We start from the raw sequence: 62,013 nt of genomic DNA, 5'->3' as shown, positions 1-62,013 counted from the left end.
ATATGGACTGGTTTAACAAATGGTCTATAGTGGACAAAGATCATTTTTACTAACAAATATATTAAAAGTTTATGTCCTAGTAATTTGTGGGAATTTTGTTTTTTGTCCCTATGATTTGTGCGAAATTTGATTTTTGTCCTTGTAATTTGCCAAATCAGCGCCATCTGAACACATCCAATTAGCAGATACTGGTCGTGTAATCATTTTTGTGTGACATGACCACATTGATGACTAAAATGGTAAAACAAGAGTAATTTGAAATTACAAGGGTAGATTCTTGCCATTATAGAGACTAAAAATACATTTTACCCTATTTTTAATTACAAAGTTGTGAATATTATTTCATAGGGTTAATAGCACTTTTGCCCTCTTTCAGTTGAGCGAGTTTTGGTTTTCTCCCTTGTAAAATTGTTTTTTGCGATTCTACCCTTATAATTTGAAGATTCTTTGTTTTCAATCCCTCATGGTATAGCGGCATATGACAGTACTAAATAGATGATGTGGTACATCGTGTCAACAATTTTTTAATGATTTGACATTTATTTTAATATCTAACTCAACAATCTTAACTAAAATAAAGGGTTTGTCCTTTGCCATTTGGACAAATTTTGATTTTCTACGTTTAATGCCACCAAGTATACTACGAGGGACTAAAAACAAGGAATATGCTCCTCGTACTATTATGGTTTTGTGGAAGAGTCTTATGATTTCTTGCAGGGACAGAGCTAGAAGGGGGACCAACAGAGGCCACGGTCCCCCCTAAATAGTTTTGAATATTTTTTTATATGGTATTATATTATTCACTTAATTTCACTTTTTTTTTGACAAAACTTAATTTCACTTTTGATCTCCCTATTTTATTAAACTCATAAAAATGGTCCCTTTTTTATTCAAATTTTTGGCTCTATTTTTATACTTGATGTATATTTGATCCCAGCATATGTTTTTCCAATTAAAAATAGTATTTTTGTACAAAAAATCTGATTTATTTCTCCAATAATGAATTCATAAAAAAATTCTTTTTTGAGATTAGAACTCGCCTTTTATGATGTAAAAAGTCGCAATTTTTATGGCAAAGTGCATAAATTAAGATCAAAATTACAATACATATAAAAATAAAGGCCAAAAAGTTCGACTTAAAAAAAAAGTCTATAATATGCGATTCACAATATTAGCTTTAAATTTATCTTATAACTTCTTATATATGTCGTGCTTTCAAAATTTAGTTTTTTCTTTACTAACTGTCGGTCCCCCTTAAGCTAAATTTCTGGATCAGTCCCTAATTTCTTGGTCATAGGTGATTCTATAACTGCTGTTTGTGCTTTTTCCAATCATGTTATTGTACCTTGGAACATAAGGAATTGTTGGCATAATTGTTTGCGACTTGGTCTTCGTCATTAATCTAATTCTCATATTTTTAGGGAGGGTAAAATTTGTGCAGATAAACTTGCAAATCATGGATATTTGGAGCTTTGTGCCCCATTTCATTAGAGATTATTTTATTAGAGATGAATATGGAATTCCTAGTTATAGTGTTGCCAAGTTTATATTGAGATATAGGTATAGGATAAGTGTGTTCAAGGATGCTAATATAATTGAGATGTTAATAAAAAAATACTCTCTATATCATCAATGTTTTTAGCTAAACATCATAGAAAAATAAATTTAGGCTTAATTAATAAAATGGTCCCTTAAAGACATTTTTGGTTTCATATTGGTCCCTTAAAGAAAAAAAGGTCTAAATAGATCCCTTAAAGAAAAAAAGGTCCGAATAGGTCCTTTAAAGACATATCTGTTAATCAGTTTGGTCCTATTTAGACCTCTTTTTAGGGACCAAACTGATTAACGGAGATGTCTTTAAGGGACCTATTCGGACTTTTTTTTCTTTAAGGGACATATTTTGACCTTTTTTTCTTTAAGGGACCAATCTGAAACCAAAAATATCTTTAAGGGACCATTTTATTAATTAAACCATAAATTTAATATTCAACAAGTCTCTATTGAATCGATAATTGTTTACTATATGATAGAGCTATATGCACTTGCGGCCTATCATATTAATTGAATAATTAATTGGTTTTGAATATCTAGTAATTTATGTATTGGTTTTGAATAATTAATTGAATTAATTTAAATTTTGTTTATATTATATTCTACTAAAAGTTATTAGAATTATTAGTCTACTTCAATATCTTAAATATTCCTTTATACAATCGTCTAAAGCAACAGAAGGAGTATATTTTAAGTTTGAGTTATGATGAGTACAATTCCGATAAATTTAGGTATTAAACCAAAACTAAAAGAAAAGAAGACATGACAGAGCTGGGTATGCGGGCTAGCCCGCCCCGTTTAACCCGCCTCGCATAAACCCGCATATTAAACGGGGCGAACAAGCCCGTCGGCAAATATAAACGAGTTATAATATTAAGCCCGAGTCCGGTCCGCATAAGCCCGCGGGTTAAACGGTTAACCCGCGGACTATTACCAAAAAAAAATAAAAAAAATCATTTTTTTCAAAAAATAAACTAAATTAGTAAAATATTGATATAATGAAAGCTTAAAAAAATATATTATTAATAATTTTATGTTATAACATATAAATCATAACTAACAAATAAAAATAAATAAAGTTTGCGATATCATTGAGTTTATCTATCTTATCTTTGTAAGTAATGCAACTAAAATCAAATTCAACTGATTCTTATCGTCATTTTTGTACCGTCCATTTTAGTGAGAAAAACTTTCTACATGTACCCAAAAAAACATAAAAAGATTAACAGATTCAACTTAACTAAATCACATCAAGGTAACCAAATTATTCCAAACATAATAGCGGAAAATACCCCCAAGAAAAATAACTACCCATTTGGACATGTATCTTTTTAAATACTAGCAAATGTATATACACCTAAGAAAAAGTAAAAGATAGTGAAAAAAAACAAAAGATTATAAGTAGAAGAACATGCCTGAATCCTGATGTTTTGTGTTGTTGTCTACTTGATTAAAATTGGAGTGTGTTGTTACTTTTTATAATTAAGGTTTAGACTAAGTTCTTTTTTTTTGGTTAAAAAAGTTGAATTTGGTCATGACCAAGTTATTTATATCTGATAAATTTTGTAATTAATTATATAAAAAAGAAGGCGGGTCACGGGCTAACCCGCGAACCCGCGGATTTAACCCGCATAACCCGCGGTTTTAACGGTCCAACCCACACGGACAAAAATGTAAACGGGTCAAAAAATTTTGATCTTAAATCCGTGCGGACTGCGGGCTAAACGAGTCGGCCCGCGGACCTTGGTCCGTATACCCGCTCTAATGTTAAGTAATATTATTAGAGCTTTTATTCTATTTTATTACCATTATTTTAGAGTACAAAGTCATAACCGTAAGGTTTGTGAAATTAGAAAATCAAAACAAACAAATTCAGGTAATTCGTTGCCAACACAATAATGACTTATCATCGAATAACTTATCATAAACGATATTTGTTAGATTTTTTTCTAGTGGAAGAAATCAATCTTTCCTCTAGGGCATCGATGTAGTGTCTTTGATCTATAGTATTTGTTGGACCATATGTAGCAACACATTCACATCTCTGATTAACACACCACGCAGTCCAAGGAGACAAACACATATTTTTTGGACAATCGGAATCTTTATAACATTCAACAAGTGCTGTCATGAAATAATAGAACATAAGAGAGTGAGTTACTAATTATAATTAAAGGGGGTAGAAAATTGTGTAAGAAGTAAATAAATTTTTTTTATAAAAATGAAAAAATGTCTTACAGTCAACATTAGTTGCAACAAGAAATAAGAAAATAAAAAGGATCATAACATAGACAAATATCATGAGTTTAACCATATCTTCCCCTATTTGCTTATAAAAGCATAAAAGGATTTTATCACTTTATATTGTATAAAGCTCAAGCTTTCTGCTTTCAAAAAAAAAAGCTCAAGCTTTCTTCAACCCAATTAAATAATTTTTGGCACTTTATCTGAAGGTAAAAAAATCTTCTTGAAATTTAAATCATTATAAAAATGTCTCTTTAATTATATTAAAGTGTTGTGTTTGCCCCTTTAAAACACTTAATTAGGAGGTCGTATAATTGTTTTTTCCTATTATAAGATATAATTATTTTGTTTACCAACTTTTCATTTTTTTTTAACCTTTCACGATTTCAAAAGAAAAATCACAAAAGAATAATAATATTGTTAGAACATGTCAAAGAATAATAATATATGCATAAATCAAAAGTGTTGCATTTTTATGTTTGACAAAATTGTTGGAGATTGCACTAAAATATACCTATTATTTAGTAGTATTTTATTTAAATAAATTTACGCTTTTTAATAAGTTTATTAGAATTACTCCCTCCCATTCTATATATAAGAAAATATTTGGTTTTTAGATTCATTATAAAATTAACGTATCTAGACAATATTATAGTCTAGATACATCAATTCTACAATGTATCTAAAAAGTCAACATTTTCTTATATATAGGACTAGAGGAAGTATTTATTTGTTTTTGTTTGTTTTGCAATTATATATAGGACTTGCAACTTCTTCTTTTTTGACGAAAAAAAAAGTTGTAAGTCCTATAATTGCAAAACAAACAAAAACAAATGAGTGCATTTGATGCATTTTAAGGTGCCATATTAATCAAGACTCCAATTACGATCGTGGAAGCCATTAATTTATGAAGAGAAGGTGGAATTCCAATGCTATTCAAGTGGATTTGTAGCTAAAAGCCAAAGGAAACCGTCACTAAATTAAAGGCCAAAGGAAGTGAAAAGTCAAGTTTTGAAGCCTCAGATGGCCGTGTGGACATCTGACGGAGTTGTGTCATGCAAGTCATAAGCTACCTTCTATGTCCTGAAGCCTCACACATGTGGGTATCAGACACGACCATGTGACATGCAACAATGTTGATTTTCAATTTTTGTCTTTTCATTTCCATTTTTAATGTCCTTCATTTGTAATAATACCTCGACGAATGAGGATAGCTACAAAAATCAGAGGCTTAAGGCTATAAATTGGACCTTATATCAATGTAAAAGCCGAACTCTCCACATTGTAAAACTCTGAACAATCAATAATGTTTAATTTAAAAATAAACAATAACATCTGGGTTTAGATACATATTTTATAAGTTCATACATTGCGACATGATCATGCATAAAATAAAATTAACCAAACATTTTCACCATCCAAAAAAAAAGAAAAATGAATTAACCAACATAAGCAACAATATAGTGTGACATAACATAAAATGTCTACTAAATTACTTCACCATAGAACCCTGCTTCATTTACTGGGGGATCTTATTAAGCTTACAGTAAGCATAATCCTTATATTTTTTGGTCTTGAACTTTGGTGGATTTTCTACGTTAACTAACTTTGGATGAGGACCAACTTCTTGTTCTGGCGGTGGTTCTATGAAAACTGGCCATGACATTCTTGTCTCATCTTTGTTCACCGTTGTTCTGTGCAACACTGCCTTATATTTCCCATTGCTCACGATCTATATTTAACCATAAATGAACATCATTATTTTTTCCCCAAACTTTATAACATTTTCTTTAATTTTGATAGTTTATCATGCGTCCCATAAAATAATATTCGGGATAAACTAATATAATAAAGAAAAATTAACATTAAATAATATTCGGAATGACAAGGGCACACCTCCATTTATACATATAGATATAGATATAGACATACCTCCATTTGGTCGCCGACGTGAATGACAAGGGCATTAGGGACATACTTAACATCATACCATTGACCATGTCTAGAGGCTTGAAGACCCTGCACATCATTGGGCACAAGAAGTGTAAGGAAAGACATGTCTGTGTGTGGTGGAACACCTAGGACAAGATCTGGGCATGGACAAGGTGGGTAGTAGTTTATTTTCAACATGTGAATCAAATTATCTCCACCTGCAGCTTCTTTGAGTTCATGTTCTTCAAGCCCAAGCCCAATTGACATGGTTCTGAATAGTTTGTCTGCCACTACACGTAGGTACTTTCCATATTCCTCGTTTACCTCCCTGCCAAAAAAACACATAGGAGAAAAATTTAATACCATATCAATTTTTGACAAATTTAATATAACAATTAGGTTTGTGTTTGATCTTCTAAAAAATAATAAACTGGACAGAATAATTTTTGTTTTAACGTGTTTGATACTTTGATTTTAAATCTGTTTCTGGTACTGAACGAACTGAAAGGCGCACAAAGGACAATACAAAAATTAAAATTCTTATCTCCTACATAACTATGTAACAACTTTTTGTCTTCTGTTTGTCTAAAATATAAAAATAACATTTTTTTCACCAAACATCATACAACAAAATATTTGTTCAATACCTTAAATATTTGTCATGTGATGTTCTGTCTTGTATTATTCTATCTAGTACTTATATTTTACAGATCAAATTCTAATTTTAATATTTCGTCTTGTCTAAATTATAAGTTATTTTTTAAAAAATGCAGTTCGCTTTGTATAAGTAAAATAAATAATTAGTGATTTTACAAACTTATTTTTTATTATTATGTCGTACATATTACAGTTCTCTATTATTTATTTCCGTAGTGTTTTAATCAAATATTTATTCAATACCATAAATGTTTGGAGGGACAACGTGTTTTATATGTAATATGTTGGAGTCCGAATTTTGAATTCTCCACTTATTCATATCGGAAATATGAAATTCTAGTCATTAAACCATCCGAAAAAAGAACGGGTAATCATTAAAAATATAAAATATTGAAGTATAGGGGGACCCTAAGATTTAGTCGAAGGGTAATATAGGGACTACCTACCATCGCTACGAAACCCTCTTTGCACCTCAGAACAAATCTCCTATTTGAAAGGTTTAAACTGCATGTACGTATTCATTTCATTAATGTTATACTAGTCCAAGCATCTATTTTTTTTTCTTTCTGTTTTTTCTTAAGTACTAATATTAATATAAGCTTTTCAGAGCAACAAATCACATGTTGCATATATGACTCTAGATCTGGATTAGGACATTTTTTTATTTTTAATAAAAAAAATTCTCATCGTATATTATAGGATACTAACACTGGATGTCTCATAAAGTCGTATAGACAATATTCAATATTACTTAAATGTAGTTTTACCCCCAGTTTGAATAAATCGGAATTTTATCTCCCCCAGTTTTACCCACCCACCAAAATTCTGCACAAAATCTTCTGAGCCTCAAGTTCAAAGCTTCACACATAACTCAATTTGGATCAATAATTCACCAAACTGGTACCGAAATGACCGTAATCGAGTTATTTTTCCACAGAATCAAACTCCACTAAATTTGGAGTTACAAAGAGAGATTAATTACTGTTTTAGTAAAGGTCTGTCCAAATTAATTATCGTATGGAACTACTACTGGTATTTTCGTCATGTCTCTCACCCTGTAGCTTATCTTTGAATACTATTTACATGTCTGGAAAGCTAACAAAATTACCCTTGTTGTTATTTCAATTTTGTCGAATTTGAAGTTATAATGATTTCGGTAGACGATGTTGAATTTGAAGGTTAAAAGTAGATTTCTGCAGAATTAGTAATTGGAAAGACCTTCACTAAAAATGTAATTAATCTCTCTCTCTGTAACTCCAAATTTAGTGGGTTTGATTCTGTGGAAAACTAACTCGATTACGGTCATTTCAGTATCAGTTTGATGAATTATTGATCCAAATTGAGTTCTATGCAAAGCTTTGAAGTTGAAACTCGAAAGCAGATTTTGTGCAGAATTTTAGGGGGGCAAAATCCAAAAAAATTAAAATAAAGGGGTTAAAATTCCGGATTTTAAAATAGAAAGATAAAATTTCAATTTTTTCAAAACATATGGGGTAAAACTGTATTTAAGCCTTTATTTTTTATTCTATGGACAATCTTGTACCACAACAAACAATGACAACGACGAATTGAGGGTTTACTATAAAAAAAAAAAAAGTGTACATATTTATCTGAGATGAATTGAGGCCATATATGTCTTGGCTAGGGAGGATTAGTCATTGTCAAATGGGTGTACTAGGATAAATTACTTGGTAGTATAATGTTCTGATCGAGAAATATCATGTTTAACAAAATTAGGCTTAATTAATAAAATGGTCCCTTAAAGATATTTTTAGTTTTATATTAGTTCCTTAAAGAAAAAAAATGTCTAAATAGGTCCCTTAAAAAAAAAAAGGTCCGAATAGGTCCCTTAAAGACATATCCGTTAATCAGTTTGGTCCTATTTAGACCTCTTTTTAGGGACCAAACTGATTAACGGAGATGTCTTTAAGGGACCTATTCGGATTTTTTTTTTCTTTAAGGACCTATTTGGACCTTTTTTTCTTTAAGGGACCAATCTAAAACCAAAAATATCTTTAAGGGATCATTTTATTAATTAAACCACAAAATTATCATCCAATAAATTAGAAAAATGTTCCCGGGTGTTCTTGACACACTCTTTAATCATTTTAAATATAGTAAATTTTTGTAAAATTTTAATGAAAAAATGTGAAGGCAACACAATGAAAATTCAAATATTTTATTTTTAAAAAATTATTTCTTTAAAAAGTACGCTCGTTGGTAAGATCTATAAATTATAGCAACCAAAGCTATGCATCATTCATTATACATGAATGAAAACACTTATTTTTTCTTATAATAACCCAATTATATTCTATTTCAAAAGATTAAATACATTATATTATTGTTTTGGATTTAATTTAAATACACCGATCGTGTAAAATAATTTTACACCGTCAATCAATACCAACCATATTTTCCGCCACATCATCCCCACTTCACCCTACTTTCTTGATATGATATGGCAAAATGATGGTTGTTTATTGGACGATCGTGTAAAACTATTTTACACCGTCGGTGTATATCAATTAAACTCTATTGTTTTTGTATATCTTTAGTTATTGTCCCGGATATTTTTCTTAATTTATTATGTGTTTCTCTCATATATTGAATAATGATAGATGACAATTACTGGAATCCTTTCCCAGGAAATAAATGGAAGAAGTGGTCCACAATAAAAAAACGACTGTGATATATAACCGACTGAGATACTGCTTGATACGGAATGAAAGAAAGCAACTAAGCAAGGTCTCTGATTTTGCCGTAGAAAATCCCCAGCTATTTTTTTTTGTGCTCAAAATTTATTGAGAAATATGAATCGTTAGTTAGTTTAGTGTTGATTGACACTGAACTTGGTAGAGGACCACGGTTTAATCTCTATAACTGCAATTGAAAAGGGTTGGAATTACTTAATGCGGGAACTAACCCTAAACCAGATTAAAGTGATGGTAAAAAAAGAAGAAAAAAGAAAACCATTGCTACATCAACGCATCCCAATTTTTCTAAAATAAATGGCAGTTACATTGTCCCTTTTTTTTTTCCCCAATCTCGCAGTGAAATTGTCAACTTCCACACTGAATGAAAGAAAAAAATATGTACGGCCACCAAATACTAAAATAACATTGGATGTGTTTGGTAAGTCTAATAAACTAGCTTATAGTTTATTGGAATAGCTTATAAGCTTGTTTGAAAAAATAAAAGTGTTTGGTAAATTTTTTTTCTCACGAGCTTATAGCTTTTTTTGAAATGCTATTTCAAGTAGCGTTTGAGCTTATAGCTTATAGCTTTTTACAGTTTTTCCATTTTTAACCTTTAATTTAATTTTATTATTTTTTATAAAATAAAAAATTACCCACTGCATATAAATGTCCTTTTATGTCTTTTTATATTTATCAATCATTTAAAAAGTTAAATTTACCAAACACTTTAATTTCAATCAGCTAGCTTTTCAGCTATAAGCTAGCTTTTCATCTATCAGCTATAAGCTAACTTATAGCTTAATTTTACCAACTAGAGCCATCGTAAATCATGCATAATTCTTGAGAAGGTACATGGTACTCTTTTAAAGACATGGTTTTTAAAAAAAAAATTAATTTTTTTTCTTTATTGTTGCCTTACATTATCCAATCCAATGAATTATAAAATTTGCTTACAACGCAGAGAGAATAGGTTTCTTATCTTCTTTTTCACTATACAATTTTATTTTTTTTGTTTTAAGTTGGTTTTTTATATTCTTTATGTTTTAAAAGTTTCAAGCTGGTCCCTCATGTTTATTTTAGGTTTTAAGTTGGTCCCTTATGTTTTAAACGTTTCAAGTTGGTCTCTTAAGTTTTGAAAATTTGAATTAGTTAGTCCTTATTTAATCATCTTTATTGGACTAAAAATTTGAAATTTTAAAAACATGAGGATCAACTTAAACTTTTAAAAACTTGAGAGACCAATTTAAAACTTTTAAAATATAAGGGACCAAATTAAAACAGAATAAACATAAGTGACCAACTTAAAACCTAAAATAAATATAAAAGAATAAATGTCCCAACCTTTATTTTCACTACACAATTAGTGACTTCTCTTCTTCATTCTACATATTATGTTTCATCTTCATCTCATCTATAAGTAATCTGAATGATTCTTTATTATCAATTTTTATTATATTTTACATTTTATATTTAATTTTAAATTTAATATTTTATTAGAGTGTTTTGGCCGTATTGCATCATAATTTTTTTTTATTATCAGTATCCGATCCACTGGACCGTTTAATCTGGTTCAAACTCAATATTGTATCATAAATTTTTTTTAAAAAAATATTGTATTCGTATCGTATTTGTGTCATGTCACGTATCTAAGTTTCATAGTAAATAAATAATCTCAAATTGTTTAAATGAGATACCGTCGATCTGTTCTAACTTAACCAAATTTTTGAATTTGATCTCTGACATGCAATAACGTTAAAATTCTTAGAACAGTTGTCACTCATTTGAATGTTTACGAACGAAAGAAAAATTATAAATAAATAAACAAATATACCTGTAAGAAGCAGGTTTGTTAGGCCAAAAACGGTAATTAATGGAAGAAGTTGGCCATATAATGTGAAACAAATGATCCACCCAACCTTTCTTCCCATTTACCTCTTTCTGAAGCTTTGTACCATACCCTTCCATAGAATCAGACCCAACAGGTTTAGCAATAACCTCTTTTTCTTCTTGTGGTAACTCAAAAAACTCTTTCCCAACACTTTGCAATTTTTTTATTACATCATTTGGAATATCATGGTTCACAATTTGAAACATTCCCCACTCTTTACTCGCTTCCACTATTTCATGTTGTAACTTTGCTTTATCTTCGTTGCTGAAATCGATTATTGGTACCTCAAGTTTCACACCTTGAACAGTTGTTGTTCCTGGTTGCTCTGTTTCTGATCTTAGAAACATGGATGGTATTGTAGCTTCTTTGGATTGATGAGCTATAGTTTGTACTCTTAATACCTCCATTGTTAATTTTGTGATTTGTTTTCTAAGGTTAAAGATTATTTTTATTTTCCTTCTTGTGTCTGAAATGTTTGGTACTACTGCTTTTTGTAGTATCGGAATTTATAGGAAATTGAATTCCCATGCTACCAACCTATGACAATTAATGTGGACCTAGTTTATATACTATACTCTCTCCGTCCCAAAATGGAAAATTGGTCAACCAAAATTGATATATTTAGTCCAAATTCTTAACCAAATATATCAATTTTTTTTGACCAATTTTCCCTTATAATTTGAGACAGATGGAGTAGTATTCTCTCCGTTCAAAAATAAAAAACTTATTTTTTACTTTACTTACTATTCATATGATCTTCTTTTTGAGATGGAGCTCCCAAAATTTGAGTACTTAACTAGGTCTCACGTGTACACATCACTCATTTATTATTTTTTAAGAATAGTAGTACCTAATAAGTACTCAATTCCTCCAACTCAGCACCTCTTAAAAAGTTCTAAATCGGTCTCACTAATAACTCTATATCTTATCAATAATAATACATCTTTATAAGTAGCTCCCACAAAAATATATTATAATGAGAAAAGAGAGGTTACCTATTCGATAAACAGTACCTATTAGAGAAACAATACATATTAAATACTCAATAAATTTTACTCCAATGAAAATACATAATAAGTACTTACATAAGTACCTAATAGGTACTATCATTAGAGATTGAAGATGTTATCATTTACTTTTTACGGAGTATCATCTACATTCTACATATTTTAAAGTACATATTATATTGCACCTCTTTTTCGATTTGCTTATAAAAAAATTAAAAGGCTTAAATGCAGTTTTAGCCCCCTAAGTTTCACAATTGCTTGATTTTGGTCCCCCACATTTTAATTGCTTGATTTTAACCCCCTAAGTTTCACAATTGCTTGATTTTAGCCCTTCAAGTTTCAATTGCTCGATTTTGGCCCCCTAAGTTTACCCCCTTTTGCATTTGCTAGCCCCCGTTGAATATTTTGATTAAAAATTGGTTATGTGGCATTTTAAAATTAAATAAGTATTTAAAAATAAATAAATAAATTACAAATTGTTTTTTAAAAACTAAATTATAATATTTTTTTATTATATGTAGTTTGTAAAATAATTTTGTTATATAAAAAAGTAAAAAAAAACATTTTATGAATTATTTTTTAAAAACTTTGTAAACTTTTTTTTAAATAAAAAATAATTATTAAACTTTTTATTAAAAAAATAATTTTAAATACATTTTTATAAAAGCAAATATTATTATTTTTTAATTAAAACATATTTTTAATTTTTTTAAAATGTCACATAAGCAATTTATAGTCAAAAAAGTCAACGGGGGGCTAGCAAATGCAAAAGGGGATAAACTTGGGGGGCCAAAATCGAGCAATTGAAACTTGGAGGACTAAAATCAAGCAATTGTGAAACTTAGAGGGTTAAAATCAAGCAATTGAAATGTGGGGGGCCAAAATCAAGCAATTGTGAAACTTAAGGGGCCAAAACTGCATTTAAGCCAAATTAAAAAGTACATATTATAATAACAGTTAAATAGTACTAGTACTATATTAACATCAATTTTTGGAAATACAACTATCATGTAATAAGACCGCCTATTTATGGAAAAAAAAATAATTCATGTAATAAGTATGTATTTTTCAATTTACAATTAAATTTTATAATATTCTTCAAAAAAAATTATAATAAATAAAATAGTAATATGATGAAAAATGAAAATTCTTATAATTTATGGGACTTTTTTTTATAGTTTCTCTATTTATTTTTTGAGAATCTCATCAGAAATTAAATATAAGTAGGTTTTTCAATCAAATTAAATATTGATTTACCACATTGTAAGAGTCTCTAGTTCAATTGGTTTTGATATGCAAAAAATCAATATTATATTGAACTTAATTATTAATAATTATTACTATTTTTTAAAAGGTTAATAAGCTCCTTATTGTCCGAAGACTTTGAGTTTAATTTTTTTTATGAAAACAATATTTTTGTTAGAATTAATTTAATTTGAACTTTGAATTATCCGGTGAAGTGAGATTGAATTGAATCTATGATAACTAAATCGTTTGTATTGTATCATAGTTTGGTCTACAATAGGAGTATATTTTTTTTTTTGTCAAGTTGTTTAATGGCTAGAAATTTCACCTTAAAAATGAATAAGTGAAGTGTTCGGGGTTCGAACTCTGACTCCTACATATATAGGGTCCGTTTGATTCGGTAAAAAATAAGGGACTGGACAGGACAACTGTAGTTGTACTGTGTTTGATTGTAAAACTGTTTCAGGAACTAGACAAACTGGGAAGCAATGGACAGGACAAAAACAGAATTTTTTGTACCTCACTAAACCACAGCACAACTTTTTGTCCGCAGTACAAGTTGTCTAAAATGCCAAAATACCATTTTATTAACAAAATATCGTATAAGACAAAAAAATGTTCAATATCCCAAAAGTTTGTTCTGTGCTGTTCTGTCATGTGTTGTGCTGTTCTGTCTTGTACTGTTCTGTCCGGTACTTACCCTTTAACAAATCAAACACACACATAGTGTGATATTTCTACCAATTGAGTCAAGTTCATGGGTACCGGTCGGTTCAGTACAATACATATCAACAATTAATTGGTTGAAATATATTGTGATAAATATCAACATGCCCCTTAACCATCTGAAGTCGTGATTGTAACAAAAAAAAAGAAAAACTAGGCATTGGTGCTCAATTGAATACGTGGGTGAAAAATGACTTGTTGACTTGTTGTTCAAATAGTGGTATCCGCCAAACTTTGCTAGTAATTGCTAATACTAGGCCCAAATAATTGTTCTCTTAAAGTCCTGAAAACTTCGTACATCATGCCAAACCGACAAAAAGAAATACTAGTATTTGGTATCATAAGACAGCAAGTATGCCGTAAAGCAAATTATTAATTGCGAACGGAAAATTTGGTATTCCATCTACGAATTATCAATCAGAAAATTTAGATTTTTTAAAAAATCATTTCAAAATAATGGACCAAGATTACCTGTTGTTTAATATTTACACAGTTTTATGTGGTAATAAATTTCAACTGTTAATTTAATATTAAACAGTCTAAATTAGTTACGCAGTAAAATAATCTCAATCCTCAAATAATATTCCATATACAAAGAACATGATTTTTCTCAAAATAGATTTTTAGCCTTTAACTTGGCAACGTAAAGATAGTTGTAGCAATGAATGCTTCATCATGTATTGCTTGCTTGCATGATATACGTGGAACATTTCTCTCCACTAAATTAACATCTGTCCGATGAAAAAATGCCATTTGCATGAATTACTATTTTATATTTATTGTATTCTTATGTCTTTGCTTGGCTTGGCTGTTGAAAAAAATATATATATTTATTGTACTCTTATGACTTTAAATATAAACCTTAAGATTTGGAGGTAGTTGGGATGGACGGTCCTAGTATTTCCACCGTTAAATCCAATGTTAGCAAACGTCGTAGTGTTCTTACATCATAATCAATGCTCCTCCGCCTTTTTCTGCTCTCTCATTTTCTTAATCTAACAGCTGACTATTCGTTGATTAAAAAAACAATCTAGAAGAAAGAAAAATAATAAATGAAAGATTGAGATTAATATTGAGTGGACGGTACGAAAGAAAAGTAGCACTTTCTGGCAGTTTGGTATAATATTACGTGTGTATTATGTTAGATAATAGGATTATTAGGGCTTTAAAGACCAAAGGAGAAAAAGAAGAGAAAGAAAAAAGATCAAAGGAAAAAAAATAAATTATTAGGGCTTTAAGTATTTGACTTTATGTGTTAGTAGTCTAGTAGTTTATTAAGAATTATTATAAATTTTTTTGTAATTCTTATTTTGTAAAGCAATGTCATTCTGATATTATTGAAATCCTAGCCGTTACTTTGTGTTTCTCTTTAAACTTTAACATGGTATCATATATAGCTTGTTTCGATCCTCTTAGATTGTGTGTTGTTCTTCTATTTCCGAGTTCCCAAAAGTTTGGGAACATGTTTGATTTTTTCGATCACTTATATTATATGATGTCCTTTCGCTGCTACAAAAGGAGTTGTCGATTTTGAAAACAAGTTGAATTTGAAGCTGAAATCCGAAATCCGAAGTCAAATATGATTCCCCGCTTTGGTTAATGCAATTAGTTAACTTAGTAAGGTTTAGCTTGAGGGGTAGTATTAGAAATAAAATAATATTTATTTTGAGTTAGTATGTTTTTCGTTTTTTATTTGTCAAACTCTCAATGATTACCTGTTAATACATTGTGAGTTTGAGGGGAAGTGTTAGATATAATAGTATTATTATAACTTTAAGTATTGGGCTTTATGTGTTAGAAGTCTAGTAGTTCATTAGGAATTATTATAAATTCTTTTGTAATCATTATTGTGTAAAGCAATGTCATTCTGATATTATTGAAACCTTAGCCGTTACTTTGTGTTTCTCTCTAAACTTTAACATATTATATATATGGATTAGACCTTAAATTAGTTTATCATTTGTTCAGTTCTTGGTAAGTAAATCTTTCACTAGTTTAGTATGATATTATTCGATGGTTAAGTGTGGAGATGGTATTTCCTTGTGGTGTTTTAGGTTTTTTAGACTTTCTTAAAAAAGATAGATTGGGGTTGTTATTACTTTAGCATACTATTGGATGTACAGTCTGGAAATCTCGAAATGATGTCCTATTTTTTAAAAGAAACTTTTCTATCGAGTGTTTGGTCGATAGGGTGAAACTTTCATCTTTTCCGTATGGGGTATCCTCCCTACTTTATGCTAGAACCAATAGAGTTTTTTTTTTTTTTTGTGTCGTGTTGGGTCTCGATGGGTCAGGGGTGTTGGGGGCTCTTGTGGTTGATTCCCGTCTCTCTCTTCCTAAAGGGCATTTTTTTTCTCGGGGTGGAGGGGTTCTAGTTTATTGTTGAGACGGCTCCTTGTTTTCTTGTAGTTTCATTTTCCTATTTCTTTTTTTGTCTTAACTTTAAAATTGATAAGTTTTGGTGCAATGTACTTCTGGTGCCTCTTTGTTTTACTAAATTTTTTATTGTACTTTTATTTGTTTTAATATTTATAGATAATATATTTGTCATTAATGAAAAAGATATTGGACACAAGTCGTTAATGAGCATCCTCCCTAATTAGAGTGGATTGTTCGAAAGAGCCCGAGTTCAATTCTTGGTCAGACTATAGTATACTTACATCGTGGCCGAACTCTAAATTATCGGAACCACCATACCAACTTTCTTAATTTCCGTAATTTTTTCAGTAGAGTATTATATTTAGGAAGGTAATAATTAGGATATGAGGAAGTATTTATTTTCAATGTTATTTTGACAATTTTTTACTTTGTTGGCGTTTCAAAAAAAATCCAACCCAATATTGCAATTATATATACTTCCTTCATTTCGAAATATAAGTAAAAATTGGTTTATAAAAATGGATGCATCTAGTGTAAGATTTAGACTAAATAAATAAATTTTATTGACCCATTTTTAGTTATATTTTGATATAAAGGAAGTGTGTCTATATATATATATATATATATATATATATATATATATATATATATATATATATATATATATATATATATATATATATATGTGTGTGTGTGTGTGTGTATGGGGATTGCTAATTTACATCCATTTAAATACGTTAAGGTCTAAATTAAATTAGCAATGCGCACAATTTTTAATCTGACAAAAAAACCTTCATATTTACTTATTTAACACTAAAAAAATTAGGGGTTAGTTAGGTAAAATTTATTAAATGATCTACACCCACTTGCTAATTTACACCCAAAATATTATAAATATTTACAACTCAAATAAACACATGACAACCTAGGAAATAAAAAAAGGACAAACAATCTATTTTCTAATTTTATTTACTCAAGAAACCACTTAAATTTTCTAAATTAAAAAAAAAAAAGACACTTAATTTTTTTTTTTACTAGTAACGTCACTTATTCTTATATAAGAGTAAAATTTAGCCAATTAAGCTTTTCCATTTTATTTTTTTGCTTATAAAGCACCGCATTTTACAATGGCTTTTTAAGTGTTGTATATGTGGTCTGTGTCATGTTTTTTCTTTACAAGAAGTTTGTTTCATGTTTATAATTGTATGTTACAAAGATAAAGATGTTTATTAATTAGTGGGTGTAAATTAGTAAGGTGGGTGTACATTATTTAATGAAATTTACCAAATTAATCCTCAATTTGTTAGTTTTAAATTATAAAGGGTAATTGTTTTTTAGTCTAATTAGAAAATGTGTGCATTGCTAATTTATACCTTCATGTTTTTAAGTGGGTGTAAATTAGCAAGCCCTATATATATATTATAATACTTTCGTGATTTTTTTTACACTATTATAAAAATGAATATAAAAAAGTATTTGTTAAGGATCATGGATTGACTTAAAATAAGGATTAATATTTGTGACAGAAAATATTTAGGGTATCAAAATTTGTTAAACATTTTTACGGCGACGAAAAATGAAATTTTAGACATTAATAAGGATCAATAACTTATTTTTGGTTAAAACAAACATTTGAAATTGAAAATTATTATACTTAATTTTACTATTGAAAATTATATATATATCTTGGTAATTTGATGATTATTATTGAATTACACTAACAAATTTCTTCGTAATTATTTAAACAATCCACACTATAATTACATAAACAAAATTGGACGGAGGTAAACCTCGCAAAGAAAAAAAAACTAAAAAAAAAATTAAGAAATTAAAAAAAGGTAAACTGGACAATAAACTAAAAAATCCTCACGAATAAAAGTTGAGATAAAATTTCACCAAGTAAAAGTTTGAGAGGAAAAAAAGTTAATATATCAACACAAAAATTGTATTATTGTTAAATATAAGTTATGTTTAATTACATAGAGTAGAATAAGCGCGCGGCTATGTTATTTGGTACATACTTTCAAAGAATGTGATCAAATGATGAAAAAGGAAAAACTAATATCTATGAATCACATTATATTTTATAATTGAAACTTATTTCAATCTTTCTCACGAGCAATATTGTTCGCAAACCGCCTCTAACTCTTTTTGAAAATAATAAGAAATATACCGTAGTAAAAAAGCAAAGCAACTTACGACTGCTCCACTATGATCCATAAAAAGAAAATATGATGCATCTCTTCAAACTTATGAGATATATTAGTTTTTCCTTTTATTTATTATTTTATACGAACACACTTAAATTTTTAATTTTATTTTATACGATTACACTATTAGAATAAAATATGATACATCTCTTCAAACTTATGAGATATTATAAGAGACTCGCTAAAAGTTATATTCATTGTGTCTTTAATCTACAATATAAAATCTCATTTTCCTAAATAAATTTCGTATTTTTAATATAACAGAATTACAACTAAATCATGTTACTATAATTTAAATATATATGTCATTATACTTATCATAATTATTATTTTTCATTTGTAATAATATATTTTAAGTATGTTCTAATCAAATTTGCATGCATTCATTTGCAATTTCTTTGGTAGTTAAAATAAACTCCACCAAGTGAAAGTTTGACGTAAAATTTTAAAAGAAGTCAATATATCAGCACAAGAATTTTATTTTCATAAAATATAAGAAAACATAAATTGGATGGAAGATAATAAGTCGTTTTGCTATTTTATACATAATTTCATGGAATATAAGCAAAAGATGAAAAAGACAAAACTATCATATATATATATATATATATATATATATATATATATATATATATATATATATATATATATATATATATATATATATATCACATTCTATAAGTTGAGTTTGATTTTTTTTTTCTCATAAACAATATTTTTAGCAAGGATGACTGCTGCTATAATTCTTCTTGAAAAGAATAAAAAATATACCAAAATAAAAAAAAACAAAACAACTTGCGAGTGCACTAATGAGACCCATAAAAAAATTAAATTAAAATTACACATTTAAGATACCATATAATACATCTTTTCACACTTATAAATAATATAAGAGATCATTTTTTTGACGGAATATTATAAGAGATCATTAAAAACTATATTAATTGTATTTAAAATATATTTTTGAGCAAAAATATATATAAAAATAAAAAATCAATTATATAAACCAATACAAAATTTCATGTTTCTAAATAACCCTCTTATTTTTAATATAAATTAATATTAAACCTATCTATTTTACTATATTTTAAAATATTATCAATCATTTAATTATATATAATGATACTTATCATAATTATTATTTTTCATTTATGAAAAATATTTTAAATGTGTATTTAATCGAGCCCATAATTAATTTTTGGGTTGATATATTTTTACTGAAAATCGAGACTAATAAAATCGGGATAAAATTTCACCAAGTGAATAATTGATAAGAAACTTCAAGAGAACGAGAGGGAGGTAAGTAGATAAGTTATTTGGCATCTTAAATTGTATAGAAGGGAGTAAGCGGTAACGTTGCTATTTGATAGGTAATTTTCAGAACACGAGATCACGTGATAAAAAATGTCAAAACCACCATACTTCTTAGTTCAACATTACTCATGAACAATATTTTCACCAAGTTTAAGTATGTATGACCTCCAACTCTTATTGAAAATAAATAAATAAGGGATACATTAAAAATAAAAAAGCAAAGTGATTTGTGATTAAAATTGCAACTCATATAATGAAAACTAAGATTTTATACGATGACACAATTAAAATAAAATATGATACATCATTTCAATAAAAATTATTTTAATTCTAAACAACTTTTTTTTTTGTTTTTACACATATATAATATTGAATATAACCATATCGTAAAAAGTATTTAACAATATATTTTAATCGAATATGTGATTATACTTATCACAATTATTATTTTTAATTTATAAAAATATTTTAATTATGTATTTTAATCGAACATGTGCAATCCACGGGTTTACCCCTAGTATATATATATGGAAACTATAACATGTACTTATGGATAGGGACGGATTCACAAACAGTGTAACGGAGCCACCCCTCTTGCTCCTAGTCTCCTACTCATATAAGCTAAACTCAAAGGTTAAAATGTTAGAGATATCAATTATATTGTGGTATTCTTTCTATACCCAAGGATCAAATATAGAATGAAATTAAAGGGTGCAAAAATGAAAGGGGCAGGGGCACAATCATATTAGTTTATTACTCAATTTGTTTGAATGGCAGGTCTGAGAAACAAATGGTAGTCCCACATGAATGACAAATGGTACGAAGACGAAGGGGCAACGTATAGACTGATAGACATACTCAAACATGGATGAACAATTAAGGAGAATTGCATGCACATGAGTATTCTTAAAATTTGATGACAACATCACACTCCTCTCGTTTGATATACTACAGACACATATTATTAAGTGAGTCATGATGATGATCACACTCCTAGGATGTCATTATTATAAAAATTATGCACATGGTGGTTTTAGTATGCTTGGTTCATTTGAGTATGCACATGGTGGTTTTAGTATGTTTTGGTTAATACAAAAATAACCTTGCTTACAAATCTGCTATGTGTCCAAACCAAGAATATTTGATGTCCAAAAAATTTACTTAACCGAACTAAAATGACTCTCAATTAAGCCAATATGTTAGCCAATCAAGCCGTTTTGCTTTATTGTGAGAGTAAAAGTAACTATTTTAAAAGTCACATGCTAAATCAGTTTGAATGGAACAATAAAAATTGGCTTATATTGGCTTAGTTGGCTAACATATTAGCTTAAACATGTGATATTGGCTTACACATGTGACTAAATAGATTAAAATGACATTTCAACTTTCTTTTTTGGCAAATTCTTATCTACCCATTTTATTAAAATGGGCAACTCAGCCCATTTGAGTTGGCAAAATCTAAACCATCCATCTATCTTCTATTATTTCTATGTAATGAAAATACAAACTTTGTAAAACTAGCAAGTTAAAATAATGTAATTGCAAAACCACCCACAAAAAATTATCATTCCCGCAAATGAACTTTTTATTTTTTCATCTCTAAATTATTCTTTTCTTAATTTTCAGATAATTTTCGTTTTATTTTTTTTTCAAAATTTCGAAACTTGTTATGCAACAAATTGAAGTGAAATATTACAAAGCTCTTGCAGATCTTGATTTTTCGAATCTAATGCCACAAATTTTGTGTTTTTTCAACAACCATAGAGGGAGTAATCTAAGAAAAATCATTCCTTTTTATGGGGTTTGCAAAGTTCGCAAATTTTGCTTTAAATCTCATGTTTTGATGTTTAACACTTGATAATTTTGTGTTAAAATCGTTAGAGATTGAATTCTGGTTGAAACCCACAAAAAATCGGATAAAATGGTGATGGAAAACCGAAGATAATGATGCTGGAGGCTGGAGCAACAACCCACGTTTTGACCCGGTTTCTGGTCTGGGTCGACCCACCAAAGGTTGAGGGTGACACTGTTCACGTGCGTGTAAACCCCACTCGCGGGTAGGGGAGAGTGAGAGAGAGTGTGATAGCTACGAGCGTCCGTTTTGTACGCCGTTTTTTGCGTTGCGTTTTATTTAATGAGCTTTATTTTTCTGATATTTTTTTGAATTTTTTTAATGCATTACATTATTTTTATAAAATATAACAAATATATTAATTAATTAAAAACAGTTAAATAGTATTATTTGAATAAAATATGTTACAAATATAATATCATATATTATGAATTTTATGTTGATGCTCACTTCCCTTAATAGATATTCTATGATTATGTATGATTATAAATATGAATATAAAAATTCATTCTGTGAAAGTATACAAGAGTTTGATTAAAAGTAGAAACTAAAAGTTGTGATGAAAAAATTTTCATAGACCAAAAAGTGGGGAAAAAATCGCTAAGGATTAAAAACGAAATTATGAAAAACTATAGAGACTATTTACTTAATTAAATATTCTCACTCTCTATCAAGTGCAAATTTGCACATGTTAAAAAAATTAAAATAATATATTTATATTAGAACTTATGCATTTTATATTAAATGTATAACTTTTTAATAAATAATTGTTTTCGATGAGATTTGACACATAGTTAATACTACAAACTTTTCCAAGTCTTTTTTTTTTTGTCAACCCTCTAGTTTTGAGGGGATGGGGGTTCCGCCGTTCTGGTAATCTAGAGTTCAATCGCGAGTTGAGTACAATATGCTAAAAAATTATTCCCACTGAAAATCGAATTCGTATTCTTCAAAATAGTTTGTTTTAGTAAAAACTCATTAACCACTTTAATCGAGACATTTTTTCAAATTTTTATATATAAAATAAAGAAATATTATATTAGTATTAGTATTTTTATCATATTGCTCCGTTAACATTTGTTTTTGCAAATATAAATTAAACTGAGGTAAACTCACGGTGACTGCATAAAATACGATATCCATACCAGCTGAGGTAGATTCACGGTGACTGCATAAAAGTAATTTTATAATTTATATAATATAAAGAATCAAGATTCAATAAAAAAAATTAACACTTAAATTTTGATAATCAGACTGTTCAATCTCATCGATTCAACATTTAAGTTTCTAATTAATTGTTAATTCTTGTTTAAAAAAAAATTAATTGTTAATTCAAATTAACATTTTGGTAAAAACAAAGAAGTAGAAACAAATCCGGTTAGTTTTTAAAATAGAAATTAACAAAATTTCACAAAAAACTTGGTTTAACTCACAATCATGAGGGCCTGTTTGGTGCGCAGGATAACATAGTGACATGATAAGATATGAAGCATGATAAGGATATGATAGGATAACAGCAGGATAAAAGTTATACTCAGTTATCATATCATGTGTTTGGTGCACACAGGATAACAAATATGATAACTATTATATTTTGTTTTTAATAGCTGATAATAATATGATAAGATATATAACATATTTAAATGACAAAATTACTCTTGAAAAACAATTTTTATTTTTTTAAAAAATTATTTTGTAATACTTTGAATTTTATAAATAAAAAATATAAATAAGTAATCAAATAACTTTATATAATTTCAAATAAAAATCATGAGAAAATAATCAAGTTTAATTTCAAATAAAATTACTATTGCAAAAGAATTATATTTAATTTTTTTAAAAAATTTAAATTAATATCCCTATTTGTCAATTTTTTAATAATCATTTAACTTTAAAATATTGTAATTTTAGTAAAATTTTGATTTTTTAGAATATATAAATTACAAAATTATCTCTGTGAGAAAATCACATATATATTTAAAAAGTAATTATTTTATTATTTATATTTTATTAATTTTATTTTATGTATTTTAAAATATATTTCAAAAAATAAATTAGTAATTTTTTTTCCTTATCCTATGCTGCTGGTAACCCAACTCAAATTCAGGATAAAAATTATAACTAGAGAGACATGATATGATAAGCTTCAGGATTAACTTATCATATCATGTTGTATCACCAAACACTAGATTGCGGCAGAATATGATACAGTTATCCTATCTGTCTCTTATCCTGTGCACCAAACGGGCTCTGAGTGTCGGCCAAAATTTCACATAGTTATTTTTTTTTTTACAATGTTGACAATGAGAATCGAACCTATGAACTCATGCATACCATTCAAATCCATTACCGCTAGACCAAATTTAGTGGCTTAAATTTCACATAGTTATTTAGTTGTATCATGTTTATCATAGTATATTCTACGTTTAAAAATAAATAAATTATATATGTGTCAAACGTTTAAGTAAAATTAAAGTTGCGTAAAAAAAAAAAAAAGTAAAATTAAAGTTCCACAAAATAAGAATGGTGTGGATTGAACACACAACCCACTGACTCCGGAACTTGCAATATACCACTGCGGCAAAGGGGCTGTTTATTGTTTACTTTAGTTGTTTAATATATATACCGTATACCGTGCGTCAAAAACAAAACCAGAAAAGTCATCTTCAACCTCCAACGGGTCACTTTGACCCGAATTCTGACCCGTACATGTAGATTCTAACTCGCACACGTTTCAGACCAATTTTAACATAAAAACCACAATCCAGAAACATCATACAAATGATTTCTAATATTTTTTTAATTTAAATTTTGATAAAAAAGTGTTAAATTAAAATACTAAAATCAAGATCTAACAAAATATGAACAAGTATAAATATCCAGATTTGCTGAAGAACTACTCAAATTTGTTGAAGAAATACCTGAATTTGATAAATTAAACCATTGTTACAGATTGAATATGTATAAGAACAAGGAGAGACGATTAGTGAAAAAAAGAAGTAAAAAGAGATTTTTTTTGTTTAATCCATAACAGGCATACGTGCGTATAGTGGAAGAAGATGGAAAGTTAGAAAATCTTGAATTGAAATATGGGTGAATTTCCAATTGTTAAAAGTTGTATTGCCATAATTGAAAAATAACAACATTTTAATGATAACATAAATGACATTTTGATGCACCACTAAATTTAAGACACATAGGATGGGCTGGTTGACCCAATTTTAAGTAATGGGTAGCCAAGTCGTCACCTTCTTTTTTATCTTTTTAAGTTCCCAAAGTCTGACCAAATTCAAAATTCAAAATTTGGTTCCCTCTCTTTCATTTATCATCCTCACATATTTTTCATCTCACATTTCATTCATTTTTCTCTTTCTCTCACTTTTCATATTTGTATTATTTCTCTCTATTTTTTTTTAATATACATTTTTGAATAAATCTCATCTTCATCTTCTATGTCTAATTAGTGAAGTTTTTTTTTCTTCAGAAAACTTGAACAATCAAACAAGGAAACACGTAAGTAATATATAAGAAAACAAAGGGAAGAATTTAATTTTGGTAACTTCTTCATTATCTTCTCATCTTCAACTTAAATTTTCTAACCATTCAACATTTTTTTTTATGTCCTTATCTTTGCAACAACCTAGAAGGACATACGTAACTAAGTAATGAAAGATTGAATTTGATAAGTTCAGATTCCAAAAAAAAAATGCAAAGCAACTATCATATATTTTGAAAATTTTAATCATATGAAGATGATGACTATCTCCTTCATTTTATCTACAACAAACTTTCTTTTTCAGCTTCTTTGAAATCAAAAAACTTTTACTAATTTCCACTAAAAACTAATTTCAACTTTGAGACTACTTAAAACAATTTACAGTTACTTTTTCAAAGATTCAAGTAACATATACCATTATATATAAAAGTTATTCATGATTAAAAGAAATTTATTTTTCCATCCGTTTTTTTGATCCAGAATAAAGATAAAGTGCTCTATTTTTTCTATCTTCCATCAACTTATTTTCTTCACAAAGTTTTGATAATTTACAAATTTTTTTTACAGAAAAATTGATGCAAGATGAGAATTGAAAGAGTTGAAGAGAATGAGATGTGAGGAAATAGAGACAAAAAATATAAAAAATTAGTTTCTGCATACAAATTGAAAGTTTATATACATGTGAAAGAATATGAACAGATCTATAACAGCTACAAGAAGAAAAATTTAAGTTTCTAAATCCAAACTTAGATCATGAATAACCAATGGGTCTCTTCTTTTTACTTCAACAAAGAAAATAAACGACATGTAATATCATCATATGTGAGACAAATTTTTACTAATAAAAATTTCAAAAAATTATTTTAGACGAGGTAAATTCTAACTGATATATAAATATGGTTTATGTAATTGTTTTTTTCAATTTAAATATTTATAATTGCAACAAATTTTAATTACCAATTTAGTCTATTTAACGTGCCATATATCTTTAAATTGTTTAAACTAATTGGATGACCGACATAAATTTACTATTTAAAAACCCTTTGATATATCTTACAATAATGATAATAATTTGTTAAATATTTAGGATTACAACCGATGATAACACACCAAGGAACAACACTTTTGAATGTTTTATGTTTTATGGCCAAAAAATAGTCAGTTCATTCGGTTAATTAAACCTACTAGATTTCAACTTCAATACACAATTCATATGAACGAATTTAACATGACATTTTTAACTTATGTGGATAATGTGGACACAGATTAGGTAGTTGATGTCATAAACATTGTTTGAAATGAAATGCCTATTTTAATGCAATCTTTTATTTTTTTTTTAAATTCTATTAATAGTAAAAGATAAAAAATGTGTTAAATAGAAGTTTTTTTTTTTTGTTGCTCAAACTAAAGACGGTTTTAAAGAGAGAAAAAATGGTTGAATTGTTAGTTAGTGAAAATAGTTTGTCTAAAAATAGAAAAGGAAAATTGAAAGGAGGAGACCGTGGAAAAAGAAAAATAAACAGAGAATGTACGTGCAGCGCAACCATGAGAAAGAAGAAGAAATATTTGCACTACAAGAAAATACGGGATTTGCTACGACGGTCTTTGTAGCTAATTCGTAGCTAATCTCTAGTAAAACAGAGTTAGCTACAGATTTGTTGTGAATTAGCAACCGTAGCATGGATTGGGTGGCAAATCACCTATCAAAAAATTTCCTAGCTAATTTGCAACTTATATATAGAATATCCTAGCTAGTTCCCAATTAATGCCTAGTTAAATAATGTTCAAACGTTTATGTTTCCTAACTAAATCGCTAGGATATTTCACAACGATTTCGCAATAAATCTCTAGCTACACATTCCTAGCGATTTCGCAGCCAAATCCAAGCTTTTAAAAAATATATATAATTATAAAATGCTGATTATGAATTCATGCCCAAAATTCAAGCTAATTATAAATTATTTATCATCTATTAAAAAATCGAAATAAGCCTAATTAAATCAACATGATTTACAACTACAAGACTAAATTTTACGCATCACAAAGTAACTAAACACATGTTAGCATTATATAAGTAATCAAGTATATCTTCCAACTTTGTCAAAACTAAAAAACCTAAAGAAAATGAAGACATAATATTCTCACTTTTACAAATGAAATCAAAGTACAAAAACCTTTAAAAGCTTTTATTAGCAAAACTGTACCTAGAACCATAGCTCCATCATTTGGTCTTTCATATCCCCCTCCTTCCTTTAAGATCTTCTTAAGGACCTTCCTATCCTTAGTAATGTCAGATACAATCCTCCACGAGACTAACCCAAGATCCATTGGAGCGAAGCATTGGGAGGCACAACACCATCATCTCCTGATGAAGGTTTTCCACTCTCACCAAATGCATCTGCAGAACTAAATAACTCAATAAACTACTTATACAAGCAAAACATGTATCAACATAATAATTATAATAATAATAACAAAATTTTGACTTACATTTTGACATATACATGATTAGTTAATCATCCGATATCCGAACACAACTGCTATATACTGGACAAAATTCAAAGGTACTAGTTGGTGAGGCACTAGTAGGATCATCAAAAATAAAAAATAGAATAGCTTCATCAAAGATTCGAAAACAAAACAAAGCAGTCATCTTGCCCTGCCACAATTGTATAGCAGAGGAAATTAATTCCAGGATAGAATATCAACCTTACGCAGAGAAAACACAAGGCAACGGCCTAAAATAACCCCATTCTGCCAACAAATTAGAAGCCTCACTTTCTAAACCCTCTCCAAAAGTTTCAGAAGTATTCACTTTGGTCATTCATTAATGTGGTTACAAAACTCACAAAAGTTCAGTCCCACATGGCAGCACATATGCAAGAAAAAACTCAGTCATCAATTTGAGGAAACTATTTGAGTCAAGTCTAGATTTACAAAATTGAGAACCTATTCAATTATGAGTACCAAAATATATCCCTGACTGCAGTAATAAAATATTCACCTGGTATAACTGCAGGAATTTCCCCCTCTCCAAGTACAACATCACAACCGTTTAACTCATCCAGCGGTTAAAATTCAGTCTCTCACGGGTGAGACATATAAGTGGCTCTGTCACGCTAGAATCCGCCCTACATTATCGGCATAACAAGGACTAATTATTATACACTTTATGATGATATAAGCACATTTGTACGACAAATGAAGACTAAGGTCAGACAATTGCATGTGTATAACAATTATTGTAGACTATATGATCTTTTAAGTATATTTGTACGACAAATGCAGACTAGACAAGTGCATTTGTAAGACAATTAAAGCTCAAATAAATTTCGAATAATTCATCAATACCATAAATTACCTATAAGATTACACTTCTATGTATAATTCATCAATACCATAAATTACCTTGAAGAATAATTTTGTAGTGATAAGACAGCAGGTGGAAATTTACCGACAAATTTTACTCGATCACCTGAATTTTACATAAACATCATATAATTGAAGCCTTCAAAATGTCAACTGGCATCAATATTAGAACAAGACATTAGGAATCGTAGATAGATGCTTATCTATTAGGACACAACAACATACCTTTTTTAAGAGCAGCGGTTTTTGATGATGCAGTAGAAACCTCTTGTTTCAGCATAGCCTGCGAACTTAAGCTTTTGATGAAGATGCAACAACTAAATTCAACGACTAGTGAACCTGATAATGCTTACTGTTCAAGTAATAACATGCAAATAATCAATGCTTAGTGAGTGTATCATTATGCAAAAAATCAGCATTAAGGTTTCAAATTAATTGCACACTCACATTTCAAATGACAGTTTGACATGAGATACAATCCAAAAAAGAGCAGCAAAGTTCATTCTAAAATAAACATGATAAGACAATGCAAAGTTCTGACACAAGACGTGCAGCAAAAATGGGAACATGTCGTGGAGATGGAACTTAGCATTTCTATGGTATTTATAATAACAAGAAACAGTACATGGAACTTTATCTCTATTATCTTGTACTAATGTAGATTAATTGACATTCATTCTTTGTATTATTTCCCTTTCACACATTTGGTTAAAGCATCGACTAAATATGGCTAATAAAAGGAAGGGTCATGCAACAAGAGTAAAAATTTCGTCCAACTAATATACCTAAGGAAGACTGAGGTGGATTGCGACTTTTCCCTCGACCACGTCTAATCAGACATAGTAATGACATCAACTACCGTTTATGTTTCTGAAAAATCAGTTAGTTTTGATGTGCAAAGATAATATATTGAGACAAGTCCATGTGCAGAAAGACACAAATAGAGAGGGAGAAAACGAACCGGAAGCCCAACTGCAACACTCAGAAGGGAGATTTTGTTAACACCAGCTCTAAGCTTCACCCTTTCACTAAAAGTTAGTTTGGGGAAATCCACGCTTCCATATACGGTTCCTGATCAAAAGAGGATAGATAATAGGCTCAATGTATTAAAGATGAAGTTGAATGGAAAATTAACTAATAGATCATGTCTTGATATATTCGTCCAATTGAAAACTACTTAAAGCATGAATAAAATTTTAAGGACATAATATGATGATAAGGCTACTAATGAGACTATACAATTTTTAAATTGTATATTCCCTAAACTATGCATTTCAGTTGCTTCCAATAGAGGAATATAAGAATAGTTGCTTCCAATAGCTTCATCAACATAGTTGCATACAATATGCAAAGATGATCATATCACAAATCACCTACTAGATATGTCACTTATAGAATCAATCCAATAAGTATGATCTAATTCTATATTATACATTAAAATGAATTTGGTGAACAAATTTAGTAACCTGAATTCAATTTGTGCAAAACCTAAATAGAGAAATGGAAACAAAAATTGCCGTAAAATGTGTTCAATTGAAGGATTTTTCTCAGTAAGTCTCCTGTAATGTAATAACATGCAAATAATCAATGCTTATTGAGTTGATGATTATGCAATTAAACATACATGAAGTAGGAACCCTAATTTTCCGATTATGCAGTAGTGATTTCTAATTTAGACGAATGAGATTATGTGATTCATAGCGTTCAAATCAAGTCCAGAACTCAATTAGAGTGTTGAAACGCTAACGAAGAATAACAACCGCATAAATCTGATAAGTGCTCAAAAACAATGATTTTACCTATATAGTTTAAGCACTTATTGACTTGTTTTATAAGTCATTTTAGATAAAAACCCCAATTATTTGTAAATAATAGTTTTTACTAGCAAATTAGTATTTTAACTATTTTAACCATTTTGTATCACTTTTGTAGATTTATATCAGCTTAATGGAAAAAGAAGTACAAAGCTTAGATGTTATGAGATGTTAAACCACTAAGCAAGGTTTTGATTGGACCACAAGTATTGGAGTTGGAAGAAACTTGGCTTTATAGCAAGTAGAGAGTTACACCGCCTCATGGCAGTTTCCAATGTTTACTTTTTTATTACTTAATCCCAAAGACTTCTAGCTGCTTAAGTGAAAGTTTTTAAAGCTATAAAAGGAGCCATCAGCCACTCCTTAATTACATTCTTACACGCCCAAACTAAAGAAACAGGGAGGACTGAAGCAGGGAAGAAACAAGAGCAAGGCAAAGGTGGGATGCACGCCAATCGATCGAGAAATCGACACCGGTGTTATTATTTCATTTCTTTTCTTCTCACTTGTGTAAAGCTATCATGGTAATGAGTAGCTAAAGACACTTTTGTTGGGATTAGGTGTAAATTACTCTATTAGTATGTATTTCTATTGATCATGGTTTTATATATGGTTTTAGTTGTCTCTCAATATTGATGTTATCTTTGTTTTCGTTGTTTTAATCTTTGATTTGAATTGTTATAGACATATGCCTTTTGAATCTAAGAACTAGGATAATATCTATTGAACTCTAAATTCTAGACATAGATTTAGGTTTAATATTCACTTAGAGTATCGAATCTTAATGTTATTGTATTGATTGACGATCCGAGACATCGGAGGTTAATAGATGCAATAGATATCTCGGCGTTATCTGGACACGGAAACGTTCGACGAGCGATACGTGATAATATTGATAGATGACTAGAACTTGTGTAACTGATTAGGGGAATATGTATGAATGAGTGATTGAAATCTAATCCCATCAATTTAATCTCTCTGTCAAATTAATCATCTTTACTACTTTCATGTATTCGCAACTTTCGTAATCAACCATCTTTGAAATCCTTTACTTGAAATTATATTAATTGTTGAACGGCATCGATATCGCATCAGTCCCTGTGGAGACGATAAAAACATACTTACTTTTGTACTTTCAACAAAATCTAAATTAGAGTGTTGAAATTTAACTTACGCCAAATCGGAGAAGAATCGAGCACTACAACATCAAATTTCAACGAAGAATAACAATCACGAGGAAGGAGGAATGCGGCGAAGAGGATCGAAGGAGATTGAGATCGGAGCAAGATCGAAGGGAGAGTGAGATCGGAGCAGAATCGCGAACAGAGCAAGATCGGAGTGAGAGCGAAAGCGAGAGAGAGCAATCAGTGACGCGATATTGATGATAACGGTGTGTGGTGTTTGAGATATTTCCTTACGTCAAAAAAATGAAAAAGAAAAAGAAAATAGTAGTAATAACAATACTTGCCGTCAAAAAATAAAAAAATAATATAAAAAGTAATATAAACATAATTTCTGTCAAATGGTTGTTAATATGCTTGAAATTAACTAGTAACATGTTTCGTAGCAAATATATGGTAGCAAATCGCGTTTTTTCTTGTAGTGTTGGTTAAACAAGTGTTTCTCTAAGCAAGGTTGTCAGAACTGGACCGGTCATCGAATCGGCGAGCTTACCGGTTCAAGGTTCAATTGGTCGGACCGGGTTCAATCGGGATCGAACCGTTTTTAACTAAATATATATTTTAATTAATATATAAATAAAAATATATGAATAATTGCTCAATATTTCACACATTAAAAAGATAAAATTTCACAAGTCAAAATAAAATAAAATTTATAATTCAAACCAAATGAAAAATAGATGAAAAACAAAAATCTTTCCTATTCCTACGATGTCGTTGTTTTGTTTCAGTTTTTTTTTAAAGAAAAAAGTTAAAACGACGTCCTTTTGCCCTGTTTATTTTTTAAAAAAATAAAAAAAAAATTGCAAAACCGCTTGAACCGCCCGGCCGGTTCGCCGGTTCGTCCCGGTTCGACCCCGGTTCAAGTGTTTTTTTGCCGATCGATTTCCTATCCATTTTTTGCTCAAAACCGAACCGTTTTCATGACCGGTTCACGGACCGGCCGGTCCGGTCCGGTTTTGATAACCTTGTCTCTAAGTGATAGTTAGGGTGCACAACTTGAGTGTCCTTTTAGAGCAATGCTACCGATGCTCTTCTCAATATACTTTTATTGGTTGAAATTCAAATGAATCATACTAAATTATATAGGTCTCACACAAATTTAGTGGAATTCATTTGAAATTCAACCAACTAAACAGAGAGTGCTGAAAAAAGTATGTTAAGAGGTGTGTTGCTAACATAATTTATGCTTTTATATGACAAGCAGTCTAATAACTAGAATTTTACGTTTTATTAATTAATAGCTTAAAACTCTCTTTAGGTTGATTTAATTTAGTATATACTCTATCCGTACCACAATATATGTCGTTTTGGCACTTTTACACATATTAAGAAAGTTAATTAATGTTGTATGGAAAAGAGAGATTATGAGTTGATTTACAAAATTGTCCTTCATTTATGGTATGGAAAAAATAAATTGAACAATTGAAAGAAGAGAGAGTAATAAATAGTTAAGGGTATAATAGAAAAAAGGAAAATGCTAACTAGTGCCTCTGGGGCACTGGTTAAGGAGCTAAATAAGGTATGCATGTATTGGAAATTGTGTAATCTACTTTTTATAAGTATAAAAAATGTTTTTTTCAATGCAAAAATTACTCCTTTTAGTATCCTTAACTAGTGCCCGGGGGCACTGGTTAGCATGACCTTAGAAAAAATAACATTAAATGTTTCATTGGTAATATAAAGCGACATATATTGTGGTGCAAATTTTTTCCCCAAAATGACATATATTGTGGTACGGAAGGAGTATCTAATAAGATTTATCTAGTTTGGTCCTATATTTTTTTCTAACATTGAAGTGATTTTTCACTTTAAAATTTTCGTGTTTGGTATTTATTTTGTGTCATTGTTATATTGTTATTCTGTAATTGAATTTTTTTTTTCTATTTAATTGGACAGATGTGGAAAAATTAATTTCGCGTTAAAGAGACTCTTAAGTGGATTAAAAAAACTTCCATAAATAAATTTGTAGTGGTAAATAATGAATTAGTTCAGATGATAAGAGTTTGACCCCGTAAAGGTAAACTATCATTTTGATTCTTGAAAGCATAAGTGGTTGTCACATTGATCTTTGAATATATTAAAATTGCAAATGCATACTTAATATCTCATTTGATAATAATTTTATGAACTCAATTAACTAATAAAAAAAATATTTGAGACTGAATTAACCACATAAACACATATTCAAGAACCAAAATGACTAATAAAAAAAAATTGTAAACATATTTATAATTTTGATACATTCGATTTGCGAGTACATTGTAATAAAATAAATTCATTTTTGTTAGTTTAACCTAATCGGTAGGCACATCATATTTTATATGCAAGAGTCAGGATTCGAACTTCGGGCAGTTCACTTGTTCACCTTAATGGGAAAATTTTTAGCTACTGGACTATCCAACCAAAAAAATATAAAAAAAATCATGCTCTTAGAACAAAAAAAGATAAATAAATAAATTTATGCTAAACAAAACTCGGAAGTATTGCTCATACATTAATGTTGCTCATGAGAATCAAATTAATTTTATACCCTTTTATATTTAATAAAAATACATTTAATTTTCATAAGTAGTGTAGCAATATTTAATATCAACTTTTGTTTTTAGTGATAACAATATTTAGTCTATGTTATTTTAAGAATAAACTTTTAAAATAAACACATTAAATGCGTCTCATTGTCTCAACAAATTTAGTTTTTTTCTTTTGGAGTAATATATACCAACAAATATTACTTTTTGTTTTAACAAAACAAATATTTGTATCCACATCAATTACAGTATTTATATTAAAAAAGCCATTTACTAAATATTTGTATGATTTTTAATCAAAATACCAGTGCGAGACACGGATTATTATCCAAGTTTTTTGCTATTTAAACCTATGTGCACACATAGCTTGGAAGTCATATTGCTATAGGCATATTACATCAGTCAGAAAACAAGATACAAACTGTGACAAATATAGACAAATGGGATCTCTAACACATCAACCACAGCATGAGCCACATGCAGGAAGTGAACCTGAAAATTCAATAGGGATAAAACATATTAGTATATGAAAACTAGAAAAGTAAAATCAACATCTAAATAACACAGATCAAAGCAATGAAGAAAATAAAAACTCACTATGGTCACGCCCTCTAATACTATCTAGCCCACGAACATTATCAATGCCCCCACGAGGAGGGCCCCGAGGACCGCCACCAGATGGTCCCCCACCACCACCACCACCGCCGCCGCCGCCATACCATTTCTTACCAGCAGAACCTTTCTTGTAGTCATCTGACTTTTCCATCTAAATTTTTATGAAAACATCAAATGAGTACATCAATTTGGTAACAAAAGAACTATCACAAAATCCATAATAGGGAAACAGATTAAATACCGAGAACATCGTAGCAAAAAACACGCCTATGAAGTTCACAATGGCCCAGAAAAAATCAGTGATTGTCTTGATCCGCCATAAAGACCGCTTTGATTTGACAGCACCTGCACACAGAAACTCACATAATCATTTTGTGATTTTCATTTTAAGAAAGAAATAAGGCATATACAAGGTTTATTTTGAATTCAATTCACAAGCTGAAAAACTACGGTACATGTAATAGAAGTACAATGTAATATTCTAGAAATCAAGTTCTAAACCACAACAGCATAGCTAGTAGTACTGTTGCTCTGAAGTTTCAATCAATAATGATATCTAATAATGCAATGGGATAGATAACATAACAATATCAGGCTAAACATTGTGTGTGTGTGTGTGTGTGTGTGAAAAGTCAGGTTTTCAATGTTACATTGTTATTTAGAACACTAAAAAAGGCACACAAAAAATCAGATTAGCAGAAATGATAAGCATAAACGATTTAATATGTCAGATCAGCAGACTAAATAAGCACTCAGAAAACCAGGTCAGCAGCCTTCACTAGCAAACAGTGAGAAAATGTGAGAAAAAAAGGGGGAGGTAAAAGCGAAAAAGAAGCAGCACATACTCTAAACCTAAATCTACATTCTACATTACTATATAAAGGTTATTTAATAAATGATAACACATTTTGCTTTTCCCAAAATCCTAATACTTGATTGATTAATTTAACCAAATTAAAAAGAAGAGTTATATCATTTTCCTTTTTAAATGAGTAGAATATACAATGTGTTAGAATAAAGAATAAAAGCGAGTGAGACTGTTAGAGTAGTTGGGATTAGTTAGGGTATCTGTTTAGTAGGAGATATCATATATAAATATTAAATAGCATAAAAGAACAGAAGAAAGAATAATGTACATTTGAAAGTTGTATGTAAAGGTAGTAATCCATTTTGAAAGGCCAATTCATACAAGAGATCTCTCTCCTAATATGCCTATAGCTAGCTACTGGGAGATTCAGTCGAAGTAAAAATTTGATCAGTTGACAGTAATGAGTCAGCAGAGGTAAGATCAAACACAAAAGGGGGATATGATAGTCATGTTTTGGTTCACAATGGGAAGCAAAAGTAGACAGACAAATTTATAGTATGTATCAAAGAACAGTGCCCATACAGTTGCAGATGAAGCTGCACAGTTGGATATTTCTGTCAAATGGGTCTCATGACTGACATAATGGATCAGGCCCACAGATTAATCTTATTTAAATCTGCCCACTGAAGATAAATATTGATCAAATGGACCAAGCCCATCGCTATAGGCAAACATACTGTAATTCTGAAATAGAAGATGACCACTATTTCCTTTCTCAGGCCTGTGCTAGTCGAGTTGTCTCGGTAAATTTTACAGAAGCTGGCTACATTCAAACTGGAGGACAAGGTTGTTTTTGAGCTTTGAATGGGGTGGTATTGTTGGATAAAGAATGAAGAAGAAATAGGGTTGTTAGGATTAGTTATAGTTATAGGGAATGCCGTGTATAAAGAGGAGAAACAAAGATGAAGGAGAGAATCATGAACATTTGATAGTTGTACACTAAATAAGTGATTTTTGTGATGGGGAGATCTCCTACTCACAATCATTCATTTAATAAAATTATGCTTTTCTTATGATTCTTTCTATCAATTTTCATTTTCTCTCTGTGTTCCCAAGTCCTAACAGTATCATTATTTGCAGAGGAGATGTAACATCAAAGACAATCAATGATATCAATACAACAAAGCTCTTAATCCGCTAGTACATCTATTAAGTGTGTTCCCATTAATAGATAATAATGACCTGCACACCAAAGAGAGGCCACAAAGCCCACCATGTTCGATATTGTTATCGAATTTAAGAACATAGAAAAATGCTTGAAGGTAAGCCGGTTAAGAAAAAATAGACAACCAGACACATTTTAGCCTTCCCCTCCTCGGAATTTCCCTGATACTAATCAAGATAAATTGACCAAATAATTTAAAGGGCACACCCTTGTTTCACTAATAACACCAAATAACTGCCTCAAAGTTGGAATCCACTATTTTGTCTTCCTTATGACAACCACCTTCCCCGACAAATACTACCCAAGTGTTTTTTGTCTTCCTTATGACAACCCCTTCCCCGACAAATACTACCCAAGTGTTACTGTCAAATCATGGAAAACAACAAAACTATTAACCTCAAAAAGAGATGTCACAGTTTAAGCATCTCCAAAATTCCCAGTATACCCAATAAAAGTGGAAACACAACACAACCTTTTAAGTTAAAATTGAAAACCCTAGCGGTAGAGTTGAACTCCACAATATCTACAGAGATAAGCCTAGTGTACTCCTATTTAACTAATCTGTTTCACTTTCAGTGTTTTTAATTGCATACGATTATTAACCACTGGCTATGCATTGTGATTGTGCATCTTTACTCTAATTAACAATTCTATAAGGAAATAAGTCGAGTCCACGACAGTCTTAAAACAAAACTAGATATCATAGGTGATTATGTTTCTCACAATTTTATTCACAAAGACCCAAAATAAGAGGATCTATTAAAAGGATTGATTCAAGATAAAAACATATTTTAATTTCATTGACCATGATGTTCCTATGCACATAAGATGAATCTAAAATCAGCAAAGTTTGAGAATAAATAATAATAATGCAAGTTTGCAAGCACTTGTTGAAACATTGATGCAATTTTGCCCAATGACCTCAACATCGAAAACTGGAAAACCAATGATGACCTATGAAACACAACACTGACAGACATCAGACATGACGCAGACACTATCAACACCGATGATAATTTGCAAAAATGTCATAATTCAATCTAATTATGTGTCGACAGGTGTCTGACACTAGGGCAACACACTTAATCCAAATAGTTTGTCCCTTATACGGGACAACGTTTTGTCCACTTCAGAGGTGATGGAAATATTATATAGAAATTAAGATAAATTTCATAAAATTATTGAAAATTATTAACAAAATTTGAAGAAAGATTTATCAGGATGATGATCCTCGAGCTGTAAGATTGTCAGCAACAATAAAAAAAATTCGGAATTCCAAAAATTAATTAATTATTTAAGAGCTCATTTTGAATATGAAATTCACGAAAATAGAATTAAAAAAAAGGATTGAATCCAAAAACACCAGATCAGAGATTCTACATAAACTAAGGTACAACCGCAGAATCAAACCTAAATCACACTAAAGTAGAATCGCAGAATCAAACCTAAATCAAACTAAGGTAGAACCGCAGAATCAAAACCTAAATAAAAACAGTAATAATACAAAAAGATTAGAAGAGAAAAATGAAATGGTTGAGAAGATGATGATGATGATGATACCTCGTTCAATGTAAGCCATGGAAGAAGGAAATTGCTTCAATTGAATTGAAAAAGGGGAAATTGATGATATCGCTGTCTGTCTATATTACGCGGTTATAGACCAGACGAGAAAGAGAGACTCCGAGTAAATTCCAAATCCATGCCCTCCACGTCAACTTGTACAGGTGTCGTATTCTAAATGAATGATATATGCCAACGTGGCATTTCCAAAATTGTTGGGCTGAAACTTTTGCGTATTTAAATTACACTATCCTCCCCTATTATCTTAAAACATACACTTTTTTTCTCTCTTATGTAAATTATAATCACACCCGCCTCGCTTGAAAAGAAGCTTGAATTTCATTGTTCTCCCCTCTTATATTAAAACATACATTTCTCTCATTTAATAAAACTCATTTTAATGTAATCAAACTTGTAATGCATATAATTTAATTATTATTTTTTGCTCACATCATTAAAATATAATGTTAAATGTTGTTAAACCACTAGGTCTGGTCTAGTGGTGAGGGATTTAGGTAGCATGCATGAGGTCCTGGGTTCGATCATCTGCTCCATTGTAAAAAAAATGTTAAATGTTGTTATATATTATGAAACTGTATAAAATAAAGGCAAATGCTAAATAGTGCCCCAGAGGTATTGGTTAAGAATTTAAATTTAGAAGGTTTTTCTTGAGTATTGTGTAGTCAACACAAGAAAAGTCTAAATTTTGATTGTTTCGATACATAACTTTTCCTTTATTTCTTTTTTTAGCTCCTTAACTAGTGCTCCGGGGGCACTAGTTAGCAAGACCCTAAAATAAAATACAAATATCAGATAAATTACTAAAGTCAATTAAAAAACAATTTTATATCAAAATATACGATTTAGTCCATTTTAACGTAAATAAATAATTTTGTGGTAATAATTCATTCCAAGCCACTATTTTATGTCAAAAACTTTAATTCATCATTTTAAGAAATTAATTTTCTTTTCTTTAATTTTTTTTTATTATTTTAGAATATAAAATTTAATATAAGAGCGGAGGGGAATGAAATTCACACTTCTTTCAAGGGAAGGAAGTGTGATTATAATTTGTATATGGATGGAGGAAAGTGTATATTTTAACATAACAGGGGAGAGTAGTGTAATTTAAGCATCTTTCGATGGAGGGGAGTGAGATTATAATTTGCATAAGAGGGGAGGGGAGTGTATATTTTAACATAAGAGAGGATGATAGTGTAATTTAGACATCTCTAAAGGGAGTGAGTTGTAATTTACTCTTATTATTTGAATAATTTGGTTTAAAATTGTACGATAAAATTGAGATAATTTTTGCAAGATATATGTTTAAGGATGTCAAGGGATAGAGCGAGATGAAGAGTATTTGTTCGCTTCCCGTTCTACACTATTAGGATATTCTTATTTCATCTTCATCTTTGCGACTATATAAGGACCCTATAAATTATTAAAATAAAAAAAATCTATAAATTTAAAAATATGGATATATTAATTTATCTTAGGTTTCTCATAGATTTCATCGACTGAAGGTAATTCTAATGAAAGTGTGATGGACACGAAATATGTTAGGATTTTACAGTATAGTGAGGTCCCCCATGGTAGATGATCAGCCACATATAACATTTGAATTGTCCTTTGTATGAGAGCACGTTAGGACGTTATGGGCGTTTGGCCTCAGTCTGTGCTCGTTATTTGAGTTCCGTGGTCGTTTCACCACGTAATTGATCTTATCCTATTTTGATAGGTTTTCATGTATGTTGGGCTTTTAGCCGATCCAATATAGTATCCACTACTCTTCCTTCTATTTAAAATTTGAAACCAATTACTTGGATATAATTCATATAATCGGTACATAGAGAACAAAATATATTTTTTTTAAGGAACTAAAGTTTTGATTTTATGGTCCTTTTATAACAAAAATATTAGCTATCACATAATTTGTTTGTTCTCTTTTGCACTTTCTTTTCTTTACTCTTTCTAAAAGAATTTTTTTTAAGAGACATAAAATTATGAATTTTGTCTCTTTTGTCGGTCTTCATTATTCTATCGTATTTAATTTGAATTGTATTGTTGTAAATGTGAAAGGTTGTGACAATGTTTCTTTTGAAAAAGTGTTTGTATTGTACTCTTAAACTTTTTTGTAGAAAATAATTTATAATAGAGTGACATTTGAATCAGATCTTCATTTTGAAAAAGATTTACTCTGATTTGATTTAAAGATGATCGCGAGTTATTATTTCAAAAATTTAGTTTTTAAATAAAAGAAAAACTACTTGTACATTTTAAAAATTGGATTGTTAAATTTTTTTTACGATATTATTCTATAAATGGTCCGACAATATTATGATTTTCCTTTTCCCATCTTGAAAGGTTAATATATATATATATATATATAATGTAGTTAAAAGGCATTTCTAATTTTAGAATTCTTTTTTTACAATTATATAAGTTTTTTTTTTATTACACAATTATATAAGTTTTGAAAACCATTTTATCCATGTAAAGAAAGCTTGAGCATTTTTCATTATAAAGTTATCAAAGCATTTTTCTATTTGTTATATGCAAAGGGGGAAAATATGGATAAGCTTATGAAATTTGCATTTGTTATGATCTTATGCTTTTCCCTATTTCTCGTTGAAGCAGACTATGATAGTAATACATTTTTTCATTCTTTTAAAATTTTCCACTTTACTTCTTACATAATACCATTCTTAGTTATTATTTTTTTCATTACAGAATATTTTGAATGTAATGATGACACAGCCTGTGAAAAAAGAATTAAGTGTAAACCTTCTACGTTTCCACAATGTAGAAATCATCAATGTATTTGTTCTCATCCAAATAAACCCAAAAATTATTGGCCTCCAAGACCAAACAAAGTGTAGGGTAGAATTATTTCTTTCAATGGTAAAAAATCTAAGAAATGTCATTTATAATAAAATATTTCATGATATATATGTCATTTAATTATGTTAATTATTATGTTGGCGCTAAATAATTGAATTTCTTTTGTTTTTATTTCTAATTTTAGAGACCTTGGATAAGTCATAATGAGAGGTCTTCTATCTTTAAGATCTAGAGTGGACATTTCAACAGTGAAGACTCTCAACACAAATGGCTTATAAGGCCGCAACTTTATTGCTATTTTCCTTCAAATTGAAAATATCAAGAGATAAGACAGTGTGGAAAATGTGGAAAATTCACAACTATGGAGGACATGTGGAAAATTTGTGATTTAAATTGGTCTCCTCAATGTAAGACAGTTCTTACCTCTGCTATTGTCAATTTGTTAAACACAATTTGGTATGCCAGAAATCAAGCTCGGTTCTGCAACAAAATCATTAACTGGAAATCCTCTATCTCTATAATAATTGCTAACGCTTCTCTATCGGGTAACAACTCTAAAAAGACTTCTTCCAACTCAATTAGAGACTTCATGATTCTGAAGCATTTTAATGTTAATATTCATCATCCAAAGATCCCTATTATTAAAGAAATACTTTGGCAACCCCCTTTAATTAATTGGACAAAGTGCAATATTGATGGTGCAGCAAAAGGTAATCCTGGAATTGCTGGTTGTGGTGGGGTCTTTAGAAACCATGCTGCTGATTTTGTGTATTGTTTTGCAGAACCTTTGGGCTTCACATCTTCCTACCAAGCTGAATTATGTGCAGCTATGTCAGCCATAGAAATTGCTTATAAAAATCGCTGGAATAACCTCTGGATTGAATTTGATTCAGCCCTTGTGATTATAGCTTTTAACAACACTAAAACTGCGATTACTTGGAACTTAAGAAACAGGTGGAACAATGCAATGTTTCTCTTCAAACAAATGAATGGCATCGTCTCTCATATTTTTAGAGAAGTGAATCAAGTTGCTGACACCCTTGCTTCTCTTGGTTATAGTCTATCTTCCTACACCTTTTGGCTTGAACCTCCTGATTTTCTTGCAGCTAGCTTACATAGGAACAAACAAGGTTTTACAACCTTTAGATATTGTGTTTGATGGATTTTGGTTTTTGTCCCCTCCATCTTGTTTTGTTGTTCTCTTTTTCTTATTATCTATATATTTTGGGTTGGTTAGCTTGCTACTACCAACTTATTTTGCATAAAAAAAAAATCAAGAGATAAAACACGCATATGTTTAAAACATAAAGGATCTCTTAGAGAGATTCTTTATGTTTTAAACTCATGTGCATTTTATCGTTTGATATTTCCTATGGGAAGTCTTGTAAGCTATTTGGTTTGAGAGTCTTCGCAACTAGAGATATCAAAGGGGCCGCCCTGGGGGCCATGTCATATAAAGGGCTCGGCCCGGTCCGGCCCGATAAGCAAAAGCTTACATGGTCCAATGGGTCGTCCCGCTAATTTTCATAGTATTTTTTTTTAAAAAAAAAAAACAGATTCAACTAAATTTATGTTATATTTCTCAACTAAATCTCGAATAAGGTAATTCGTATCCTTATATTTTCTCTCATGATCTCCCAAACAACAATATCTTCATCTTTATCCTCATCAAACAAACAAACAAATCTCTAACAAATAATCTCATCCTAATCCAATAAGTTTTTTGTCAAATTATTATTATTATTATTATTATTATTTCCACCGCGTATCTCAGTCTTTTATATCTACTTCTAACATAATAAAATTAATTACTACCAAAGTTATTAATTTATCCTTAGTAGGTTTAACCATAGTCCATGTTTTATATCCTTCATTGTAATTTAACTAAAAAAAATATAAAATAAATACAATAAAAAGATTATATGCTTAAAATAACCATATTCCAAGTTTTATATCATTCATTGTAATTTGACTAAAAAAAAATTAAAAAAATATAGAAAGAATATAAGATAAATACAATAAAAAGATGATATGCTTAAAAATATGAATAAAACAGATTATATATAGGATCAAAATAGAAATAATAACAATAAAACGAAAAAAATAATAAAAAAAGATTATATATGAATCTATGCATAAAAATAGAAACAAAATCCATGGAAAAGCCCGACCCGTTTAGCCCATCTCAATAAGGCCCGACCCACTTTTGTTGAAGCCCGATCTATGTGAAAGTATAGGGCTGATGGGCTGACCTGATAGCCCGACCCATTTTTACAACTCTATTCGCAACAACTGAAATTTTCACTTTAAGGAAGAAGATGAAGATATGATGATATTGATGAAGATGACGAATAATATTAATCTAAATCAGGATTTGGTGAATTTTAATAAAAAAAATTATAAATTAATTTTTATTGTAAAAAAATAAAAAAAAAATATATAAAACAAAGTTTCAGCATTTTTTAAATAAAAAAATAGTAAAAAGGGTTTATAAGTAGGTAATACAAAAGATAAATTATCTAAATGAGAAAAAGAAAAGATAAATGACTAAATTGTTACAAATAAATAAGATAAATGACATCTGATGTAATTTTGTCTTCATAAAATTATAAACATGAATATAAAACTCATTACAAAAAATATGAAAGTATGAGTTGACTTAAAAACATAAATCAAATGACAGAAAGTCAGTAGATTTGATCTAATGGTGAAGAGTTTGAATAATATACTAGATATCATAAGTTCAATCATTAGCTTTATCGTAAACAAAAAACCAAGTGACGTAACTTTTTTGTTATTGTTATACCAGTACTAGTGTATCCAGGGTGTGTTTGGTAAGGCCAAAAAGTTAGCTTATAGCTTATTGGACAAACTTATAAGATTGTTAGACGTGTTTGGTATAATAAGCTTCTCTAATTAACTTATATCATTTGTTAGGATGTCATTTCAAGTAGCGTTTGAGATTATAGGGTCCGTTTGATTCGCTAAAAAATAAGGGACTGGACAGGACAACTGTAGTTGTACTGTGTTTGATTGTAAAATTGTTTCAGAAACTGGACAAACTGGGAAGCAATGTACATGACAAAAACAGAATTTTTTGTACCTCACTAAACCACAGCACAACTTTTTGTCCGCAGTACAAGTTGTCTAAAATGCCAAAATACTATTTTATTAACAAAATATCGTATAAGACAAAAAAATGTTCAATATCCCAAAAGTTTGTTCTGTGTTGTTCTGTCATGTGTTGTGCTGTTCTGTCTTGTACTGTTCTGTCCAGTACTTACTCTTTAACAAATCAAACACACCCATATAACTTATAACTTTTTAATTTTTTTTTTATTTTTATCCTTATTATATTAGTTTTAATAATTTTTATTCTTTTTCAGAAAATAAACTACCGACGTTATTTCTTTTAGAAACAGTACGTAACCACACTTGCTTGCTCTTGTTGAAATATTTTTTCAACGAAATCCTTTTGTTGAATGCACATCAATATTTATTGTTTTTCATTTTGTATATTTACCATTTTAAATAAAACGATATAATTTTCTATTAAAAAATAAAAATATTAAAAATGATACTAAAGTTAAACAATTTTAGTTAAATAAATCTCAATTAAATTCACATATCACATTTATAATTTTCAAACTTTAATCTTAAATAAATTAAATATTTAAAATAAATTATATTTAAAAATGTTTATAAATATAATTTTTAAAAATGAAATTAAACATAGATGTACTTATATATGTCATTTATATTTATCAATCATTTTTTTTACAAAGCGAATTTTATCAAACGCTACAAGTTAAATCAACTAAGGATATGTTTGGCAGGGCCAATAAGGTAGCTTATAACTTATAACTTTTAGCTTATAAGCTAAAAGCTATGTTTGGTAATAGTTTTTAAAAACAAACTTATAACTTATTTTACTAGTTTATAGCTTATTTTTCAAACACTATTTTAAGTAGCTTATGAACTTATAACTTATCATTTTTTCTTCCAATTTTACCCCTATCTCTTACTTGAAAAAAATTAAATATTAATTAAACAATTTTTTTTATGTCATTTCACTCTTATAAGCTAGTTAAACCGCTAATTTTACGAAACACTACAAATTCAATCGACTAGCTTATTCGCTATAAGTTCATCCGCTATAAGCTAACTTATCAGCAATCCGCTATTTTTTACCAAACAAAGCCTAACTTTTCAGTTATCAACTATATAAGCTAGCTTTTCAGCTATCAACTAACTTAGCTAAGTTTATAGCTTAATCTTACCAAATAGATCCCTAGAGAGAAAAAACTTTCTTAACCCAAAATTAAATAAAGAGAATTTGATAATTGAATAAAGATAATTTGATAAAAAAAAAATTAAATAATGAGAAATAAAAAGTGTGAGGTTGAAGTGGAGTAGGAAGAAGGAAAGCTAGAAAGAAAAATAAAGAAAAGAATAGAAGTGGAAAAGATTTGGAAAGAAAAAAGGTTGAAAGAGAGAGAAGAGTCGGCGCCCATTGTCCCCGCCGACCAATCATAGCGTCGTTTTCAACCTCATCATACCCACCTCACCTCCCTCCCCCCTACAAACTCCTCGTTTTTTCCACTCTCTTTTATTATTATTCTTAAACCCTCTTTTAATCTTCTCTTTTTCTTTCTTATTTTATTTTCTCATTCCCTTCTCCTCCAATTTTTCTTTATAAATACAAATTTTCTTTCACACTTTTCCATTATCTATTTCATAAACCTGGTTCTTCCGAATTACATTATTTTTTCTACTAATCGGAAGATTCCGGGTTTCTAACCTAGTTTTCTCGTTTCTTGATTTCTTCTTTGTAAAATTTTCGGAGAATTATGAAATCTACGGTTGAAGGATCCATGGTAGCTGAAAGGTTTGATGATGGGGAAAAAGATAAGAAGAAGAGGCGTCGATCTAATCGTCGGAACAAGCAGAATCCTCCTTCATCTTCAGGTACAATAGCCTTTTCAATCATATTATGGATTATTATGATAACATTGTTTATTGTCATTGTTGAATTAGGGTCATTTTTTTCTATTATAGCAACTTAAAACTTCTTAGGGAAAGTGATTTTTCGTTTCTTGAGAAAAAAGGATGGAGCTTTTTGTTCCTGATTAATGTTAGAATAGATCCTTGTTGGATTCACTAGCTTTTTTGTTACTGTTGGATATCGTTTAGTTAATGTGGAAAATTTTGAAGTGCATTAGGAATATGTATAATGTATTGCTACAATCTGCCATGTAGTTATTTATTTTCCCGTTTCATTGAGATAAGAATTGGAGTGAACTATCTAGTTAGAGTGTTAACTTTCCAAGAAGTAGATGATCTATGAAGATACATCAACAAAATTTTGAAACAGTAAAATGAAATTAATTTGAAGCAATCGCAAGTGTCAGTGTCGGACACCGACATGTTACCTTCCACATAAGAAGTGTTGGTGCTACAGAGTATATGATACCTATGAAACAATCACACAGACAAGGACCTGGTAAGTAGATGATACCTATGAAACTACAGTGCCAGATGCCTTGAATCTGAAGTGTCGGTGCTTCATAGGTAGATACTATACTTTAATACGAGTACTGAAATTTTGCTTTCCACTGTGATGAATTTTCTGTCCTTTTCAATTTGACAATTGAAACATGGAGTATTATTTATGAAATGGTTGAACAAATATTGATATTTTTCAATTTATGCAATGAATGCTGAGAGCCTCGCTGTTCATTTTTTGTCTTCACCGATCCTCATTGACATTGTTTCCCTGTAGGGTTAGTAACTGAAGTAAATGAGGCCATTGGGGTGTCCGTTGAATGCTCGGGGAAAAATGGAACACCCACTCAATCATCTGGATCCTTTAGCAATTCACTGAAGCAACAGGGTGTTATTGTTTTCCCCTCTAATGAGCAAGAATTATCCAAAGCACCAAGTGTTGAATCCATTTCGATGCCTGTCATGTCTCTTCATGATCAAGGAGTACATGAAGGAGGAATTGTTTCAAAACCATTTTCAGAACCCATTGGTTGCTTAGGATCGTCAACAACATATAAAAAGAATGACTCTTCCCCTTACAATCAAATTGGACTTTCTGGCCAGCGAAATTTTTTTAGTCCACATTGGCCTGTTGAGGCTGTTGAGAAGGCATTGGAGGTTAGTAACGTTCTAATTTCATATTCAGATGCAAAAACACATGTACTGAAAATATGAAATGTTGTCTTTTTCATGTTGACATTTGGTTGATTTCTTTTGATTTGCAGAGGGGTGATGTTTTCAAAGCTGTCTTTCGTGTCAATGCTCACAATAAACTTGAGGTTTCTGACATCTATCATATTTTTGATTTTGGGTTTTATTTGGGTGCGGATGGGTAATCTAAGATACAGCTCATAACTTGCTGGCGCATATGGTGTTTTGCTAAGGTGATTAAAATTTTGCTGTATATATACATGTAGGCCTACTGCAAAATTGATGGAGTGCCAACAGATATTCTCATTGGTGGGGCTCCAGCCCAGAATAGAGCTGTAAGTCTGGACATACGCTTCTACTTTTGGTGTCTGTTGATTATAGCAGTTGAACTGCATGTTTTTTGCTTTCAAGTTATATATAATACAAATCATTAAAAATATATATAGCCTTTTCAAGTGCATTTTCATGTTAGTCTCATGTCCATTCATTATTGTTTGTTGTATGCATTCTATGTATTTATGGATGTATAAATAAATGAAATTACCAACCTAGCATATGCCTGGTTATCTTCATCTATGGTGTTTTTGCTTGTGTAAGTTATTTTTTGGTTTTAGGGATAGGGACGGAATTGATCAGATTTAATTATTGTAGCATATGCTGGGTTGTGTTCATCTCTTTCTTTTTTTTTTAATTTTATTTTTATGTGTATGTTTTTTCTCCTTATGGCTTGACAAAATTAATTCTTAAGAGTTCTATGGCAATACATAATTTTTGTTGTTAGTGTACAGTGTTTTATTGTTTATTTTTCTCATTTACAATGGAAGTTTTTTCATTTCTCGTTGGCATGGTTTTTAGATGGGAATGCTGTGCTTCTTTCATAACTGATACCACATAACAGAAATGTGCCATTGTGGTATGTATATAGCTGGAGGATGTACATCTGATGATTGTTCTGTGTAGGTGGAAGGCGATATGGTTGCAATTAAGCTTGATCCTTTGCCATTGTGGACAAAAATGAAAGGACCAAATGTGACCAACAACAATACTGCAGTACTGGAGGGTTGTAGTAACCTTGTGGAAGATAATGTTGTGGGAGATAACAATGGTGAAGGAAACAGAAGCTGTCCTGCTCAAAGCAAGGGGGAATCTTATCCATGTCTTGAAAAAAGATACATTTATGAGAATAATACTACACAAGGTTTGCCTAACCATTTAAGTTTAATTGGACTAACCGGCTGTGATAACAATGATGATCTTCACTATGATGCATCTGCTTCCTTAAAGATTAATTCTCGTAGCGGACAGAGTGAAGTTATGAATGCAGTGGAGAAGTTGTGTTTGTTGGTTAATTCTTTCCCTTCTAAAAGGCCAACTGGTAGGGTCATTGCTGTTATTGAGAGGTCTCCACGCCGAGAATGTATTATCGGCCATCTTAATGTGAAGCAATGGGTTTTCTTCAGGGACACAAACAAGAAAGATGCAAGAAAGAATAAGAATTTGGTGTCTGAGAATGAATATATCCATCTGAGACCAATTGATCCAAAGTTTCCTAACATAATACTTCTGGTCAGAGAGTTACCAGAGAGCATTGCTAAAAGGCTGAAAAGTGGAGATGGAGCAATTGAAATGGATCTGGTTGCTGCACAAATTGATGATTGGTTTGAAGAAAGTCCTTTTCCTGAGGGACACATCTTGCATATTTTTGGGCGAGGCAGTGAAATTCAGCCCCAACTAGATGCTATTTTGTTTCAGAATGCAATCTGTACGTCTGAATTTTCACCTGAAGCTCTGTCCTGCTTGCCACATGTTCCTTGGGAGTTACCATTAAAGGAATTACAAAATCGAACTGATCTTAGAAATTTGTGCATATTTACTATTGATCCTTCAACTGCAACTGATCTGGATGATGCACTGTCAATTGAGAAGTTGCCTAATGGAAATTATAGAGTAGGCATCCATATTACTGATGCATCATACTTTGTTCTACCAGACACAGCTTTAGATAGGGAGGCAAAGTTTAGGTCAACAAGTGTTTATATGTTGCAAAAGAAGTTGCCAATGTTGCCTGCATTAATCTCAGAAAACATTGGATCACTTAATCCTGGAGTGGATCGACTTGCATTTTCCATGCTCCTAGATCTAAATGTTGATGGGGATGTTGTAGATCGTTGGATTGGTCGTACTGTTATTCAATCTTGTTGCAAGCTTTCATACGAACATGCTCAGGACATCATTGACAGGGATTTTGATTTAGAGAGTTCAACTTTTCATGAAGATGACTATCCTAAAGTGCATGGCCATTTTGATTGGTCTGATGTTATTACTTCTTTGAAGAGTCTCTATGAAATTTCAAAAGTTTTGAAATACAAGAGATTTACTGGAGGGGCTTTGCGGCTTGATAACCCTAAAATTGTTATCCTGTTTGATGAAAATGGCATTCCATATGATAGTACGTTTTCTGAACAGAAAGAATCTAACTTTCTTATCGAGGAATATATGCTTTTGGCCAATACAACAGCAGCCGAAGTAATATGTAAAGCTTATCCTGATGTTGCACTATTGCGGAGGCATCCTGAACCTAATATGCAGAAGCTGAGAGAGTGTACAGCATTTTGTCAGAAGCATGGTTTAAATTTAGACACTTCTTCATCTGGTCATATCCATCGGTCCTTAGAGAAGATAAAGAAAACGCTCAAGGATGACCCTGTGCTTTATGATATATTTATTTCCTATGCTACAAGGCCAATGCAGTTGGCGTCTTACTTCTGTAGTGGTGATTTTAAGGATAATGAACATGAATGGGGTCATTATGCACTAGCTGTCCCTCTATACACTCATTTTACATCACCTTTACGTCGATATCCAGATATTGTTGTTCATCGCACCCTACTTGCCACGATAGAAGCCGAGGAAATATATTTGAAGCAGGTTGGAAAGGAAGTGGGAGCGAAAAAAAGATGTTTCACAGGCACCAACTTTGATAAAAAAGCTGCAGAGTCTGTTGAAGGCATGGAAGCTTTATCAGCTGCAGCTTTGAAGCATAGGGTTCCAAGTGCTGAAACGCTTGCAGTTATTGCTGCCCATTGCAATGAGAGAAAGCGAGCTAGTAGAAATGTTAAGGATGCCTGTGAGAGGCTTTACATATGGTTTCTCCTGAAGCAGCAGAAGGTACAACTTTTCTGATCATTTTTTTGATTTGTGTTCTTGCGCTTTTATGTTTTTAGATTATTTGGTTTTTGGTAAAAAAACTATCAGTGAAACTGATTGCAGCTGAAAACAAGATTTGGCTGTATGCTATTTTTAATGTAATATACTTTTAATCATTAAATACGCATAAATTTTGGCTTCAATTTTGTTCTATGTTTAAAATGGATTAGGTGTCCTTTCATATGCATGGAACCAGCTAATGTTAATTATGAATATAGTAGCTGTATTTCTCGAGCGATGGTATCCTACCAGCTAATATATTATGGTTATCTGATGTATTGATCTGCACTATTTGATATACTTGTTCTTTGGTGAATGAAGTAATTTTTGTTATATTTGCAACATTTTCATAGCTGATTGAGAATTTTTTTTTGTTCTTATCATGTTTTAGCCCTAGGGTTGGTTATACATTTCTTTGCTTAAAATATGCTCATCTATTCTCTGCAGGTCATATTATCAGAAGCGAGAATATTGGGACTAGGCCCAAAGTTTATGTCAATTTATATTCAAAAGCTAGCGGTAAGTAACTTTTGACTCTATATCGTTTGGATTTGTGTATAGTGTATAGATGTCAGTGTCTCTTCAACAATTGAGCTGTTCCTTTAAGTCGTTTGGAGTAATATTTTTGGAATAAGAAATGCTTAAACAGTTGTATACTTGTATTTATTTTTATTTTTTTTGTTTTCACCACCAGTTGAATCTTGTTTGGGGGTTAGTTCTGGCATCAAGTGGTTCCATCCCCCTCCCGATCGTAGTTGTGGGGGATCGAACCGCGGTCCTCCCTACCAAGTTCAGCGTCAATCACCACTGAACCAACTAACGATTGGTGTTGTATACTTGTATTTACTTTAAACAGTTGCATACTTGTATTTATTGCTGTCTTATAATTTTTCTTAGTCAATAATAACAATTATTAGAGTTCATTTTTTTAACAGGTTTTGTGCAAATTTGATAAGTACAAATTGTTTGTAATTTATTCATTTTCTATCATCAGATGATTATCTTTTTTTTCTTTTCTTTTTGACGTATCAGATGATTATCTTTATTATTTTCATATCCCCTCAGTTGTTAATTGTAGAAACATTTATTCTGTTTAGTTGCATGTTAGGTTCCTTTGCTGTTTAGAAAAATAAAATAAAAGGCAGTTTGTATCTTGGAGAAACCAAAGAAACCTAGCCATGTTTTGGCATTTATATTGGTTCAGATACCCCTTAGGTGTAAATATGGAATTAGCGTATTCTGAATTTTATTTTTGTGCTTCATTAACCAGAAATACCATCATAATACAAGGTTTTGTATAATTTAACTTAGATGGTATATTGTGCTTTTCTGTTACAAATGCTTTGTTTCATTTTATATGATTTTTGTTCCTTCCTTTCTTGCTCAGGTTGAGAGACGCATATATTATGATGAAGTTGATGGTTTAACTGCAGAGTGGCTTGAGGCAACATCCACATTGGTGCTTAGCATATCTCCTAATAAACGTGCATCTAGGAGGGGTGGCGCTAACAAATGGAGATCATTGTCAGACTCTGTGTTGCTTGCTTGTCCATATGACCTGAAAGTTACAACGGATAATTCTAAACAAAATGATGCAATGGAAGTGGATGCTATTGTATCTAACATGGACAAGCAGCACATATCCCAATCTGCAATTGAGCCTGCGTTTTTTCCACTCACTGTGCACCTTCTTTCGACAATTCCAGTTGCACTTCATGCTGTTGGTGGTGATGACGGCCCTCTTGATTTTGGAGTGAGGTTGTACATGAGCTCCTATTTTGTGTAAGTTAGTAGTTTTGAACGGACAGATTGAGTTTGGGACTAAATATTTGATGTGGTAAATCTGTCGGACAACTCTCTTAATGGAATGGACTTATCTCCATTGTAGAATAGTGTATAGTGACACACATAGGTGGGAAGCTTCCATAGTCTAAATTTGCTAATGCTTTATGAACATGTCTAAACCTGAAGGAGTAGGTGTGTAGGTAAAAGTTAGGGGTTTTCTGTTAACAGAATCTCCCTCTTACTGGAATTGGCGCTTGTTTTTGTTGGCCTGTTCCGTCTACTTAATAGTGCAAGTATGTTGGTTCTCCTATAGAGGCTGGAGACCAATTCATAGTTTCTTTCTGGTATCGGTTTAACTGCGGCCCAATGAATTTTTTGATTTTGGGTGGCCACTCATGTACTTTATATATTTGGTTTTCTATGACATTTGTATTTCACTTTCTGGAATGGAATAAACTAGTTGAATGAGGATATTATTGTAAAATTGTTTATTTTCACTTCTTGACACATTTCGCAGTGAACTTTTTTTATGGTTAATAACCATTATATTTCTCTCTTTTCATATATCTCTCCTTATCCAAACTATAGAAATAACCAATTTTTTTGCTATCACTCTTTCTTATTTCTCTCTTTTGTAAATCTACCTAAACAAACACGTGTGTCTAATCCATAGTCTTGCTATGTTTTGTTTTAGTAGGAGTTTTTTTCCTTTCCTTTGGTTAAAGGGGTTTGCCGACTATGCTCATTGTAGTGCTAGGTCTTGCTCCATGTTTGTATTTTTGTTTTGCTTTCCTTTGTCTTGACTCTTCTTGTGCCTGGATTTGTGGTTTAATAAACTTTTAGCCATTCAAAAAAAAAAAAAACTATAAGGGTTTATTTTTTAAGTTTGAATTTGACTTTTTGAAAGTGTAACATGACTTGTGCTTAAAAGTCTATTTTATGTGAATATATTTTAAAAAAGTCATTATATCTGTTTAAATCAACCGATGAATTAATAAACTATTGAAATTAAACTCTTTAACATGACCTTTTAGAGGGTATGATTATATATATGATATGATATCATATTTTAATTCTAATTTTTAATTATATATTTACATATGCCAAACTTTAATATAGATGATAAAATTAGATTATTGAAAAAGTTATTAAATTGATAATTTAATTAAAAGTATAAATTTTTTTTATATAAGAATAAAAATAATAAAACTATTATTCATATTTATTTAAGTAGGCTGGTCTAATAGGCTTTAAAAGGCTCTTTTTATGACATGTAACTTGGTTTTTTAACTAGACTTCTAAAAATGTCTTATCCAGCTCTATTTAAAAAAATAGTTGATAGGTCCGCAAGTGCACGAAAAATATGGTTTAGTATAAATGATTATCGATCCCACATAGACAAATGTTAAGTATCATTAACTTGTTTTTAATTACTTTTAATAAGCGAGAGATCGAAATGTAATTTGCATCGACCATTGGTACTTACAAAGCCATTTCTTTTAATATATAATATATAGAGCAAATATTTTCTTGTGCAAAATGCTTAAATTAAAGACCCCCCGCTTTTGCGTGTACAATGACTGCTTTTAGTAGAAAAAATCTCTTCCTAATAAATGAGATTTGTGATTTGAATGAGTGGAGAGATCCAGTTTTTCACAATGTCTTTCTCCTTATTTTTGTCGAGTTTTAACATTTAACTTTATTTGAATATTAAATATAAAGGATAAATTTGTCCTTTTCATTTTTATTAATTTCTCTCTATCCATATTTCTATTCATCATCTTATCTATTTTTATTAATTCAAACAATATAAAATTTTCACTCAATTTCTCTCTTATTTCTCTTTTTTATTTTTCTCTTCATTATTTCTCTTTTTCCTATTTCTTTGAAAATCCAAACACAGTCGTCTGCTTTTGAGTGACATGTGCCAGCCTATAAATGCCACTTTCGCGTGTATGCTTATAATCTTAACATCACCTTTTTGAAAACTAGATTTTTCCAAACTAAAAAGTGTTTTCGCTGTGTTTAGAATTAATTTCTGAATTTTTCTATAGTTAGATACTAATTTTACTCTTTCCGGACTCAACTAATTTAGCCTGGCATAGTATTACTGTTAAAAATAAAGCAATTAATAATCTGGAACAGTTTAGTCAAAAAAATAATAATCTGGAACAGTAGCACGGTATACATAATTGGATAAAACATGCAATGAAAAAATTAAAACAATAAAATAATGAAAGAGATTGGAATATGTAATCTGCAAAAAAATTGCTTGGATTAAATTGAATTTAATAGGTCAAAATTTGTAGGGAAAGGGTTCTCTCATGTGGGAATTCTACTGGATTCCATGCAGCGAACATCTTAACCTTTTAAAGTTGAACCAGAAAAATTTCGGCTTCTGTTTATCGATTTGTTTTGAATTTGAACTAGAAAAAACTCCGGTTTCTACGAATTGAAATTTTTCCAAGAGTAAAATTGGATTTTCGAGGGTAAAAAAAATCACGGGGGCCTAAAGAGAAAATATCTACCATCATGCTAGCGGTGAGTCCGTCATGACAATTCAAAATGCATTTTTTGTTCTCGTTTTCGCCATTTTTCCACAGCGACCTTCGTATTACAATTACCTGAAACACAACAAAATATCAGCATAAAAGCATAAAATCTAAAAACAATAGACACTAAAACATGTGTGAATCAAACAAAAATAATAGTGCGTTTTATGTGTTATCAATAGTTTAACCTGACATGAGCTTCAATAGGCTAGGGTGTAGGCCACTATAGAGTGGCTTCATGAGTCTCCACTTTTCTTTTACAGAAATTCAGGATAAATAAAAGGAAAAATGTTAATGAGTGTCTTTTGAGCACTTTTTTAGTAAAAGATGACTATTATAATTTTACTCGTGCATGTAAATTACGGTTCACTAAAATGGTGTACATGAATGACTAAATTAGAATATACCTTTAATTTAGTCCGTAAACTACCACTCCAATTTAACCTATAAACTATTCAATTCAACTATATATAATGTCCCTAAACTATTTTCTCATCCAACTATTCAGTACAAAGGAAAATCAATTTTAGTGACACTTAAGGAAATTAATTTTTAATGGCCTGCACTTTCACTCTCTCTCCCCAATCATCTTTGTCACCCTCTACAAATGTTCATTCGTTCTTCATTGATATGGTCTCTCATTCTCAAGGATATTTATAAAGATGGTATACAAATTTTATTAGTGGTTGACAAACGTAAGTTTACAACTAAATTTTTCGTAATTGGTAATATCGTACTACTTCTAGTTCTACTACTTTAATTATCAATACATTAAACAATAAATAGTACTGCAAATGTATTGTTGTATTACCTAATAAATAGGACATATTATATGTCATAATTTAAAATATATTAAATTATCATTTTTAAGTATAAAAATTTGACGGAAGAACTAAAATTAGGAGATCAATTTCGTAAATGAGTAAAAATAGTGGACTGAAAATGTAAGTCTTACTTTTAACAATGCTTTTCCTAATAAGAATTCTGTTCATTTGAAAAATCATGCGGTCAATAAGTTTCATGCTGTTCAATCTTGATCAGAAGGTCCAGATGTCATCCCATAATTTTGTTTTGAAGAAGCTAAATTAGTCCACCCAAATTGGCACCAGAGAGAAACCTCAGACAACAAAGGTTTTCTCTCCTAGGTTTCCTAATCTAAACGTTGTTTAGCTATTCATTAGCCATGTTATGAGGTGTTTTAACCTTCATTCTACTGAGTCTCGTTTCTCTATTCTCTCATAATCATAATCTGTGACTTTCTTGTTGTGCTGCAACCTTTATTCTTGCCTCGGTCCTTCCAACATCGACCTTATTATTCTTCTTTGTACCAATTACAATATGAAGAATTTTTACCGGTAGGATCTAACCAGGTCTACCAAGGAAAATGAGTTATTAGTTGGAACTGTCGAGGCTTGGGTAACCTGAGTGCAGTTTCAAAATTCACTTTAATAAAATTGAAGAATTACGTTACTCGTTAGGTTTTGATAATTGTTTTGCTGTTGATAGAGAAGGAAGAGGTGGTGAGTGGCCTTATTATGGCATTCATCGCTTTGTTGTAGACTTGTAGTATCACTAATTATTCGTCAAATCATATTAATGTTGAAATAGCAAATGCCATTAGGGGCACGTGGAGATTTACAAGGCTATCCAGGTGGTAGTAGACGACGAGAGACTTGGAATTTCATTCGAAGCCTTTCCCAAAACTCTCCGCTTCCGTGGTGCATCATTGGTGATTTTAATGATATTTTGTCGACAAATGATTAGAGGTATGTGCAGAGGATTTATCTTATTGGAGTAAGTCTGATTGTCACCAACTTAAAAAAGACATTGAAGATTGCAGAGTTAAATTGCTGCAAGCATATGACCGAGGAGGTGAGATTAATGCAAACTACTTTGAAGCTCTACTTAAGCGTATGACACATTTGCTGGTTAAGGAACATCTTTTTTTTTTTTGCGCCAATGAGCTAAGACACATTGGTATCGTGATGGAGATCTCAACACTTGTTTCTTCCATGCCTCAGCTCCTTCTAGAAGAAAGGTAAACCAAATCCCCTACTTGGAAGATATGGTCTGGTATGTGTGTTTTGGCAAGAGATTATTTTACTGATATTTTCCAAAAGCAAGCTAGTACTCGGGATCCTGTGATTAGTGCTATCATTCCCTCCATACTTGAATCAGATAATGAGAGACTCACAGCCCCATTCCACATTGAAGAATTCAAAGAAGCCATGTTTTCCATGCAAGCTGATAAATGTCCCGGTCCCGATGGAATTTGTGAACTAAAGATATTTTCCAAGAATGTTGTTCTTGGCTCACCACATGTCATTTCCCTGCTACTTAGCTCTTATCCCTAAAGGTGAAGACAGGGCCTGTTTCGACATTCTGGAGGTCCAGGACAAATAATTAAAAGGACCCCTGATATTATTTTTTTTTGTTCAAAAAACAAAATATATATTTTTTAAAAGAACATCATCTATTTAAATTGAAAATAGCATATGGCCGTCTCAATAAATTTGGAGCTCCCAGATAAATTGGATAAAGAAGCCTATTAAAAATAAAATAAATTTAGTAAAATTAATATGTTTTTTATTTAAAAAAATGCAATTTTTAAAAGAGAGTAATTTTTTTAACAATAATCAAAACAACATCAATAATATAAAAAATGTCATATTCTAATCAATAACAACAAAATACATCTTGAAAAAAATGATAGTGTTTTTAAACTTGTAAAAAAAACTTATGGTGTTTTTAATAAAAATTGCAACTTAATCTTAAAAATGAATTATTTATTTTCAAAGAAATAACAAAATATAGTTTTTTTTTTATAAAAAAAATAGTAAATCTATTTGTAAGCTATAGAGTAATCTTTTAATATATTAAAACAAAATACAATGCAAACATATTTAGGCGCCTAAACTTCTACAAATCCCGCCTAATGACTTATACCCTCTTAAACCATTCATCTTCTTTTCTTTTTTAAATAAAAAAAAAAAAAAAAACTCTTCATGCTCTGTTTTTTGTTTTACGGAAACCTTTGGTATTCTCAACTAACACAAATTAATTATCATTAACTCCTGAGAAAAACTTCATTCACTTCATCTTCTATGCAAGAACTCACAAACAAAACCACTTTTTTCTTTTGTCTCTTCTATGCAGAAACCCCTATTTTTCATTGCAAACCAAAGAAAGACCATGTATATTGTATATATCTTCTCTTTTCTGCAACATTCATGGCATGCTTCTCTAAAATCCCAGGCCATGTGATATCATAGATTGAAGATTAAGCAAAACCAACAGTTTCAGGTGCATTGTTTCCAGTTCAAATTTTCATATCCATCCCCTTTCGTTTTTTGCAAAACCTACTTTGTTTCCCTGTCATGCAACTCTAAACTTTATAATGTAGATGTGGTCTCTATTGTCTTTCGTTTTCTCCTCCCCATTTTGTTTGTTAATTACTTTTCTGTCGTTTTTAGTTACTAATGGCGAAGTCCAACCCCCTTCTTTCCATTATGTTAATTAATTTTTTTCACAAGCATTAGCTATATGCTTAATTCTGCAGACGTTCACAGTTAACAAATAACATTGACTAATGTAAGTTTCTTTTCAGTTTACATTCTCTCAACCCCATGTGAAAAATTGTATTATAAAAATTTAAAAGAGTGTCTAAAAATTGTGTCTATGATGATAGAAAGATAACTTTTGTATGTATTTTCTTTATATCAATCTATCATTTTATAAGAACATATTCTTATGTTGTAACATGCATTTTGAATTAATATTTTGTGAAATTATTGAACTTTTATCAGTGATTAGAGTATATGGTTTATAGTCCTAATAAATGTGGAAATTTCTGAGTTTGTTTTTGTTTTACAGACCTTGGTGAACATTGTTCTTATTCGATCTCAGAGTTACAATTGTTGAGTGTTAGATTTAATGCTTTACAAATAGTTGAAAGATACAATATTTTAATTTTATTTTAAAGATATTCAGACAAAATATTGCAAATAATGCGGTACCTAGCTCTAATTAAAACTTAGTTGTAGTATTTGACTTTTACTTGGTATCATGCCTTTGAAATTGTAAAGGAATATTCATGATATTCTTGCACTGACGTGTATTCTTCTTGCTACATTGCCTACATGATTGCAAATAAAAATGGTGTTGGTTTCATATTAAGTATGGTTTCGAAATATTTGCTTGAAATAAGAATGGTGCTGGCATGTGACTATTCTTTCAACATCACATTCTCAAATATTTGCTTGAAAATAGTAATGCTAGGATATTTGAGAATATGTGCAACAGTAGAATATTTGTATCCTTTAAGTTGACGAGTTTTTTTTATCTTAGCCCCGTAAGTTTATGAATGTGTTGTAATTCAAAAGTTTTATGATTTCAATTTCTTACTGTTATATTTGTAATAATTGTTGTGAGATCTATTTCAAAATGAGATTGTAAATATTAATTAATTTGAAATGCTTGATTTAACAACATCTGAGATGTAATCAACCTCTCATGTTCAATTGTTCATACTATAAGTTGTTTAGATGTTATTAAAGTTTGGTATATGTTTGGTTCTGATCTGACCCTTTTTCCCTCTATGGTGAATGCCCCCCTTAGAATGTTTTATCAAAAGTTTTATCCAAATTGTTCGCTTTAGATTGTTTCTGATATCGGCTCTTTTGATATATATAATCAATAATCAGTATGGAGTGTGTTATTTATGATGTTAGTCGACAAATTGGTTTTCCTAATATTTTGTTTTAGTTCTTATATTCTTCTATATATATATATATATATATATATATATATATATATATATATATATATATATATATATATATATATATATATATATATATATATATATATATATATATATATATATATATATATATATATATATAATAGCTTAGTTGAAATTAACTTGCAAATCAGTTGAACTCTGAAGTTTGAAATAAAAAAGTGTGTAGTTTGATGGTGTCTATTGTCTTTCTACTAAGTATCCCAAAAATTCTACTAGAGTTTATTGACATAAAATTACCAATGTATGAAGTTATCGGGAATGAATCCTCTTTCATTAATTTTTTCTTCCATGAAATCCTGACCATCCACTTTTTTTTTCCAACAAGTTGGTCATCTAATAAAAAGCAATTGAGGGCAGAGATTAACACATGAGGGAATCCAATAAAAATTGCATTGGAGACAACTCCTGCCCGAAGTTATTGAAGCATGTCTAGATCGTTATTCAAGTTGTTATTTTTATCTCAAAAAAGATTGTGCGATAACATCGCACGGGTATACACACTAGTTCTATTTATAAAAGGAAACAGTTTTTGTCATATTCAATATGAACTATAAATAATATTAAATTAAAATTAACTATATTTATTATGAATTGATCAATTAAAATAAAAAACTATCACAGGTGGGATTTGAACTCACCACCCTGAACATTGGCAATTAGAAGTCATGCGCTGACCACTAGACCACTAAACATTCCATGAAAACTTTTCACCAAAGGACATACTTAACCAATATTTAAGATGATGGACTTAAAAAAAAATTGAGGCCCCAATATTTTGGTGGTCTTGGGCTGGGGGCCTGGTTGCCCTGGCCCAAAACCGGGCCTGGGTGAAGAACAAAAAAACATGAAGGATTGGAGACCTATTGCTCTGTGTAATGTTATTTACAAATTGGTGGTGAATGTGCTTTCTAGCTAATTGATTAAAAGAGATTCTTGACAAATGTATATCAAACAATCAACCAGCTTTTGTTCCTGGTCGATCTATCATTGACGATGTTATGGCAGCCATTGAATTGGTGCACTTTTTGAAATCCAAAACTCGTGGTAAATTGGGAGATGTTGCTCTCAAACTATATATTCTTAGGGCTTATGATCATATTGATTGGGAGACCTAAAAGATGTCATGATTAAAATGGGATTCTCTTTACAATGAGTCAATTGGATTATGATGTGTGTTGAATCTATGGATTACTCAGTTATTGTCAACAATGCGATTGTTGGTGCGATCATTCTGGGTCGAGGATTGAGGCAAGAAGACCCTTTGTCTCCATACCTATTCATTATATGTGCGGAAGGCCTTTCAGCTCTTATCAGACAAACTGAAACGAGAGGAGATATTCATGGGACCAAAATATGCAGAAATGGCCACATTATTTCTCACTTGTTATTTGCATATGACTGTTTTCTCTTTTTTAGAGCAACAAAGAACGAGGCTTATATGATGAAGAACATTTTATTCACCTACGAAAAGGCATCAGATCAAGCTATTATAGCCTTCCAAAATTAGAGGCAGTAGGAATGTTCCACATGGTCTTAAAAATTCCATCGCTAACTTGTTGGGGGGGGGGGGGGGGGGGGGGGGGGTTCAAGCTGTTTTAGGAATCGGCAAGTACCTTGGATTAACATCAATGGTTGCAAGAAGCAATTGTCTATCCAAGGCTGGTCATGAAGTGATGAAAGGCTGGTCGACAAAGGGGAGGCATTGGGGCTGCTACATGCACTCATTTGGATTCAAGAGACCCATCAGAATAAACTTTTTTTAACATGAAAAAGTGGTTAATGTAGTGCATCATGGACAAGTCTCGAGTAACATTATAATTAATACAAATTTTACAAAATCGACCATTGAATTGAAAGATTATATCATATAGATCATCCGTAGAAATTTTTAGAAAAATTGAAAATCATTTTATATGTTATTGAGATCCATCAAAATTAATGGTCTATGAGTTTTATTAAATATCATTAATTTTGTTGGGTATCAATAACGTATTAAATAATTTTTAATTTTCAAAAAATTTCTACGGATTATCTATATGATATAATCTTTCAATCCAACGGTTGATTTTGTAAAATTTGTATTCGTTATAATGTTATCCGAGACTTATGCATGATGCACCACATGAACCACTTGTTCATGTTAGACTTGACCATCAAAATATTCAATTAAAACTCATAAACCGTTAATTTTGATGGGTCTCAATATTTCGATTTGTTTAAACAAAAATTATGAATGATCTATATGATATGAATTTTCAATTCAACGGTAGATTTTATAAAATTTGTATTCATTATTCACAATTGGTGCACGGTGCAAGACCTA

General features: G+C 30.3%; 3 protein-coding genes and 2 long non-coding RNA genes across 7 annotated transcripts; 1 reads left to right on the top strand and 4 right to left on the bottom strand.

Moving 5' to 3' along the window:
• Nucleotides 1–3,318: 3,318 nt before the first annotated feature.
• LOC123907679 lies at nucleotides 3,319–3,982 on the bottom strand. Its single transcript, XR_006809312.1, has 2 exons — nucleotides 3,790–3,982; nucleotides 3,319–3,675 (listed from the first exon to the last, which is right to left on the bottom strand). It is a non-coding gene; the product is annotated as an uncharacterized LOC123907679 (long non-coding RNA).
• Nucleotides 3,983–5,077: 1,095 nt separating this feature from the next.
• Nucleotides 5,078–11,512, bottom strand: LOC123907678 (flavonol synthase/flavanone 3-hydroxylase). Its single transcript, XM_045958039.1, has 3 exons — nucleotides 10,915–11,512; nucleotides 5,728–6,055; nucleotides 5,078–5,527 (listed from the first exon to the last, which is right to left on the bottom strand). The coding sequence occupies exons 1-3, from the start codon at nucleotides 11,376–11,378 to the stop codon at nucleotides 5,315–5,317; spliced, it is 1,005 nt and encodes a 334-aa protein (XP_045813995.1). The 5' UTR covers nucleotides 11,379–11,512; the 3' UTR covers nucleotides 5,078–5,314.
• Nucleotides 11,513–28,187: 16,675 nt separating this feature from the next.
• On the bottom strand, nucleotides 28,188–31,789 carry LOC123903734. Of its 2 annotated transcripts, XR_006808171.1 has the most exons (5): nucleotides 31,558–31,789; nucleotides 29,531–29,640; nucleotides 28,795–28,921; nucleotides 28,609–28,675; nucleotides 28,188–28,331 (listed from the first exon to the last, which is right to left on the bottom strand). It is a non-coding gene; the product is annotated as an uncharacterized LOC123903734 (long non-coding RNA). The 2 variants fall into 2 exon arrangements; XR_006808172.1 differs by lacking the exons at nucleotides 28,188–28,331; nucleotides 28,609–28,675; nucleotides 28,795–28,921 and adding an exon at nucleotides 29,355–29,439.
• Nucleotides 31,790–34,364: 2,575 nt separating this feature from the next.
• On the bottom strand, nucleotides 34,365–38,447 carry LOC123908368 (selenoprotein K). The gene is made up of 4 exons (XM_045958990.1): nucleotides 38,304–38,447; nucleotides 34,952–35,055; nucleotides 34,693–34,861; nucleotides 34,365–34,587 (listed from the first exon to the last, which is right to left on the bottom strand). Exons 1-4 carry the CDS (start codon nucleotides 38,320–38,322, stop codon nucleotides 34,553–34,555), a joined length of 327 nt encoding a protein of 108 aa, XP_045814946.1. The 5' UTR covers nucleotides 38,323–38,447; the 3' UTR covers nucleotides 34,365–34,552.
• Nucleotides 38,448–45,543: 7,096 nt separating this feature from the next.
• LOC123907822 (DIS3-like exonuclease 2) lies at nucleotides 45,544–52,802 on the top strand. 2 transcript variants are annotated; one of them, XM_045958206.1, is made up of 7 exons: nucleotides 45,544–46,115; nucleotides 46,930–47,309; nucleotides 47,417–47,470; nucleotides 47,609–47,677; nucleotides 48,303–50,510; nucleotides 50,997–51,068; nucleotides 51,937–52,802. In XM_045958206.1, exons 1-7 carry the CDS (start codon nucleotides 45,998–46,000, stop codon nucleotides 52,333–52,335), a joined length of 3,300 nt encoding a protein of 1,099 aa, XP_045814162.1. In that variant the 5' UTR covers nucleotides 45,544–45,997; the 3' UTR covers nucleotides 52,336–52,802. The 2 variants fall into 2 exon arrangements, with proteins under 2 accessions (XP_045814162.1, XP_045814163.1); XM_045958207.1 differs by lacking the exons at nucleotides 45,544–46,115; nucleotides 46,930–47,309; nucleotides 47,417–47,470 and having other exon boundaries at nucleotides 47,611–47,677; nucleotides 48,198–50,510.
• Nucleotides 52,803–62,013: the final 9,211 nt, after the last annotated feature.

Source organism: Trifolium pratense, linkage group LG2 (genome assembly GCF_020283565.1).
Source record: "Trifolium pratense cultivar HEN17-A07 linkage group LG2, ARS_RC_1.1, whole genome shotgun sequence".
Taxonomy (NCBI): domain Eukaryota; kingdom Viridiplantae; phylum Streptophyta; class Magnoliopsida; order Fabales; family Fabaceae; genus Trifolium; species Trifolium pratense.
This window is presented reverse-complemented; position numbering and strand designations above follow the sequence as displayed.

What these genes read in the sequence shown, in the direction of transcription:
- LOC123907678 (XM_045958039.1), bottom strand. Translation starts at nt 11,378, where the DNA reads ATGGAGGTATTAAGAGTACAAACTATAGCTCATCAATCCAAAGAAGCT. An exon ending in AACAAACCTGCTTCTTACAG is followed by an intron (nt 6,056 to 10,914) that starts GTATATTTGTTT and finishes TTTTTTTGGCAG; the next exon opens with GGAGGTAAACGAGGAATATG. An exon ending in ACGTCGGCGACCAAATGGAG is followed by an intron (nt 5,528 to 5,727) that starts GTATGTCTATAT and finishes GGTTAAATATAG; the next exon opens with ATCGTGAGCAATGGGAAATA.
- LOC123908368 (XM_045958990.1), bottom strand. An exon ending in TTTTTGCTACGATGTTCTCG is followed by an intron (nt 34,862 to 34,951) that starts GTATTTAATCTG and finishes ATAAAAATTTAG; the next exon opens with ATGGAAAAGTCAGATGACTA. An exon ending in TATTAGAGGGCGTGACCATA is followed by an intron (nt 34,588 to 34,692) that starts GTGAGTTTTTAT and finishes TTGAATTTTCAG; the next exon opens with GTTCACTTCCTGCATGTGGC.
- LOC123907822 (XM_045958206.1), top strand. Translation starts at nt 45,998, where the DNA reads ATGAAATCTACGGTTGAAGGATCCATGGTAGCTGAAAGGTTTGATGAT. An exon ending in ATGCTCACAATAAACTTGAG is followed by an intron (nt 47,471 to 47,608) that starts GTTTCTGACATC and finishes ATATACATGTAG; the next exon opens with GCCTACTGCAAAATTGATGG. An exon ending in CTCCAGCCCAGAATAGAGCT is followed by an intron (nt 47,678 to 48,302) that starts GTAAGTCTGGAC and finishes TGTTCTGTGTAG; the next exon opens with GTGGAAGGCGATATGGTTGC.